The following is a 72,089-nucleotide window of genomic DNA, read 5'->3' as shown; positions in this document are numbered from 1 at the left end:
TCACTAGTGTCCTAAAGAAACCTGCTTTTAAATGGGGATGTTTTTATGGCTCAGTATTTGTGCTTGTGGGGCTTGATAATTCTGACATATTGTCACAGCAATAGTTACTTTTTTCAAACATTTTTTAGGCAATAGATCATTATGAGTTTATCATAATCATACTAGTACCAACGAATATTGTAATTAAACCTTAGTTCCATATCCCTCACCAACATCTTCTCTTCTTTAAGTCCACCAAACAGGATTTTGGTAGACCAGAACCACAGCAATAAGCTTTAGTTATGCTGTTACAAATGAAAATAAAAAATATACAAATGATGATTCTAGGTATCTTTGAGTTCACCTCGAATCTCAGAATTTCTTCCAATTATGTAATAGCTATATAAATATTCAGTAAATGGCTGTTTGGTTTAAATATGCTACGTTGACCAACCATCGGTTGGTCAGCATTTTTTAACTCACGCGTTTTTGTGAATTTAGCTTGTGAAACGTTCCTCTTTTTCTACGTACTGATGTGTCTAAGTATTTCTTGACTGTGCATAATGTAGCATGATGATCACTGTATCTAAATAAAAGAAATAAGTGTTGCATCAAATGTAACAGTTGTTCATAAAAACAAAAGTTTTTTTTTTGTTGTCTTGCATTAGATAATAGATTTAAATGTCTGCTGCGACAGTCTGATACGGTCATTCATATTGTTGAACTTTTGCATGTGTTCTCCTTCAGGTGTGAGCTGCGACGCGTGTTTAAAGGGCAACTTCAGAGGTCGACGGTACAAGTGTTTAATCTGCTACGACTACGACCTGTGTGCATCATGCTACGAAAGCGGTGCAACCACCACCAGACACACCACAGAACATCCCATGCAGTGTATATTAACAAGAGTTGACTTCGGTACGTGAAGCTAAAGTGAACACGATGTTACATTTTGGCAGCGTGATTCATCTGTATTTTTAATTTGAAGTTATTTGCCAGTCTTAGGAATACGACGTTTGTATTCATTGGTAGTTCTGCTTCTGTAAACAGAACTGAATAAAGGTGCAGTTTGTTTCTGTCCAGAAAACATGAATTTAATGAATTAAAGTCCTAATGTTGGTGTAGTTGTAGGTATTTTGCTTTTGTCTCTCTGGTTCTGAACACCATGTCATAGATGATTGAAACCTGGCGGCTGGATATTTTGCATAGATCTGACTTGATTGAATCTTGGAATGTGTTATCTTCTTTTTTTTTTTTTTACATATTTTAAATTGAGAGGCTTTAGTTTCCAAATGAACTTGCAGTACTTGTCGTTCCTAGACAGACTTAAAAAGACATCATCTTTTTATTTTTAGTATTTTCCATGTCTGTGTGGAAAAAGATAGATTTTTCCTTGCTGTTAGTACCATCCTCATCACGACTGCAGGCACAGTAAAGATGCGATCAGGTTAAACTGTCGGCCTGCGTTTCTAAAAAAACTGGACTGTTAGTTATTTAAGCGATTGGGTCTTGGAGTTCTTATTCTGCATTTTTACATTTATAAATGCAGACGACCTTGAAAAACTTGAGCATTTTCTGGAAAACTTTGTGAGCAGTAGAATCCTTAGTGGCGCTGACTGACATCCATCTATCCTTTCACCCGTCCATCCATGTGTGTGTGTCCATCCAGCTGTCCGTTCATTCATCTGTATGTTTGGTCGTCCGTCCTTCCATGGATCCATCGGTTTGTCTGTCTATCCTTCTCTTTTTGTCCATACATCTATTTTCTTTATTTAACAGACTAAGTCAAATTATGTTTGCTCCAGTTAAGGCTGTCACAACAAGCAATTAATCATTTGATTCATTCTATTGTGATGTCTTTTGAAGGGCAATTTTGTTTAGAGACTTTATATGATCTATTTTATTTCCGGTTTTGGTTGTGTGTGGTTTTTATTTCCTTTCTATTTGTTGTGCTTGGTTGTTTTATTTTTGATATTTAAAATGTCTTTCACTTCTGTTTTAAGTGTTCTGTACAAAATTAAAGGTATTTTTAGTCTTTTGAGAAGGCAAGCTTGCATTATTATTCCATAATAATGCAAGCTTATTATGGTATAATAAGCCATATATAAGCCGTATAATATTATGGTATAATTTTGAGATCATACTTGATAATGATCTCAAAACAACTATTTATATTTTATCATCCAGTAATATTTGTTACTGTGTTACCTGACTCCACTTTCATTCAGATGTTAAAAATTAAGTAAGTAATCAGAATGATTTATGTAAGAACCCATAGAAACAAATGTGGTTTAAATGACATTTTAACTTGATGTGCAGGATCACAGTTGCATCGTCTACCTGGGTCTCGACCTCCAGCCTGTCATGTAACTCTTAGATGCATTCCTAACTCTACACGTCTCAATCAAGTAATTGAATTATTGCCTCAGCATGCGGTCAAGTCCTGCTTAGTGACCTAATTATTTGATTCAGGAAGGTTGAACCAAAAAAAAAAAAAAAATCTCTAAAGGGTGCAGGGCGTCACCGTTGACAACAGGTCTATGAAATGACAATCTGAAGATATTATTTAATAGCTTTATTAGAATCACAGATAGTTTTTTTTTCTGGAACGCTCGTGTGCATCCCAGAGCTGAAAGCAGTTTGTCTTTGTTTCAGACCTGTACTATGGCGGAGAGGCGTTCTCGGTGGAGCAGCCTCAGGCCTTCACCTGTCCCTACTGCGGCAGGATGGGCTACACAGAGATCTCCCTGCAGGAGCACGTGGCTGCAGAGCACACAGAAACCTCCACCGAAGTGGTGAGTGGGCGCCTTCAGATCAGTCGTCTCCGTGTAGCCCCGTATAAATGTCTGGCTCGACTTTACCGCTGAAAAGAAAATGCTTCCAGCTGCAGTCTGAGTAAAATAAATGGATTGCAAATAATTTGTGGTCGTTAAGTCTTGGTTTCAAAGCCAGTTCTGATGGGAAGTGTTGTCAGGTTGTTTACGGGCAGAAACTATAAACAGGGAAACAAATGGTTTATTGCTGTGAAATAAGTCAACGCTGTGCTGTATTGTTTTATATTTTTCTCTTGTGTTGCAGTTTTGCATGCAGATTATGACAATTTTGCCGTCCTGCCATTTGACCATTGTTTGCACAACACTATCTATCTGTTAGGCCACAGTGGAGAAATATCCCAAGATGTGAGAAGAAACTGATTTGCAAAGCTCTCATGTAATAGAGGGGAGTGTGTTGATCCTGACTGTCTCAAATGTAGCTTATTTAGTCATTCTAATTAATTGTTACTTCATCTGTGTGGGAGACGCATGAACTCACACAAGATTAGGATTCAATTACTGTTTGAAACATTTTCTCATGTCATCCTTTTTTATCTTCCTTTCCTGGAAGAACGGAACCCTTCACTTTCAGTACACTGCTGGAAATGATCATCAAGCCTTTCACTGATCTTGCCTGCGTTTTGTTTGACATGTGCAGAGAGGAACTTATTGTCATGCGAGTTGTCAAAGATGGAGACAGAGGATGTGAAAAAGGGGTAATGTAGAGAGGATGAATACCTTCAACAGTTTCTTGTGAATTAAACAAGCAGTTAATGAGGTCTACCTGTTGTGTAATTAACTTAAGACGGTACAGTTTAATTATTAAGTTGGGGCAACATTCCACTATTAAGAGGAAGTCCTAACTCCAACATTTCTTATATTAGTGTGGTGGTTTATCTTGATGCTGAAACACAGACTAACTAGAAAGGAGGGCTTTAATTTCCATCAGACAATTTTCCAGGATGAGTAAAGGATACGTTGATCTCTCAGGTAGACAGCAGTATGTAACGTATTTTTAACTGTATTTCTCTTTATTCCAATGTTTGAACCTCCTCTGGTTAGTCTCTGTTGTAACAGAAATATAATTTCAGCTAAAAACATTTAAATCTGAAGAAATTGAACAGCTCACAAGCATCACATTTCTGCTCTTAATTTGTTCTGAAACGTTTTATTTGAAATGTGAGCCACACGTTTTCCACTTCAGTTCATAAACAGGTCTGATGAAAGCTGATTTAAGTTCCTCTGTTGGATGAATTGACTCGGGTTTAGATGACAGAGCTTCCATCAACACATGCATTGATTTTTTTATTTGTATTTATTTTATTGCGCGGCTTTTAAGATTTACTGAGTATGTACTGCTGCATCACTCCAGACATCTCAGGAGGATAAGGCTTGAAGTGTAGAGTATTTGGTTTATATGGACAGAAAATATCACAACAAATAAAGAAAATAAATTCTAAATTAAACCTTACGTACACAAAAAGCTACTTTAATAAATGTCTTTCACCGTTGGCTACAGAGACTGCTTGTCAGCAGACAAAAATAGAAACAATTTTTATGCTGATCTGAGTGAGAAAAACCGTTATAAAAATAGTCAGAAATGGTTTGGATCATCAACTTACAATCTAACATGCTAGACCGACCAAATCCAGGTTATTTGTGCTCATTCGATGCTACATTCATGTCGGAAAAATTACATGAATGTAATTTTTCCGACATGATCTGGACAGATCCTTGATCTGGACAGAACTGTGACAGATCAAGGTGGTCTTTGAGTAAATAAAAATAGAGATGTAAACATTTTTTTTGTCCCCTCAGTGTCTGAAAACATGAGAAGCTTGGTCTGATTTAAATTCAGACAGTTGGCATCACTGAAATTATTTCTATTCACCAACTACCAAAATAATGAAAGAATTAGATTTTTTTTTGTCTTAAATTAATGTAAACTTCTGGTTTCAACTGTATGTAGTGTGGACTACACATGTAGTTATTAAAATTTTTATTAGTATCAAAAGTATTGTGATGAAAACATTCTGGTTTAAACTCTTAACGTTTGCAGTCCTTTAAAACTAACAGTATTGCAATTGTTTCACATATTTATACACGGTTGGCTGCATAAGAGCATCAATAAATGTTTATTCACAATTCCTTAATTATCTTAATTAGTGTGCTGAAGTACCGTATTTTCCGCACTATAAGGCGCACCTAAAAACCTTCAATTTACTCAAAAGCCGACAGTGCGCCTTATAATCCGGTGCTTCTTATATATGGACCAATATTAAGCCACAAAACGGTCTATCAACTACAGTAAGCAGCCGCCGACTTCATTTTCGCCCGTAGAAGAAGAAGCGCGCAATGCATGCTGGGATAGTTGTCAGAACGCTGGTTTGTTAATAAAGTTTAACTGACCTATCTACCTACCGACCGTCTAGAATCAGGTTGTCTCCAGATCATGTAGCACCACCTTCTCCATGAACATGCTGTGCGCGAACGGAGAATGGTGACCATCGTCCGGCCACGCCCCGGCCCAGACGCGGAAGGCTCTCCTCGCCGACCCGAGTCAGACTGTTTTGTTGACATTCTTTATGTCAACAAAGTGGCTTTAGATATTCATCCGGGGTGCTTCGACTAGGGTTACCAAAGGACCAGCCCCTATACATTTAAAGGCGGGGGTGCGGGGGAAGAGAGACAGAGACGGCAACGGCAGCGTGTCGGTTGGTCTGTGTTACCCAGAAAGCAGTTGGGCACAATATTGCAACATCAACACCGTGAGTGAAACGACGTCTGGGGCAGCCTAGTACATAAAGTACTTGGGGGCCACTTCTTTTTTATTACACATCTACATTTGTAGAATACGGAACAAATCGCATCCCGTATAGGGTGACAATCTAATTGTAGCGTCTATTCTATGTGCCTTATAATCCGGCGCGCCTTATAGTGCGGAAAATACGGTAGTTTATTATTAATGAGTGAGCTTTGCTTATAGATCAGTAATTGTGTGAGGCTCTGATTGTAATTTTTGAACAGTTTTTATTACTATGGCGATAACTACCACATCAACAATTCGTAGCGAAGGGGATCTTGTCTGGATGTAATGTTGGGGTCTATTGCTGTAATATTTCTGAAGAAGACCCAGTTGGTCATTATGTGTGGTTCAACTAATATCACCATGTTTTTTTTCCTCTTGCTGTTTTCCAGATATGCCCCATATGTGCAGCGCTGCCAGGTGGCGACCCAAACCACGTGACAGATGACTTTGCTGCTCATCTCACACTTGAACACAGAGCCCCGAGAGACTTGATATCCTTTCATCACTCTGACTGTCACATGTATATTCAGAACAACTCAAGAAAAATTTCTTTTTTTTTTTTTTGAGTCAGCTAGATTGCACCCATTTAGTCTGTAAATTGGACATGCTTTATTTCTCTCTAAGCCTCAGGTACAATAAAGTATTGTATTGGTATTATTTGGTAGTTCAAAGTTCAGAAAGTGATTTCACCTGCACAATTCTAAGAACCCTGAACCATTTTTAAAGCGTTCGCTATTAAATGTTGTTAAATGTTGTGCAGCTCGTAATGAAATCAGTTGGTTTGCTTGTGAGGAAGGAGCTGAAATACCTTGGTTCTAGAATAGCCTCAGGTCTGACCGCATCAGCCTCATGGTCTATTTATAGGACACTTTGAACAAATGCTTCAGAGAAAACAAAAGAGGCAGAAATACTCTGAAATGAAACTCAGAGCAGGGGTTTCAGAAAGCTTTACAAAATGTGTCTTGGTTTGGTTTGGTTTGAGTTGTGCAGCCTGTTTCTCTGTGATTGGGAAGACTGGAGCAGGATGCAAATATGTTTTCAAATCACAGCTGGTGCTGAAGCTCTGTCAGGCTGTAGGAAGCACGTTCTAGTTGTTTTACTGCTGCAGTAAGCAAATATACAAGAACCAGTTTTTCCAATGTGAATATCCTCTTCAACTGTTAACAAGAATGTTTTCTCATGAGAACATTTGACAAGATGTAGCTGTTTTTATATTCATATAGCTTCCAGTTTTTTTCCCTTAACGGCGAGCGTCACGACGAGTCCAGCGGTGTGCGGCACGTGAGGAGGATGTTTCACCCCGGGCGCGGGTTGGGGGGCCCGCGAGCCCGCAGGTCTAACATGCATTTTACCAGCAGCACCACAGGGGGGCTCTCCACCAGTCAGAGCTCCTCACAGAGCTCCAACTACAGCAGAGAGGCCATGGATCCCATAGCAGGCGAGTAGACAGCTGCAGGCTCTGCTGGACCGACGTTACTGCAGAAGCTGCTAAAGTTGTTTTTTTTTTTAAGATGTATTTTGCTCAGAAATGTCCCTGTCAAATATCAACTTCTGATGTGTGTGGTTCATGCACAGAAACCCTTCGGTGCTGCTGAATTAAAACAATTCTGCAAAGAAGAGCCGGCCAAATGTTTCCACATGTGCAAAAACTAGAGATGTTACTAACATGAATAAAAATGAAACGATATTAAAATTCAATATTTATAAAAAAAAAAAAAAGGTAAATATGGGATTTCAATATCGGCCCAAATTTTAATATCAGTGCAGCCATATGAAAAACACATTGTCAGTTATTGTGAACACTTCAGGCAGACCCTCATCCCACTCTGTTGATAAATAAAATAGCACAGTTGCCTTCCTCGCATGTCGATGAGCGCATAAGTAATTAGCAGATATTTAAAACCTGATAATTGCTAAATTGTAGGAAAAAAGTCCAGATATCATGTTGCTTCACAATCTGCTCCTTATGAAAGATGGGGATTTGCAATAAAGTCAAAAACCTGATCTTGACTCCCTGATATTAAAACCCTTTAACAAATTAATTGGTCGTGTCAGTGTCTACGCTACTAAAGAGGATAAGTTTGAGAGCAGTAAAAGCATCTTTATTCCAACTTCTTTGCTTAGTTTTCATCTTTTTTTCTTTTTTTATATATATCTAAGACATGTTTCAGTGGCTTATAAAAAGTTTGTTTTGTGTGGGAGGGAATTGTTGCTGCGGTAATTCCTTGTTTATCCTGTTCCCGATTTTAATTTGGTTCAGCGCTTGGCATTCGCTCAGCCACCCCCAGCTGCGTCTTAATGAGGGCCGGTGTTCAGCTCCAAACAGAGCGCCAGTGTCCTTTCTAATGACCCGCTGTACCTGCTGAGCTTTGATCCCACGGCTCTGGTTCTAGAAGAGGAAATGTGTCTGTGAATGTGTAGCTCACACCAGTAAAGAAATTAACGATTTGACGTTGCTGCTGTGTTGCGTTTTGTTTTTCTTCGTGAGAGCTTGCAGTCTGGTAATGATCTTGCGCTCAACAAGGTCTTCTCATCACATTTTCTGACTCTGAACTCTGTGCGTCTGCTTCTCGTAGAGCTCCTGTCCCAGTTGTCGGGGGTACGGCGTTCGGCGGGGGGCCAGCTCAGTTCGGGTCCCTCCGCCTCGCAGCTCCAGCAGCTTCAGATGCAACTCCAGCTGGAGCGCCAGCAGGCGCAGGTGGCGCGCCAGCAGCTGGAGACGGCCCGAAACGCCAGCCGAGGGGGCGGCCGAGCCAACGCCATCCTCAATACGAATTCGACCGCCGCAAACCCCAACCCCAGCGCCAACCACACCACCAACCCCAGCCCCCACCCGGGGGCGACTGAGCCCAACACACAGCACACGGCACACAGCTCCCAGTTTCTACTCAGCAGGTAGGAACATCTACCCTCCGTCTGACACTCATTACTTCTGACGCTGTGGCTTTTTACTGATAATTTCATAAACCACAGGATCCAGATACTTTGATTTGCCATAATTAGTTCTGTGATGCTTGGTTTAACAGCAGAACGCCAAATGTCAATGTTTGATCTTAAATACCTCAATATGAACAAACCATCTCTATGATGCAGTAAAGTGTTGAAACAGCAGGTGGATTATTTAAAAATAAAAATCACTACAGGCCCAATCGCATTCAAAGTACTGTGAGGTAAGATACATTTAGAGGATTTTGAAGCATCTAAAACATTTTAAGTCACTTTGAATTTTATACCTTTCCTCCAAGAAGACAGACACACATTTCAGAATGACTTATGATCTCCAAACTGTGTTTCCACACAGGTATCTGTAAAAATGCTAAAGGGTTAATGCGTAGACCAGACCTCTAAGTTGATCCTTGTGTGAAGACATAACCGTTTCCCGTTCCGTCCCGCAGGCTGAGCGAACCGCGGCTGTCTGAGGTGGAGCGGCAGGCGTGCGAGGCCCAGTGGGCCGACAGGAGCCTGTTCGTCACCGAGCTGCTGCTCTCCACGCTGCTGCCCGACGACGACGCCTCAGCCTCCTCCTCCGAAGACGAGGACGATTGTCACGGCTCGTTGCGAAACTTCGCCGACTTCGAGGCCATGGGCTGCGTGGAGGTGATGACGTTGGACGTGGCCCTGGAGAACCTCAACCTCAAGGAGACGAGCCCCGCCCCGAAGAAGACGAAACCGGCGACTAAAACGGCACCCGCCAAGAAAGAGCCCCCCCCGCCGCCCCTTTGATGACATGGCCGCTCCCTTTCCCCCTTCAATCCACCATTGTGACTAGCCGACTGCTCCGTCAGTCCAACTGCCAATGGATGACAAAGACTGCAGTTCTTCATGGCTTTTTTTGTTTTGTTTTGTTTTGTTTTTCTCAGTGATTGTCATTTCAATTCTGTCGCTCCCCAACTCCACCCCATGTTTTACTTTGTGTACATTGAATAAAAGTAGTGAGACGAGAGAATGTGAAAGCAAGCAAGCGTGTCGGGTGTGTGAGACAAAAGAGAACTATATAAATATATTATAAAAAAAAAAAAAAAACTCTATATGAAAGTTGATAATCAGTCCCCACATAACCCGTGTTTCCTCTAGCAGAAAGCGTAGTCCGCTGTTTTCCAGAGACAAAAACTCGTCACACACTCACAGGAGAGGAGGCCGATGAAACCCCTCCGCTTAATAAAAGAAAAAGGAAAAAAAAAAAAACGCTGCTGTGTATTTATAGATATAAATTAAAGTGCTTGGATGGTTTACCACAACTGAAGCATGAGCTTAAATCACCATGTGCCCATTTTAAACTGCACAGTCACCAGACGGGGAGGCCCTGACTAACGTTCAACTGTTCGGTGCCGCTTCACCGGCATCTTTCCACCACACGTGCGCACACACACACACACACTTTCTCTTGCACACACACTGACTGTTTTGTTAACCCTTATGTCAAAGTCTCAAAACCCCTCCCCTTTGTGTGACACCGTTTTTTTTTTTTTTTGGTCGTGTGACCTGGCTTTATATCGACTGTGGGCACTTTGGTTTTGAATTTGCATATCCAGTGTCCATTTATGTACACTACAGCTGTTCTGCACAGAAGCGAAACACACATCTCCGAGGCGAAGGAGACGAAGCGATCTCTTGGTTGTGCCCGTTTTCAGGCCTTTTCTAACAGAAGCAACGCGAGCCTTGGTCTCCTCACACGGTTGTTTTCTCTCTCCTCTCTTTGTCTTTCACAGGAGACCAGACGCTTCTTTCCTCCGGCTTCATGTGTTCTGAAATTAATCTCATGAATACAAAGATTTACTCATCATGTGACTTGGAAGGAGATGATCCTATGTTGCTCTTTCCGTCTCTCTAAGAGTCCAAAAAGATCTTTGTATGCCTCCACTGCTAAACTGAAGAAATGCAATGTATGTTTTTTGGCTCAGGAGAAGAGCCAAACAACAGGGTAAACCTTTTCAGTTTGGAGGACAATAAAACATTTTTTGGATGGAAACAGACTAACTGAAATCCTGCTGTCTGGTTAATTTTGGTTTTTATTTTTTTTGGCTTTTATTTCTTTCCCCCCAGTTGCCAATTTTCCTGGCGAGCATGTACAGAATAATGGTATAACAAAAAAAATAAAATAAACACATACCTTACAGGTCGAGTTCAATCTCATGTAGTCCTGTCATCTGATGCAAGTTTATTTGCGTAGCACATTTCAGCAACAAGGCGGTACAAAGTGCTTTACATTATAAAAACAAAGTAAAAAAAATAATAATATAGCAGCTGCTCTCTGCAGTCTTTAAAAAAATTACATTAACCAGCAATAACTTGCATAATTCAATGAGAAAAGGTTTTACCTTATATGTCCTAAAGAACTAGAAGAAACTATGTAGTCTAATCTTGTTTCTGCTTATTTTAATGAAAATTAAAAATTGTGCATTTGGGTACGTTTATTAAATTACAGATTGTACTGAGAGAAAAAATGTGTTTCCACGCTCAGGTTGTTTCCCTGACCTGAGCACAGCTGTGTTATTTCTCACAGGAAGATTCACTTACAAAGAAAACAAGTTTTTGGAATGTTATCTGGGAAATGTCAAAAGCATTACATACTTTATAAAACACAGTAATGGCCACATATTTGAACCAGGATCAAATACAGCCTAGAGGTGCATCTTCACTTTAATATAAAGGTCATTTATTCCTGTAATTCAGTTGCTAAAGCAAAACTCATACAGTGCTGTAAAAAGGCACCACTTTTTTTTTGTTGCACATAAATATTTCTGGATTTTAATTTAAAAAAGAAGACACAATTATGCAACATCAGGGGATCACCCAAAGAGAACCCATCTGACTACATGAAGTAGACTAAACGATCTAAAGACATGTGTTGACGTTGGTCTGTCTGGAAAAGCTTGCAAAGCCATTTCTAAGGCTTTGGGACGCCAGAGAACTATTATCTATTATTAGAGAGAATGTGGAACCTTCAGTGTTCAACTTAAGAAAATTACTCCCAAGAGCGCATTGTAGACTCACCAGAATGTTTCCCAGCAAACCTCTGAGGCCTTCAACCCAGCAGCTGCAGCCATACCGGGATTCAATTAGACACACATGGTTACTAATTAGAGGTAATTGTTTTGGATTGAAACAGTAAATGGAACTAAATACAAAAGGCAAGCCACAATCCTGAGATATTTGACAATTCAATTTGTTTATAAAGTAATAAAAATGTCCCAGGGGTTGTTGATACTATTTGCAGTGTGTTAAGTTCAACATAAACTGAAGCCGGTTTGCCATTGAAAAAAAAAAAAGGACCACAAACGTGTTTATCTAGGTTTTAGTTCATTTTCGTTAAATCTAAGCTGTAATTTAAAACAGTTGTTCGAAACCCTGAGCTCTATAATCGACTCCCTGATGGGAGCTGTTATAATTTGCAGAAGCCGCGTTTTATAAACAGCCAAAAGACTTCCTGTTGTCAATTAGGATGACAAACCACAAACAAATACCTTTTACAAAACAGAAACAACGCCCTCCATCGTTATAAAAGCCTTTCAAAGCCCCAGACAGCAGGGGGGTTGTGGTTTCCATTTCTTTTTGGTTACTGATTTAACCGACATGAAATAGGAGCCATTATCCCGTTAAATGTACGCGGTGTCACTTGCTGTGTGCTTGAATTAATCCAGCCTTTTTTTAAATTTATTTTTTGTCCAAGCATTACTGGAGAGGTTTCTTAAATTAAACCGAGCCGAGCAGACACAGACACGCTGCTGGGAAAGTATGTGCCAACATCTAAATAAGATTAGCCTGAAAAGATGTGGCAGATTCACGCAGCCTTTGTCCACGTCGGTATCCGTAGGAGACGGAGAGAACGCGAAGCAGAGGGGGGAAATGAGAAAACACGACTAAAGTCATGGAAGCATGTTTCACATGGTCTCAATCTTTTTAATGCGTTTTTTTTCCCTCCGACTTTCAGCTTTAATCACGTTTGAATAACAGACACACTCAAAAATACCCAGAACCTTTAAGAAAAAGTTTCAACCTCTTTAATTAATCAGGATTGCTTAATACAAGATGGAGGGTTATAAGGAAAGAACGTTTCTTAGATGCATCTTAATTTCTTAGATGCTTAGATGCATTTTAATTTCTTTTTATTTCTTGTCTCACTGTCTACGTTTTTAATGCCCCCCCTCTGTTGAAAAGGGGAGCGGGTTGGAGTCCCCTCCACTGGAGTTTTTTATTTTTATTCAATGTTGCATAACTCTGTATTTTTGTGTTTATTGATGTAAAGCACTTTGAAATGCCTTGCTGCTGAAATGTGCTATACAAATAAAATTTGATCTTTATTTACACAATTTGTCACTTTCAGCCGTCTTTGTACTGCTTTTGTATTGTATGCAGCTGAGGTAAGAGTCTTGATTTCATCTCCAAACAATAATGGGCATTTCACTGAAGAGCTGTACAAACAGGATCTGAAGTAATTACAGTGAAAATGGCTCTTGAGGCTATACAGACTCAGGAGAACTGAATGCAAATTCATTTGTTTCTACTTCATAAAAATAAATCCCCCCACAATACAACAAAGTTTAGGGTTGAAACTTGTACTGTGAAAACAAGCGAACTTAAAAGAAAATTACATTTTAAAATCTGTTCTGCACTTATGGTTTTAGTTGGTCAAATTCTCACCGAAAGGCAGAATAACTGAAACTCTGTCCATCCCATAATGACCCGTAGACCAAGTGACCTGACCTCTTACCTGCATTACTGATAAGTACTTGGAGAAACAAACAGTTCGGCATACAGACATCACTCCAAAAAATAAAAACACAACTCAGTTGTTTTAGGTATCCTTTGTAATTTTAATTCCCATAATTTAGTTTAAATGACATTTTTTTTCCCACTAAAATTCTTAAATAAAACATTACAGTACGATATATGCAAATCAGAAGAGCATAAGATTTTTTTTTTTTGTCGTTGTTGAAGCAAGCTACAGTTTATCCTGAATTTCTTTGCATTTTTTTTCTTTTTTCTTCTATTTACCTTTTAAAAGGACTGGACAGTTGAGAAGCAGTAAACAGTAAGAAGACGACACAGAACTGCAAAGCCTGCAGGCCGGCCAAGGAGCACGTTTTATTACAAAAACGACCAGAGAAACAGACGATGGCACGCCATGTTCAGATGAAGGTCTGATTTTTTTTAACCTCTCTTTTATCTGTAATGAGAGATGGTTCTATGCAACCAGGAGAGGGCGCTATTACCCCAGTCCTGTGACGAGTTGCACCTTTAACAGCTTGTGATGTACATTCAGGGAGCGAGAAGAAAATGGCACATTCTGTGTAGATTCTGTTTATGAAATTATTATAATACAACAGAAGCACACTTACTCCCTAAATGACAATTTAGCCAGTTGCCAAAATGATGCCCCTCTTTATGGTGAGGAAAGTGGCAAACTACGCCATCTATCGGCTGAATTTACTGGACTGAACTAGAAAAAAAACAAACTAAAAAACATTTTTCATTTACAAGATTTCAAGTTGTTTCTGTCTTGAGGTTACTTTGCAATGTTTTTGAACACAGAAAGTTTTGGACCTGATGTCAGATAAATCAATTTATTAACAAAGTTTCAAAAACAATATGCAATGTTTTTTTTAAATTTATTTAATAGTTCAACTTTTCCTCCCCTAGAACTGAGCAATGTGCCCCCTTTTGGCCTATGAGGGCGATGAATGCATGGAGAACAAAGAAACCAAGAGAAAGCGAGTTGCACAAGAGGCTTGCACAGCGTGTTGATGTTCACTTGAAACGCCACAAGATGAGGAGCTAGAATATCAGCCTCCTGCTGTTAAAAAGCAAAACACCATTCATCTCCGAAGTGCCCTCCACACTCAGAAAAAATATATGGGGAAATAATTTCACTATTTGTTACAGAAGCTTTCAGTTTAGATATATGCTACTGCAGTAAAAAAAAAATATTTAAATATGTCTAGCACCTGTAGAGGGCGCTATGGAAGCAGCTGAAATGGATGCAAGGGTTAATGCCGAAGTGAGATTTTAATTCCATCTCTGTAAAATGAGATTCTGCTCTGTGTGCTGATTACAGTCTCTCCCTGCTGAAAGGTCGCGAGGTCAAATCTCAGTGAAGGCCTATCTGTGTGGAGAGCAGCGTGTGTTGCTCTTTTCCCAAATTGAAAGCCATGCATTCTAAGTTAAACTGCCTGCCGTACATTGTGTGCCAGCAAGTCTTATACGAGATGCATTCAGTAGATGCAAAAAATATGAGCAAGCAGGTTTTTTTTCTTTTTAAAGAAAATTCAGATTAATTATACTGGGAAATTTTTCTGCTTTGTACTTTTATGTTTTTCCACATGACAAGTTACACTGACTGCTTCGGACAAAAGCAGAGCTTCTTCAAAAGGTGCACTTCTTCCTCACAACACACAGCAGAAATTAGAAATCATGAGGAAGTGAACATGCCGGCTCCGTGCAGACCTCTGTGCAGCACGATCTGTGACAGAGTAAAAAGGTCATGAGCTGCAAGGGAGGTCAGCTGCTCAGAAACCAGGGAGCAAACCCTGAAGGGGAAACTTTTTTTTTTTTTTGCATTTCAGACATGATGTCATAGTAGATCTGTCCTCCTCTGGCAGCTCACGGCCAAAGTCAATGCAGTAGGGAAACAAAATTACAAAGTGTTTTCATCTATAGTTCAAAAATAAAAACGGTCATTTCAAAATCTGATCTACTCGCGATCGACACGTCAATCTACATGCTGGAGGACACTGGGCCCGGTGGGAGTGGGCACGAGTGCCAAAACAAGACGTGGACGGGAATATTTTCCGCAGTTTCTCCCCACCTCAAGCCCACGGCGTCTCCCTCTAAAAGTGCGCGGAAGCTCACCCAGGTTAAAACTCAGATATGGTAGAAAAATATATAGTTTTGATGAGATTTCTCTAGTTATTCTTTTCATCACTGAATTGCACCCACACATGTAGTGTTAACACGTTGCAGTAGCAGTGTAAAGTGACAGGGATCATGATCAGCACTACTACAAAAACCGCTGAGGAAAAAAAAAAAAATCAAACACACTTCCTCTCAACGCTCTCTTTCTCTCTAGACACTTCTGGTTATATTCCGTTTTACTTGCACTTAAAAATTCATGGTTAATAGTTTGTCTTTCATTGGCATCATTAGGCAACAGTTTTTTTTTTAAACAGATACTCTACAATATGGTTACAATGTAAACACCACAGTACTGAATTATTTTACCGTTTCTGCACAAAGTAAAACACGTTACAAGGCATGTGGCTACTTAAGCATAGATTTGTTCATGAAGAAAATAAAAAAAAACAAAACAGGAAACACCACAAAAACAACAAAAACATCCAACAGCTGGCATAGAGTTTGTTCAAACAAAAATAACTTTAGACTTTGTTCATCCGCAGGTCACCTAGGTAACCTTTTTTTAAAAGCTGGTGATGATCAGTTTTTTTGTTTTTTTTTCTAAATCACTTTCAGACAAAATGAGATCAAAGGGATGGTTCAGGATTTTAGAAGTCAGGTTCTGTAAACGGATAATGGAAAGCTAAAATCTTTCCTGCAGTAAAAAACATGGCGTCTCCATTTAGGTTAAACGCAAACACGTTCATCCAGAGGCCAAAGCTAACTGCTCATATGAGTGATGCCAGATTTTAAGCCTATCATCTTAAAATCTTAAATGTGATTTTGGCTAATGCTATTATGGTAATGCTAGTGGAGATTCACCAAGAAATTATTTTGGAGGGCAGATTTAGAAGTCGTTACTGAGGGAAGTAAATTCAAAGTTTCTTCTTACTTATAGCAGGAGGAAGATGCTTAAAATATCAGATTGTATCAATTTAAGAGACCACTTAAAAAAGGAACCATATCTCTGACATGACTCAGTTTGATTGTAACTCATAACCTGTCATATTTCACAAGAGTAAATTTGCCCAACCAGGGAGTGGAAGCAGAGCCAATGGGATTATCTGGTGTTAAATATCCACTGAAATTAAGATTTCAATGTTTCTATGAACATTAGGAATTAAAACCTCTTAGGAAAAATAAATTAATTTGTAATGGTTAAGTTTCAAAATGGCTAGTTTACAAAACTACCTAAGACGACCCTTTCTTTGCCTTAGAAATAATTTACACATAAAATGCTGGGATATTTTTAAGAGTTGGGTTGCTAAGACTTCAGAAGTGTGTTTTTGAACTGACTCTGCTCATATTAGCAATTAGCGGTAGCCTCTAATCCCAGTTAATTGCGATTTACATAAAATTAAGATCACAGTCGTACATTTAAGTCAAAGTTTCCAACATCAAAGAATGCCAATTGAAATCAAACCTGAAATCAAGACTTTGAACGTTTGGAGGTATCCAACAGCCCTAGGTTCAACATCCAAAATGGCCGCCAGGCTTACTGAACGTGATTGGTGGAGGTATAAACACAAATCAATGGGACACACTGCTCCACAATCACTATTTGTAAAACTGTTCCTTCAGAGTTGAATTTTCCTGTGATCATTTTTTATTGCCAACAGTTACCATAGATACCACTACCAAACAGTTTAGTTTTTTTTCTGAGTTGCAGCTGGAGCCTGATTATGAATTCTGGCTTCAGAGGCAATATCATAACATTTTTTAAAAATCAGTTTCCTTCTGCAGGTTAGAAATCAACTGCTTACAAACTTCTAACAAAGCCTCACTTCTTGTAGTCCCTGACCATCTCTTCAAGACAGATGTCTTATGATATTTAGCGTTATGAGCAGCCTGAAATCCTGCACCAGGCTTTAGGTGAGCCTTCACTCTGACTGTATGGAATCAAGCTGAACCTTTAGCACCGGCAGGCAGAAGACGCCTCTGCACTCCGAACACATTTGAGGAGCTATGCTGCTTTTTGCTGGAGTCCTCGTCCTTTACATGTTTTAGTGTTTGACATGATGCCATTTATCATGTGAAAGTAGGGTTCGATATGACAGTGACTCAGCTGTATGTATGAAAATAAAGGCATAAGGATAAAGATATGTTATGGGACCTCGTCAGTTTGCGCTCGCACGCCTCAGCTCAGTTTTAGTGTTTTGGCATCTTTCGACTCTAAATTGGCATGCTGAAATGTTGACTTTGGCATGGATCGACTGAGGAGAGTGACCTGTCTTTCCCCACCCAACCTTTCTGGTTCATTTCCTCAAATTGAGCCGTGTCCAACCAAACCACACTTTTTTATTTTTCCCTACTCTGAACCTCAGGCATGAATCATACTTTGTATGACGACGATAAGATGAAGAGCCCCTCCCCCCGCCCCCTCTCTACAACAATAAAAACAAACCAGGATCCCACTGCCAAACGCCATAAAGGACAGTATTTACAATACAAATTACATTATAATACATCATTAAAAAATATCAGACTTATCTCTAAAAACATACAGGAGCTCTCCACAAAAATTAAAATCAAATTCTTTAGTAAATTAGGTTTCTATGGTATCATGGAAAATAAAATGTTGCACGACTCTCTTTTTCTGAGGCGTCCTTTCCTTTTGGCCCCGGTTGTACCTAGCTGGTGTGTTTAAAATCTGACATGATGGATGGGTTGGTTAACCACACGCATGTCTTTTCTTATTTTTTTGTGCCAAAGCAAGCCGTAATACAACAGATCACACTCAGTCAGAACGACAATATGTACACTTTTTTTTTTCCTTGTTCGGATATCAGATGTGTGCTCACTGGTATGGTTACTTTTTTGTTGTTGTAATTCTTAATTTCTTTTTTTTTTTTAATTAAAAGGTAAATTTCCTATTTTTGTATTTACAGCAGACAGAATGATGCATATCCCCCCAAAAAGAGAATAAATATGAACTGATTGAAACTCAAATGAGTTGAGAGGATTTCCGGACAACAGAGCCAGGCAGCGCGGGAACCAACCCTCCTCACATCACCTCACAGTACAACCAAAGTCCATTTGTAAACCTCTGCAGCTTCCTCAAACTCTTCTCCTCACTCCAGTTCCTGCTCGCCTTCCCTCAACGACACCCACGCTACGATTTCCTTCCACGTTACCCCTTCTCTGACTCCCCTCTTCCATTCTCCACCGCTCGCCCTCCCGGCCACGTCCCCCCTCAGACGAAGGGCAGGATGCCGTAGACGAACAGGGCCATGACGGCGGCGCTGAACAGGCCAGCCACCGGCACCGTGACGAACCAGGCCAGGAAGATGTTCCTGAAGAGGCGCCAGTCCACGGCTTTCTGGGAGCGGATCCAGCCCACGGCTACGACCGAGCCCACCTGGACGGCGCCGACGGGGAGAAGAGACAGAAAGACAAATCAGCAGCAGAGCCGAACGCGCTTGAAGGCTGCAGAGACCGTGAAGAGCTGCAGGGTGTCTTTGCGGTTCTCAGGACTGTGTGCCCAGAATATTTTCACTTCCATTAGGAGACATCGCCGTCGTCGCTTTCTCTTTAAAAGCAAACAGTTTTTGTATTTCTATGCAGAACTTGAATGTATCAGGAGGTAACTCAGTCAATGAGGGATGTATTGTAGAATAATTTATTCATGCTTTTTGCACATCTTTGCCAGGGGTGCCAACAAATCGGTCTGTGTAGCTACTAGCTTCTTCAACAACTAAACAGATTGAATGCTACACTTCTGTGCAACCAGAAGCTTGTGACTAGATTTTGTATTTATTTATTTATATCTGCAAACCTGTAAAGGTTTTTATCCTTTCGCAATCAAGTTTAGCATCAGCCTTCTAAAAAAGAAAAGCCTGAGTAAAACTCCTAATAATATCTGAGCTGGTAGAGAGGTGACAGAGGTCAGCTGTGAATAGAAGAGCGTGTGCAACCTGCAGCTCTTCACATTTCAGACTCAAATATGCGTTAGTAACGGCAAGCCTGGAGGTTATTACCGGCTAAACCAAAAAAATAAATTCCCATGTGAAAGTCTGACGCAAGCAGGTTTAGCTTGTGAAACACACTCAGTGTCAGACTTTCACTTATGCATTTTTTATTTACCTTTAATAGCAGGAACCCAGTTCAGTTGGAAGAAAAAATACGATTTCAGACATGTTTGAGAATCATGTGCAGTGACTTGCTGTCAGTCAGAGCAGCAGGTAACGCCGTATCCGTCTGCTCGCATTCAGCCAGAGAAACGCGAGACGCCGAGCGCACTCTGATCTCTGCCGACCTCACCTAGCACATTTAAATCTGTCCACTTTTGTAGATAAAAGGTCGGACGGACAGTGAGGAACGTTAAGGCCTGGAGGTTCGTATGGGAGATTATTGTCAAATTGTTTGTCACCAACATGAACCTCAATACTCTAACAGAAAAAAAAAATTGTTTTTAGATCATTTGCATGCAGTAACCTCAGTTTTAGTGTCACCTGCCCACAGATCCTCTGAAACAGCAAAGTCACTGTACACAATCATCTTATATTGACTCACACCAAGGACTGGGCATCGATTTAGCCTCAACAAGAAGAGAAAAGCCCGATCTAAGAAAAAGATCAGTCGGACTCGACGCAAGTTAATGAAACCCAATCAATGCCCATAAATCCTCACATTCTCTCCTTCACACAAACTGAACCACTGGAGATGCACGGATATGACGTTAATTTATCGCCAAAGATTTGAAGGACACGGAGAAATCTCAGTTTCACTCTCTCAGTTTAAAATAACAAATGGCTTTAAATCCAATCCATTTCCAAATTAGAATTTAGTTTTTTAGATGGCATTTCACCAAAAACATCTGTACATCTCCAGACAGAATCATTTGAAAATGACATAATTACCACAATCATAAACCTCTAACCATCATTAGATTTAGCATCTTTGCAAAGCAGCAGATTATCCAAAATTTTAGGGAAGAAACATGATAGGGTTGTATGTGAGAAATGGAGATAAGGAATGGTGCTGATGGTGATAATAGTGATATTTAGACAAACTGATCATCAGTAACTGGACACCAGTTTTGAGTCTCCTGCAGTTTCCCCTCAGGGAATTCAAGCTTCAGGATATGGACACCCAAAGGTGCCCAATTCAATAACTCAACTACTAAATAACTGGGGAACATTGATTCACATAACTATAGGCAGAAAATCTGTACAATACAGAATTGTCCCAAAGAAATATTTATGATAAAGATGCACTATTTCATGACAGTTTTAGTATGTAGATTATTTGAAGCTTTTATGACTGAAATCCAAAAGTGCCATTATTCAAAAACCGAATAAATGATTTACTACTGGTATGGAATCAAACATAAAATCATGTGTAGATAAGTAAATAAAAATTAGAGATAATTCAATATGAAGGTTAATTATTATTATTCTACACAAAAAAGCAACTCATTTTCATTAATTGAAGTTTAAATATGGCATTAAACCCTTATAATTTCAGGGTGAAAATAATAATTTGTTAAGGTAGGCTAGACTACAAATACTTTTAAGAGTAACAACTTAATCCCCAACATCAAACCAAGTACAATCTTTGATGTTGCAAAGTTCCCTTTAAGAAAAATTGCTGGAGGAAAACTGCAGGAGAGATCAAAACTTCAACTTCAGGAGTTGCGATTGATTTGAGTGATCAACAGCTAGAGATGAAGCGCTGAGGAAGAGCTCTCATGGTGGAGGCTCCTCACAGCTTCACCACCAAGGACTCCAATACCTTGCAGTGGGTGGAGCTTATTGGGATGCCCACATTTGATGCAACAAGCACTGTTAGCGCACTCATTACTTCAATGCAAAATCCGCTGTGAAGACACATGAGTGGAGACAGAAAGATGAAGAGGGAGAGGTAAAAATAGTGGAAAACAAAGTGTGACGGGTGGGGTCGGGTAGGAGGACGCCTGCCGGTGGTGGGGGACAGTGGAGGGGAAGTCAGCTTACGACCGAGCACAGGAGGGTGGGGACCCACGCGCCAAACCATGCCAGTGTTGAGTGGGCAGCATTAGGAGAGCTGGTGGAAATGAAACAGAGTAATGTAGGTGTGGAGGAGGGAGAAGGGGGCGGGGATCAGGCAGGACTGGGTCTGGACCGGTCCGCCTCGCCTTCCAGTCTGGATCTGGTGTTCCTGAAAAGAGCAGGGGAGAGGAGCTGCACACTGAGGCCCAGGGCTGTCCGAGAACGGCTGGATGGGGCAAAACGCCCGGTGGGCTTCTGCTCTAACCGGACTTTTAAAGGAAAAGTTGATAAAGGCGTGGCTGCGGATGAAATAGCTTTGGCAATGATTTGAAATGATAAAGCTGAAGTTTTTTTTTAAAAGTGTATATTATAGAGATATTTGTGTCCAAATAATGGCAAAGCAAAACTTCTTAATCTTGTTTAAAAAATAAACTACTTTTAAAGCAAGAATGTTTCTTTCAAAAACAGAATGAAAGAGTGGTCATTATTACACCAAAATGACGTATTTCTGACCAGATTTTATGGCTTTTCTAACACTTTTAATTTTATTTGAAAATAATGATTTGTAAAAATTTGCTTTATTATTTACCTGAGAAAACAAAAAAAACTTGGTTTTTAAAATAATCTTTTCTCTTTTATGGGTCATATTTGATACGGTATGCTTTTGTGATTATGTAATTATCATAAGCAAAAAGATCTCGTATGTAAACCTCAAACTGTTTCTAAAACTTTTTTAGAAATTGCATGTATTTTATAATTTTGTGGGTGTCACAGTTTTTTGATCAATTGTTTAGTCATGATGAGAAAAAAAACTCAACTGCTTATAAACTAGTTGCAGCCCAGCAAAGACTGCTAGCACAGAACTGGTTTCACTAAACAACAGCCTGTTGTTTTTCATGGTGGAAACACAATTACAATCACTTCTATAAGCGGATATGACATCAGTTCTCACCGATTTATTTCATGCAAATAGAATCAATTTATGGGTATACAGGCTTGCAACAGGACGGGAAATTGATTGGACTGTTTAATACAAAAATGTATTGCATAAAAAGGTTTCATGTCAGTCAATATCTATAATTATTGATTAGCTTTTTGTTTTAAATATATGAAATGCAGTCAAACCGGTGAAGTGATCTTTCCTGCTTTATCCACAGCTTCCTTTCAGGCTGTTATACTCATTTCCTCTTGTCACTCAAAGCCGTTATTTTTTATTTAAGAGTAATGAGGCATGCTGGTGAATCCTGAAACTGCTGCTGTGCATGTTACTCAACAGGTTGTTGCTAGGCAACCAAAGAGTGAGTGAGTTAGTTGATGCCGCCMACCTTGTTTACCTAGCCTACATCCCCCAGAATGCTATGCGGTTCTAGAGCGCAGTTCAGTGAAATTATTGAAAATTTGATCCGACATCATATATCGATATTGATCACATGCCTATCGCGATACATATTGTTTTTTGCTTTATTGCTCGACCCTAAAGGTGTGAACTGAAATTTGCTTACCCAGCTTCAACAGTTAATACTGAGGATTTTATATAAATGACACAGCAGGAATTAAAATACTCCAAAAAATCTACCAAATCTCAGTCTTTTTACTCTGCTTTTTTTTCTTAAATTAATACATTTGTCATATGTGATCTCTATTGTAGTCTTTCCATGTTTAGAGATGAGCTCAATCAAAATTATTTTCAGTAAAAAAAAAAAAAAAAAAACGTTTGTCAAAGCCATCAAAAAATAGCCAGAAATCAGAACATTTTAACGACAATAAATTCAAATGTTAGAATTCAGCAATTTTTAGAGGATTTCCTTTCCGTCTCCAGGGATAATCTAAGGCCCGGCGCTCTGGGAGAAAGTGTGAGCTCCCCTCTTCCCTGGAGGCACCTGCAGGGGTCAAGAGGTCAGTCTGAGGGAGTGGGAGGGGCCACTCGGTCATACCTTGCAGTGTGTGGTACTGACAGGGATTCCGATATTTGAAGCCAACACGACTGTGAGTGCAGAGGCCAGTTCAATAGTGAACCCACTGTGGAAGGAGGGAGGGGAGACGTTCTTCACTGCAATGACTTGGACGGAGCTGCTGGAGGCACCGCCTCCCCAGCATCCACATCTCCACACACATTTCAACAGCTCTTACATGTTTACACATCACACAGTCAAACAATAACAATCAAACTGTAATTACTAAAGCCCTTCATTAGGCAGCCACACACAAAGAGTAGAGCACTTCTGTGAGGTCCTGAGTGTCTGTAGGTAATTTCAGGTATGGTGGCATGTGATCACAGATCGGTGTGACTCTGAAGAGCCTAATGCTTACAAGAAGACATAATTTCTCCAGAAATCACTCCCCGTTTCCAGGGAGCTTTGGCTCTAGAACAACGGATGAACTGAAAGAGAAAATCGTTAATGCATTCACAGAAAACACGCAAAAGTTATGTGCATGTGTCAGAAAATTACAAAATTAAAAAAATTACAGAGCACAAAAGCAGCAGCTTGAAACAAGAGGATTCCTTTTGTACTACTTCTATTATTGATATTTCCTAAATAAAAAGCAGCAACACTGAAGCAAATTTCTGGGTGGGTTTCATTTAGCTGCAGAGATATAATTGTTAAAATGTCATTCCAGTCGCTGGTCACTAACAGCAGGGCTAATCTGTATCCCAGCAGGGCTCCAATGATTTCACCAAAGGTACTCTTGAGCAAAGCTTCAATCCCTCTGTAAGCGGGAACTGCTTCAGGTAAAACACTCATGTTTCAGAGGCTATTTGAGTCGCTGATGGGGCTTTAGTCCAGATATATTCCTAAGCCTTCTGTGAATGTAAAATGGCATAAAAATGGAATATTGTTGCAGTCTCTTTCAGTAAGACATTATTATCTGCATAATGTACGCCCAATATTCCCCTCAATCTCACCAAGAATCCTACTGGGGAAATCTAATCTCTGAAGACTGAGATTAACAATCGAAGTGAGCTGGTAGAGTTCAGGCATTGCAGCAAGCAGAAATATTTAGAAGACATAGATGCTAGTCTAAGCGTTTTTGACAAATCAACTTTGCTAAACGTTAATCTAAATAGGTAGACAACTAGCTGATGTGGATTTCCTGATAAATTTTATTGTTAGACAATTATGATTTGACATTTGTCAATATTGTGTCAGAAACTGATAATGCACTAAAGTGAACAAAATAAATGCCATTTTGTCACAATAAATCATTAAATTAGAGGTTTTACAGGTCAGGCTTTCACACAGGTTTCCATTTTTGAATGAAAACCACAAAAGTATGTTTTTTCCCGTCATACTACTCATTCCTACTATAGGTGTTAGAAATATTATATTGAATGTGCAGCAAATGTACTACAATAAAGCTCCCCTTTTATCTCAATGGATAACTAGAGAGGACTCAAATTAAATTCCTATGCACTGAGAAAAGTTACTTCACTTTAGAGTGAAGTAAGCTTGACTATTAAGATTGGCAAACACGATTCTCTAACTTGAGGTTGAACTGACCGACTGATCTGGCAGTATGAAGATCTAGTTGCTTCAAACTGCTGAAAACTCAAACAGCACAAGCAACATCTGCACCGATCTGATCAGGCCGAGGCTTGAGGGGAATGACGAAAATCCGTACTCCAGGTTTGAAAATACCTCACTGCGCCGGGGATTAGTGGGGCTGCTTAAATATATGCCAGGGCATGTATTGCAGACTACACAAACACACACAATGTTCTGTTTTTGCCCCAAAACAAATTTCTTTGTCAGGCTGATTCATGAAAGCGAACTCTGGAGAAAAGCGAGGCTTTTGAACTGTGAACCAGAGCAAATTTGTCTTAGGATACTGGCAGCCCAGTCAGTGTGGGGATGGAAGGAGAGAGATTAAGTGGAAAAAAAAGAGGGTACACACACACAAAGAGAAAGGAGCAAATAAAAAGGTGGAGAAATAAAGAAAGAGGGAAAATAATGAGATAGCATGAGCGTGGGAAGGACTGAGGGGAAAAGGGAGACAGATTTATAGGAGAAAGATGAATAAAAGACCAAAGGATGAAGAGATCAACAGATATTTACTAAAGGGTAGAAAAAGACGACAAAGAAAGGGAAAAAGGGAAAAAAAAAGGAAAAGTGCAAGAGGAGTCGCCAGGCTGTCGTCCCTCCCTGTGGTTTGAGTGGAGAAGTTCCCACTGTGGTTTGTTCCCTCACTCCCTCATCCTACTCCGCTTCATCCGGAATGCCAAACAACTTCCTGTAACCCTCTGTGATGCCCCTGACAGGCAAAAACAACTTGCGCGCGCACACAACCTCATAGAAGCTTGCTGGAGCAATTAGGCCTAAATAAGCATGCATGCATGCAAGCGGACATACAGCACATTCAACACAGTTCGTGCAACCCGCAGGCAAAGGGCTGTTTTGTTTTTTTTCTTAACAGACATTGCTGAGGTTTGCGTGCACACATTCTTTAGATAATGCGTGGAGACAGCAAGAGACAGAGAGATGGAAGCAAAGACGAGTGAAGAGCAGGGAGCGATTAACGCGTGAGTTGTTGGACAGCGAGCTGCAGGGGTTCATTTACTGTGGTCTGAAAAACGACCCAATTATCCACATGCATTATGTAACAGGTCAAATCAGAAACAGAACATATACTGCACTGCTTACAAAAAGTTGCTTTTTAGGAGGATTCTAACAATAAGAACCAAAGAAAGTCTTATACATCTGCATAAGTTCTTAATTGAAGCAATTTGACCTGTTCTCTGGATCATTCAAGCCAATTTCAAAATGTTAGCAAATTAAAAGCAAACTGAAGATCTCCATCATATACCTCTAGGCTTCTGAATGCAAACTTATTGGATACAATTTAACACTTTAACATATCTAGAATGCTAAGATGTTAAAAGTAGTTTGAAAATTTAACAAAGTACAGCAGATAAATTGGTTCAGATCTATATGAAGCGACAATGACTCTAGAAATATTGTTTGAGCAGCTGGCGTAGTAACTTTAGTCAGTAACAGGAGTGTTTGTGTGAATTGGAGCATGCTCAGTTTAAACATAATGAGTCACAGGTAGCCCATGAGGCGTTTACAACCGCACAATGGAAGTGACTGTTTCCATGTGTTTGTGTGTGTTTTTTTTTTTTTTTGTCTGGCTGTTGTGGATTATTAACTACCCTCTAAGCGATCAATTACTCTAAACATTCTCCATGACCCTGAGTGCTGGTCCTACTAAAGCTGTGTGTGTTTACTCACCACAGAAGTCTGCAGAATTGGATGAACCTGTTTGTGTTAGCCTCATTGGGGCAAGCCAACCCAATCAAGTAGGAAATTCAATCTTTATCACATGAACAACCACCCAGCCGCGTACGAGCAGACGCCTTCGCACTGTGTGTCCTATAAGGAGGCTCTCTCACCTTGAAGGGGTGATGGGAGTCAGGTCCTTCCCCATTGTCTGGATGACGCGCCGTCCCCACACCCACAGGCCGGCACAGATGCCCACACCGCCGTAAAACAGCAGCCAGATCGGAGTGGTAGCGTTCTGCAAGACGCCGCCCTGTTCATAAATCATCCACAGCGCCACCAGGGGCCCGATGGCATTACTGCAAATATGAGAAAATAATGTGTTCAGCTTATCTGGTGTCTCTGATTGAAAGAGCCAACCTGAGTTAAAGTGATCACCAAAAACTGTCCACAAATAAGAGAAGCACTACTTCAACATAATTCTACTTGTTTTTAAAAGTAAAAAGTAGCTGGTCAAGAAACTATTCAAGAGCAAAAAAAGCATTAGATAAAACAGCTATTCAAGTACTGAGTAACTGATGTAAATATAAAAATGACATTATCAGACAGACCAAATTATAAAGTTATGTGGAAATGTTGACATTTTAAACATCAAAATGAAAATTCATATAAATAACAATTACAAAATGAAAACATGCAAAATAACTATTTTTCCAAATCAATTTCTTTCAGTGTGAAACTAATGAAACATGCAGGTGTGTGCTCATATCTGGTGAGCTTTTGGTGAAAACATGTTTGTTCTTCATTCGATTTAAAATTGGCTTTTGAACACTTTGAAACGATTCAGGATCCCAGGGCTAGAAATTGTGATTCTCTATAGAATAAATTTTTCCTCTGTGGAAGTAAAAGTACTCCTAAAAGATTAATTTTTTTCCCCAAAAAGGTTTCTCAAGTAAGTGTAACTGAGTAAATATTATTAGTTACCATCAAACTCTTCTCACCTGACATCATTGCCTCCATGGGCGAAAGAGCCAAAGCAGGCGGTCAGGATCTGCAGGAAGTGGAAAAGCAGAAACACCTCGGACTTGTCCTTCTCCTCATGCTCTTCCTCTACCAAGTCATCAAGAGGCACCGGCGCTGGAGCTCCTTCTTCCCCCACCCCCTCCAGCTCCGTGGCCAGCTTCAGCTCCACTCCCCCCTCCTCTGCTTCGATCTCAGCCTCGGCCACGGCGTTGCAGTACGACGAGTAGCTGTCGTAACGTATCCGCTTTTTGGAGTAGGACACGCTGTTGCTCCTGCCGCCGCCGCCGCCCTCTCCCACCAGCTTCTCGCTGTCGTCGCGGGACTCGGAGCGCCTGACAGGCTGGACGGGCATGCCGCATATCGCAGCTGTGTAGCAGGTGTAGCTGTTGTTGCGGCGAAGCAGACGGTAATTGTTGTCAGGCTGTTGCGTGCCGGACCGGTCGCCATCGTCCATGCGGCCCAGGTGGATTTTGTGGAGCAAGTCTTTGTAGAGGCCGGAGTCCTTGTGGACCGTGTGGTAAACCTGGCCGTCGCTACGCATGTGGCCGTCGAAGGTGAAGCTGCCGTTAGCTATGGGCGACTTGAGGCAGCCGTTGGTCATGGAGTGGGTTCGACCTTAAAGGTGGAAACAAGCAGGGCATTAGGGTGAACATGCAAAGCCCTTTCAGCAGTCAGTTTTATTTTAGTTTTGCCTATTCAGTTTGAAATCTTAATGGTTTGAGACACATACTATAAAATTGGATTCAGGCCAAGGGCATTAACTGGACCGACCACTCTTACATAAATATGCTTTAATCTAAATATGTCCATCATCTCTCTGGCTGCACATTTAAGTTCTATTCCACTTCAAATCACTGAAACAGTTCATTTAAATCAAGAATAAGAAACCCTCAGAGTCGCACTTGATTTATAATAACTGGCACATTGGTCAACATATTTGATGTATATTTGCTTGATGATTCTGATGATGACATTTGACAAAACGTAATGTTTATTGCCGTTTCATAATTGGTTACTGTATCATGTTTTGGTAGCACTTTCTTTGAAGGGGTGTGGATAAGACTGACATGACACTGGCATAAAGATGACTTAACACCTGTCATGAACATAAAGGAGTCTTTATGAATGTTTATGACAGTGTTCATGAAGTGTCATTCGGTAAATAATGACACTTTTAATGCAAAGTTGCTCTRAAAGTTGYATTGAAAGTCCATTAAAAATGCCAACTTTGCATTAAATTATCATAATTTACAAAATCATGCAAAGTTGGCACTTTTAATGGACTTTTAATGAAACTTTTAGAGCAACTTCGCAGTAAAAGTGTCATTATTTACCAAATGACACTTCATGAACACTGTCAAACATTCATAAAGACTTCTTTATGTTCATGACAGGTGTCATGTTTATGACAGTGTCATGCCAGTCTTATCCACACCCCTTCAAATAAAGTGTTATCAATGATTTTATGGTGTAAAGCACTTGGAACTGCCTTGATGGTGGAACATGCTGTACAAATAAACTTAATTTAACTTCTCCAGTGAACAGAGTCTTCCACAAGAACTGTAGACTTCTTCATTATTTCTTGGCTTAATCCTCTCCTTGCTGACCTGTGGACAGTCATGTCTTGGTAGGTTTCCAGCAGGAAGATCTGGATTTTGTTCTAGAACCAAACCTGTCTAATCTGCCGCTGGTTGTTCACACATGTTCTCTAACAACACTCTGGGGCCTTTGCAGAACAGCTGGTTTTTTACTAAGGTTAAATTATACACATTTGGACTCTTTACAATGTAGGCAACTTCTGAAGGCAACTGGCTACATTTTATTTTATTTAGGGGTATTCAAGTAAGAGAGGCCAAATACATATCCATGCAACACAATTGGTCACTACAGTAAGAATAAACATAGTTATTCTTATGTGTTTCTTTGTCTGCCACATTACATCCCCATAAAACACACAGAAGACCAGGCATCTCAGAAAGTGTTTTCTACAGGGACACGTTCTTACCGTACACCCTGCCGTTGGGCAGGACGGTGCCTCCATTGGCCATGTTGGAGAGCTCTCCGCTGGAGTCCCGAGTGCTCCTGTCACTGCTGCCCCCTGTGAGCGGCACCACGGCCTCGTCTGTGCCTTTTGCCCCAGGCAGCTCCTTGAAGACGGGGCTCTCTTCTTCTTCTTCAGGGATTTTGTCCAGACTTTCATCAGATATCCTGGACAGAGCCTGCTCCTTCTTTAGGCGACCTGAGGAAAATCCAGAGATAATTAGAAGTCACGCAGACAAAATATTTGCAAATAATGCAATGTTTACAATGAAGAAATGAGGTGCAATAGGTGATTGTTCACATCCCTGTTTGAGTTACCACATAGGGTCGGAAACAAAGGTTTTAGTGTCTGTAATTAAGAATGAGACAACTAAGAAACTAAAGAGCGTAGACAACTGGATAATTAGCAGCTTATACATTTAAACAGGTGGATTTATGAGACAAGGCAAACACAGTAACTAGAAAACCTTCAAATGATTGTGAAATTGTACCAAAAACTGATCATGAATCAGCCTTGTTCTTTCAAGCCCGTTGGGACTTTGAAATGCTCCTCCTGTAATAACCGAAGCCTTACAGCTTAACTTTTATTTGAAAGAATGTCTGTGATTTTTATTCTGAGAGTTTAAGTTAAAAGCTTTTGTTTTACCTGGAAATGTTGAATTCTATATATCATCTAACTTAATTTTACTTACATTTTAATTAGATACCATTTAATTTGGGGTAATCTTAATTAAATCCAAGATCCAGACACCAATAAATTGCTGAGTTGCTAGTTACTACGGTGATTTCCACTTTTCCCAGGTAAGCGTCAGAGGGGAAAGCCACAGCACACACTTTTCCTTTGAGGCAAACAGAAAAAGACAAGAATCTATACTAAAACTCAAAGAAATTCTTGACACACAAGTGGCCAAAATGCCTTTTGTTAATGATTTTTGAAGGAGATATTACGGGTTTAATGCCCTGTTGACCTGCTGTTTTGACAGAGGTTTGGGAGGAGTGTTACAGTGGAAGTGTATGGTAAGCTGTATGTGCATTTTCTCTGACCTGTAGGTATTGTACAGAAATCCCTGCGTAGTACAATGATTGTAAGAATTTTAATTGAAAACAGACACAAAAGTTCCTACATTTTGATGGATAGATTGTATGTGTAGTTGAGAAAATGTGGGCATAAAAGAAGTGTTAAGAGAGTAAGTAATTACAATCTTAAGGGTATAGAAATGTTTGTAAAGCCCAAGATTCGAACAAATTTGAAGGACCGATGTACATCAGTACAAGGTATAAGATTGTGGAATAATCTGGAAAGTGATTATAAAAATGCTGGCTCGAAAGATATATTTAAGAGAATGATAAAAGTTAAGTTGTTGAAGACATATACAATTGTATAATGTGCAATCATAACAATTGTTGTACAAGAAGGAGTTGATGTTTTCTTTTTTTCTTTTGTTATGTTCTATTAATTGAAAATTATCATTGTTTGAATTTGTTTATTTTGGAAAAAAGGGGCAGATATTAATAAGAATTTTATTCTTCTTCTGCTACCTTTCATTTTATTTGTGTTTTGTATATTCTTTTTTGTATGTATAGCATCTGTTTTGTTTTAAATGAAATGAATAAATTCTAAAAAAAAAAAAAAAAAAAAAAAAAAAGTGTCAACCAATACATTTCTGAATATTTCACCGGGTCAAATGTGATACTGGAATGATGCAAGTAGCTGGATTTTGACTTTAGGCAATGTTTCTCTGTGCTAGAGAAATTTACATTCTGTTGGTAACGGTGTAGGCGAGGAATAGTGTAACTAAGAGTTTTCTCTCCAACCTCCCCATCATTTAATAAGTTCCCAAAAAGCAGAGCGCTTTGTTTTCTTTTGGTTCTGCTTTTTGAAGTGGCACAGTAGAACATTTTGCAATTGTTAAGAGAGAAAACACATTAATATTTATAACTTGCTCCAAAGAAATATAAAAATGAACCGTAACAACAGTACAACTCTGCTTTTGCATTGGCACCCTTCATGACTTAGAAAAATCCTGCTGCTGATCCAAACTAATCCCAGTGCTGGTACTCCTGATGACGTGCTCCTGTACTGTAAGTACACAAACACTTTTTAAATCGTTTCATTTTATAGAAATAACCAGCTTAAGACCACACTACGGTGCATAATCCTGAAAGGCATTTAGAGGTCATGATATTCTAGCCAACAGGTCAACTCAGACTTAAAACTGTGGCGGAGTTAAAGGACGGAGAGAACTAAATTTAATTTGAACAATAATGTTTTATGAGTAAAGTTGAGTCTTTAAGTTCCATTCTTTCAACAAAGGAAGTTAGTGATTGCATGAAAAGGGCCTGGCGTGTTAATCTAACCAGGTAGTTCTAATGTATTCAACACCAAGCCAACCTAAACAGACAGGCTTCCCTCCTCTATTCCAGACGGTCTTTCCACCATTTTGGTTTTCTGTGTCATGAGTTTTATAATCGTCTTCCATGCTGTGGGCTGCTTCTCCCATTAGGAAAAGCAATTGCTGGCTTTGATCTAAAAAGCTTTCTACACTGCAGGCATTGATCCTAACCATTTTCATCTGGCATAGTAGCTACATACAAAGAATACCTACTCCTGAGGGGAAATAAAACGCAAACATAATAAGAGCACAGGGTACTTTGGTGGTTTTAATGACTCTAACCAACAAACAACAAAACCCACAGCAGCTCAACTCTGTTATTTAGCATCAGAACTTCACTAGAAAAGACTGAGACCTCTCAGGATGTTGATCCGATGCTGAAAAATGGCTGGAACCACGCACACAAAAACATGCAGATACTCACTTGCTATTTTTCTTCTCATCCAAGGACAGACGAATATCCAGACCAAAGCTGCACAGACCAGCGACCCGGCTAATGTGATGAGGAAGATGGCCCAAACTGGTAGCATCTCTAATCCAAGCACTGCGCATCACAAAGCAGCACGGAGAAAATATTTCCTTATCTTGCAAGTACAGTCACCAACTATTTTTCTGTTCTTTGTCATGATACATAAAACATTATATCAGGTAAGAATAACTATTGTCCAGTACTTACCTGGGGCTCCAGTGTACATGATAGAAAAAGTGTTAATCCCGATAGTGGAGGCATAGAAGACAGGCAGCGCACGCAGACCGTTTGGGACAGAATCATCCTTAAAACAAAGCAGAGATTAAGTTTTAAATCATTATTCCAGTATTGTAGCTTTACTTCAGTTATGTTTTTAAAATCATTAAGCATCGTTCCATCTAAAATAGTGAGTGAATGACCTGGGATTTCAATTCAACAACAAGGAAAAACCCAAGTGTGATCAAGTGGAAGCAAAACTATTTAGACAGAAATTTAAGCAGTGACACTAGTTTACTTCATAAACTGTCATGAGCTTCGTTCTTATACACGTTTGCAGTGGTGACCTTAAAATGATCTGCAACCGTTTTTATCCTCCTGGTGAGCCTGCTATCGGCCTGTTGCATAACATCAGATTTGCATGTGTTGCCAAATCAAAATGGGTTTTTATCAGTGCTGAAGTTCTCTGGACAAGTTATGTCTACACGTGAGCCAGAGTTTGACTTGTAATGTTTAAACTCACGCCACCTGAGGAGACAGTCATACCTTTATGTAACTGTGACAAAATCACTTCCAGAAATCCAAAAAAACAATGACAGCTGTCCCCCACCTAGACTTTGATAGTCTGGGCTTAGTTAGTATGGGAATGAAACTATTTGTGAAACAAAAATCCACCTTATTGAGGATGAAGTGCCTGATGAGCATGAAGAGGAGTCCAGACATGAGTCCAGAGAGCAAAGGTGAGATGAACCAAGAAGCCACTGGAGGAGAAAGAAAAGCTCATTAGGAATTAACAAGACACACAGAAAATCTCAGTTCAAATGTTTTTGCTCCATTTTTTTCTACTTTAATGAATTTCTGTATAACAGCAACACAATGCACAGATTTTTCTCCAGACATCCTTACCGATTTGGACCAGCTTCATCCACTGCACACCCTTTGTGCCGATGGCCACCATGGAGAAGCCGATGGTCGCTCCAACGATGCAGTGAGTCCCGGAGATGGGCAGTTTGAGGAAGGAGGCGATGAGCTGCCAGACAGCTGACCCTGTGACCCAAACAGAAACATCTATATCAGTGGTTCTTAACCTTTTTTGAGGTACCAAACCCACCAGTTTCATATGCGCATTCACTGAACCCTTCTGTAGTGATAAATTAAATTCCCCCCCCCAAATTCAAGACAACTAGTCTAGTTGGGTCACCCCAAGATCACCAAGTCTTCTTAAAAGGTAGAGACTCTGAGAACAGTTCTTCAAAATATAGTGTTTTCAGCAAAGTTGAGCTGGAACCACTTTAAGGTTTTGGTTAGATCATTTAATTAGCTCTATATTCTTAAGAGACTGAAAAATGAATAATAAATAATAAAGACTTTGCGGTATTCTGATTTAGTAATGTAATTATATTAATTGTGTTACCACCCCAACGCCACTAGAGGCAGCACCAAACCCAAAAAGATGCGACTAAGGAGCAGATTTAGAAGTTCACCGAAAGCTACAGAATTTGGTAAAAACTGTGAGCTTTGCTGAAGTAATTAAAGACACAAGTTCAAATCCATGCTGAGTGGAACTCCTTCAATCAGTGCTCCTCCGCAGCACTGATTGGTCAAGGAATGTAACGTGATCCTCTGCAGCAAGTGATGGCAAAGCGGSGCGTCATCACGACTTTACACAAGTGTGTCTTTACCTCCGCGGCAGAGGCTCCGCCGAACCCCTGAGACCGACTCACCGAACCCCTGGGGTTCGATCGAACCCAGGTTAAGAACCACTGATCTAGATGAAACTCATGGTGGCAGCATGCAGGAGTTGATAAAAATCTTATTTGCTCTTTTTGTAGAATTTTTTTAATCATCTCTTTTTGGTTGAGCTATAGCTTTTTTAGACAAATAGTATTTCCAGTTTTGAATGGTGTATAGCAGGAAGGATTTTTGCTCTTCTTTACTTTTTCTGACGCCTGCGCTTCGTAACCGTGGCAACAATGCATTTTCTTTACAACCAGGAGCATCTGATTAGATGCTTAGCATCCCTAAAGCTCAAATAATACCTGAACTATGACCTCCAGATCTCAGTGGAGTTGAAACCATCGCTTTATGAATGCAGAGTGCGACAAGAGAGGAGAGAGAGGAGGAGAAAGTTGAGCCATCTCTTGCATCGATCACAACAGGCAAGAAACATATGGCCAAATTCGTTGATAGGCAGGCTGCTACCAGAGATGTCCACAGTATCACCATTCACAATAACTCTTTGAAGATACTTGAATATATGAGTTACAACAATATTTCTGTTTAGGATGAATAAACTATTTTTTAACTGAATATAAACTTTTTAGACATTAACATACAACGTATGTTCTAGACCTAAAACAACTAATAAACAGTTTTTGATGCACTAACATGTAGTGTAAAAGGTACGGAGATTATGCCAACATGAACAAAATAAAATTCACCTGAAATTATTTTAATTTTTATTATTGATAAAAAAAATAGAATAAGATAGAGCCTTACGCATTCCCCGTCAAATATTACAGAGGCTAAAGATGTAAACATTTTACAGTACCGCCTCTGTGACCTCCAGTCAAGCATCAAAACCAGTTAAACAAGGTGGACGTTTCCTTGTATCGTCTCATCAATTTAAGAAGTTTAAAGTTTTTCTAAATGTGTCTAAACAGTGCAGGAGAAAGCATTTCCTAAAAATGCTCAATGTTTCCCAAAATGAGCAACAGACCAGTCTACCTGGTCTGTTTTCCATGTGTTTAGTTTTTTTAAGTAATGTGGGAATCCCCTGCATATCAGTCTTTATTTTTAAAATCTCAATTTTCTAAATTAAATATCCTGTTTTAATAGGCATGTATGTTTTTTAAAGTTATTTTACGGCAGATTTATATTGATTTCTTTGAATCTCCTTATGACACGGTGCTATAAGCTGATTTTGCTTCATCTTACGTCAGAGAAAAATGGTTCATATAATATTTTGAGATAAATGTGTGGTTTTGCAAGATTAATATTTGAAGAAGCTTATGCAAAATACATTTTAAGACTGTTCTGGTCCAAAAAGTGCATTTACAGTAAAACCTTTCCTGTTTGAGGCGAGTTAGGATCATCAAATTATTTGCTAAATGCTAGAATAATCAGAAGCAGAATGTTTAGCAGATTTTTTTTTCCTTATTCAGAAGTTTGCAAACATTTCCTGAATATTTGGTTCTTTTTTATGAACACATCAGTCCCTCCTGCATCAAAACACCCACATATCCTAAAAGCGTGCAAGAATTTCATGTCTGGTTTGACGCAACACTGTCTATATACATTTCAAATAAACTAAAGCAATAAAAAAATCTAATAAAAAGATGTACTTACCGACCATGGCGCTGACCTCACCCGCCATTAGGATGGGCACTGTGTCGTTATAGAGGCTGACGTCTATGATGCCCTTTCGAATGGTCTCTCCCACTTTGGCCCCAAGCAGCATCGAGCCCAGCGTCTCAAAGATGGACGCCAGGATGCAGGCCTGCTTCAGAGTGACCACGCCGGAGCCCACTGCCGTGCCGAATGAGTTAGCCACATCGTTGGCCCCGACGGAGAAGGCCAAAATGAAGGCGATGATGAAGCCAACAATCACCATCCACAAATACGGTTCCATATCCATCTTGATATGATTTTATCAGAGCACAAATCCAAGCAGAAAAAAAAAATGCAGGTAAATTATTCTAAAAGGAAAAAGGTGCGTTTCGTCTTCAGCGGAGGACTTGGTAAGTCCACTCCTTTTCTTCGTCCCCTGGTTTGGAAAGAGTTCAAGGGGAGAAGCACAGCTGCTAACTAAGCGTTTGGAGCTCAGTCCAAATATTGGAGACTAGTGATGCTGGGAGCAGGAAGCATTCCATAGCTTAGTGTGAGGTAGCCTGTGTGCTTGCTCTTTCACCTGCCAGAGACAAGAGAGGAGACATAGAAACAGATTAGCGTCATAAGCCACGATTACTCAGCTACTGTCTGACAACACCTCCATGTGACTTGCTCGGTAAAACTAAAACAGAGGAGTGGGGGCACAGAGAGCGAGAAGGAAGCAAGAGCAGACAGAAGCCAAACGCAGGGAAAATTGGCTTCGATAAGACAGGGAGAGCTCTCCAGCAGGGAAACATCTTGATTGGTGCAACAGGAAATTATACAGCACACTCCAGATAAATCAGTCCAGACCGTTCAGGGTTGTGGCTGTCAGCACTGACAATGAAAAGACCTTAGTGTCCACAGACAGAGAGAAGAGCAACGCTCCCAACAACAGACACACAGTTCATAAGTAATCTGACAACAAAATTATACACTTTGGATAATGGATGAGTGGATCGGTGAGTGGACAAACGGACAAATCAACAGGCGATGAACAAGCCAAAAGGTGGATGGGTTGGTGTGTCCATTTGACTGGCAGTCCAATAGACAAACTGACGAATGGAGATAAAATAAGGGACAAATGGATAATAGGTGGATGGAAAGCCAAAGGAAAAGACAAATGGCTAGAGGCGGATGGGCCGATGGATAGATCAACCATAGATGGACCAACAGATGTAGAGATAGACAGGTAATAGTTTGGTGATGGATGGATGATAGGTGATCTCTATAAGACTTGGAAAAAGAAAATAAGATAAAATTTGTGAATTATTGAGTTATATCATATGGATGCCCCAATAAACTATAAACAGAGGAGAATAAATGTAGCAAATAGATTCAAGTATGAAATCTAAATGTCTACAAGCAGTTTGATCAAACGGATCTCTTTGAAAAAGTAGCAGAAACGTTAGTACTTCGGCTGTCACACTCGCTGACAGACGAGGATGTTTGTGTGTCTCAGACTCTCCTCCCATCATTCTCTCCTTCACCCTCAGCACTGCTGCAGCAGAGCTCGCAGAATGACAAAGTTATACAACAGTTTTAGAAAGCAGTTTCGGAGCACAAGTTCAAACAGAATCGAAGGCTTTGCTGCAGTTAAAAAGTGAGCAAAAAAAAAAATGCTGCATTAATTTAAGACTGCAATGCAGCAGGAGCAACAGGGATGATTTTATGTTCTCACAAAAGAAATGCCTTTTTTATGGGCCAGAATATGTGGCAGAGGGAATATCACCAAATTGCTTTGGATTCTTGTACTCTCTAGGTGGAAAGAACGCCTCCCGAATATGCTGAGGTCTGACTTAAAAAGCTAACGTAGTGTATAAATATAGTGTATATTTACACTATATTTTAAATATAGTGTATATTTATACATACACTATCCTTAGATAAGATTTGGAAAGTCTAATTATTAAAATTTCCTCCAAGTCAGCTTCTATGATGATGAAAATTTGTAATCCGTGTCTTTTATTGGATATCATAAGAAAATAAAAGTTTCTTCAGGGTTTTTCTTTTGGCACCAAGTTAAGCGGGTTTCAGCAATGTTCTAGATGAGTTCATCTCCCAGCTGATAACATTAGATCTGCTGGAAACAACTTGCAAAGATGTTCCCATGCGGGCTGTTTACATCATAACAAAATCAACATGTTTTAAGTACACATGGCCAACCAACACCGGAGCTTCTTGTCCCCGAGAACCCACCGTCACAAATCACTTCTCCGCAACCTAGTTAGAGTCGCTGCAAAGGAGTTAATGACATCACATGTCCCTCTAAGGTTTAAATCTGTTGTTAACGCGAGGCATCAAATGTAGCCAGCTTGAAGGCTGAATTAGTACATTCTCTCGGCATGGAGCGACTGCGTGCTCCTTGTCGCATGGGGGGCAGGCCCCTCATTTCTAAATAACCCCCAGCCAGTCATGGCTCCCTCCTCCCGACAGAGTTCTCCATCTGGAACAGTTGAGGTCATTCACAGCTCTCCTTTATCCTTTGTTGAACCACAACAGACACAGAAAGTGTCTCTAAATCACATCTGCAACGGAGCTCCCCACAAAATTAGGATCATGATACAGGCGAGGCTCAAGTGTCTGCACATTTATTATAAAAGTCAAGTCATGTTAGATATAAGAGAGGTAAAAAGTGTAAAGATAACCTATTGTTCTTAAACTGGCATGAGCCTCAAGTAAAATCTATACACAGGATTTTTCAAGTTTCTAAGCTGCGTTAGAGCTTCACAATCTATTAAAAATTCATCAACATCACAGTATCAATGTCAAAAGTTTATTTCAGTCATTTGAGCGTTTACTTCTGCTCATTTTGATTGATTATAGCTTAAAGGTCAACAATAACACCAGCACATTCAGTTTTTAAGAAAATCGTATTACATAAGATTTTTAATGCATAAATTTAATATATTATTCTACACAATCATAAGAACAACTGCTGACTTTAGAGCTGTCCAGGAGATGGTCATTGATGGCCTCCAAAAGGATGGCAAGCCACAAAGGTTATCGCTAAAGAAGTTGTGTGGAAGGACAAAATGTAGTAAAAAAGGGGTAATGAAACAACAGGGTTAACAGGCACAGTCTATTCAAGAGCTTGATGCCTTTTTATACAATATGGACTGCAACTAAGACAGATGTACCCAGAATCTGAGTTAAGAAAAAAATTACTGTTTTCCATTTCATTTAAGAACTCAAGCTCTCAAAACCTGGGAGAAGAGTGGAAACTATGTAATTTAAGGTCCAGTCTGTAGGTTTCAGATTCAGCAAAATTCTCCCAGCTAGGATTTCATCACATCTAGAGCTGTTAATTTGCTTAATTCTTTCAGTGTTTTCTGTCAAATGAAAGCACTGAAACAAAATGATTCCCTTTAGCAAACTAAAGACCTTCAAAAGGTGTTACCTACGAAATTCATTTCATAGTTTTGTTATTGAAACTGTTCAGTTTTTAAACATGTATGGACTTCTTTAACACGTCTGTTTGTTGGTTGATAAACAATTTGCTTTGGAGTGAATTTTAAAGGTTTGGAAGGACTGATGATATGGTGTGTAAATGTTTTATCCAGCGAGCGGAGCTGCCCCAGGAGAACTAGACCACAGAGGCCAGAGGAGAGCGTGACTCTCCACAGAGGACATCCACACACTCCAAATTCAAACAGAAGGAGCAGACAGACAGAGCTCCCGCTAACTGTATGTCAAAAATACGCTGGAAGAAATGAGAAAGAGGAAGTGGCCCACTTATAACCCCATTTATTTTAACGGTATAACTCAATATGACAGCTGCACCCGACACCTTCTGGACACCATGAAGACCAGTCTGTACTCTAGCACTACCAGCTGTAAACATAAAAATTACTCGTCAGTGAAATTTTTAACTCCCCATGATCGCTGCGATCCAATTCATTTTTTTTCCCCAGTCAATACTTATTTTGCTATAATAGGGACCACAACCGCCTCCGAATAGCAAAAATCTGCAAATACTTGAGATAGGTAGTTATAATCACTTTTAGAATCTATTTTAATGTCCCTTAATATATATTAATAAGCACAGTGGAAGCCGTCTTGGCAGCACCAGAGAATAAAACATCCATGGTCTTTCTTATTTCTGGGCTTATTGGGGGCACAGCCAATCAGCACCAAGGAAAATTAATGGCACTCCTGCATTGGCTACTTTGAGGATGCCAGCCAACAGCATGCCAAGTAACACTGTGGCTAAGGTATTTTAGCTCCCCTCGCTTTTTTTTAGATTTTATCTAGCCTCTATAAAAAAATAAAAATAAAAAAAACTGGGAAAAGGCAACATTTCCAAGAAAAAAAAAAAATCATAAATAATAATTAGAAGATAAAATGTGATGAATAGTGCATCTACCCAACTAATTTCTAAAAAGAAGGGACCAGATACTTTTCAGACATAAAAGACATGAAGAAAATGCTATCAAAAATTAAAGTGCAGCTATGCCAAAATTGAAATAATTGTTGGATCGTTGTCTGATTCTCTTTTTAACCATAACATAGTATTTAGTCATCATAACGAACAGTTCTAACTGCAGTTGAATAGCCGTCTGGGATTGATAGTTTTCTGAATCTGCGTGTAAAAGTGAACTATCCCTAAACAAAACAGTCTGATTGTGAAGCACAGCTTGAAGCACATAATAGCTATTCAGATTCTGCAATAGCACTAATGAGATCAGACATTAAGTAACCCAAAAAAATTATGTCTTAAAATCTCTTAAGTCAGAGGAGACCGCAACCCAACATCTACAGCTGAGCTAATGAAATTAGCTAAAGAAAACAGGACAATCTGGCAAGATGCCCCTGCAGTCCTCATCACTGTCATTGTGAAACAATTTGGTAAAAAAAAAAAAGTACAGAATAAGCCAGAATGGGGTTATTTTTAAAAATCGGTTTTGTGATACAATCTGCAAAAAAGAAAATCAAAAAATGTAGATTCATTATCAGTCATGGCAACAATTTTCTGCATTTCGAGTAAGAGTGCTATAAATGAGTCTTTTTTTTTCCTTGCTAGTGGAGAAAAAAAATAACCTGAATAGGAAGGTGATATTTTGAATACAAATTGGAATTGGAAGCGCGTGCTATTTGGTTCATAAGAGAAAATGTTTCAGCTCTTCAATCAAATGAGCATCCTGGAGGTCACAGGGAACACTGGCTTCTTCCACAGCCATAATGAGCTAAAATTAGCAATATCTAGCTAAATGTGGAACCAAGTTATCAGCTCATGCACTTAATTAAAACATTTTTTTAATTAGCAACACTGCCAATTACCTAAAAATTTATCACCAAATTTACACAAGACATCTTTCCAACAGGCATTACTTAACTGGATCAGTTAATCCAAATATAATTTAGGGATTAAGGAATCAAGTGCAATCAAATTCAGTGTCCTTGGACTGTTGACAAATGAACAGTATTTATTTAGATACTTTTAAATAAACAGATACTTTATTGGTCATTTTAACTGTATTTTCTCTGTGTTTAGTCATTTTTGACCCAATTTTGTGGCAATGCTAGACAACACTGCTTTTAGAAACTTGCCAGTAACTCATTGTGGTCCACCCTTAGGGTTTACTTTGCTGCAATGTCAATCTGTCCTCTAATAACACCCACCACAAATTGTTTCGCCACAATTAGCACATCAGAGATTTAGGAAAATTTAGATTTAAAAGCTCCTCTAATAAAAAACCTGAGTGACACATTGTATGAAGTGCCCTGCTCGTCAACTTATTTCTGGCAGACCCAGTTTCTTTCTGCGAGTGTCAGGTGGCAAGCAGTTCACATAATGAGAGCTGTGACGCAGGCACATCCACAACACGGGCAAACAGGACTAAATTGGGGACTGTATGTCTGCTGGTGACAATTGAGAATGGAGTAGAGGTCAAAGACGAATGTTTAGGAGCATCTCTGGCTTCAGACAAGCCTCAGAGTCACAGACAAGCCTCACAGGGGAAATGTGTCAGAATATTCAGACAACAGTGAAGTCAAGTTGTTATTTTTAATTCAAGACATTGTCTTTGTCAGTAACAAAAATCTACTGATCTTTTCGCTGTTGCATCTTTTTCCTTCAGTTCTTTTACACCAACAGTCTCGGTGTCTGTCGCTACTTGCTCGTCTAAAAGTGAATGGTAAAAGTCAACAGCTTGATGTAATCTGCTGGGTTTTAAAACTAATTTGAATAATAAACTGAACTTTATTCAGTTTATTAAAGTTCAGTTTATAAACTGAACTTTAATAAACTGTTAAAGTTTATTAACTGGAATGTTATCAACATTCCAGTTGATAACTAAGATCAACTGGAATGTATGCAAGACTGATCTTAAATTACTCTTTACAAATTGCCTCTAGATGGCATTTGTATGTGCATTGGTGCTATATATATATATATAATTAAGGATATCAAACATTAAGTAAACCAGATAAAACTGTGTCTTTGTGATATGACTTTTTATGCAAAAAAAATTCATTGAGCAGGAATTATCAAAAGGTTCTTCAAAATAGCATTTCTTACCCTGACAAACGACCCTGTGCTGCTCATTACAATAACGAGCCAGTAGCTTGTCCTTTTCTTCAAACATGGCCTCCAAACTTACACAGTGGCCCTCATGGTTGTAGTTGTACCAGTGAGTGAGTCTCAGCTGTTCCCCAACATATATCAACATGTTAAGATATTTTCTTACCAGCCCTTAATGACTATACTTTGTATTATATATATTTTTACTCGCTCAGTTGTTGAAACTCACCAAGAGTGATGCAATTTTGTATAATGGTATTTGTTAGTATGTTTCCTCTAATTGCATAGAATGGACAGGAACACAGAGTTATTAGTAGGCCTGTCACGATAACAAATTTTGCTGGACGATTGTCTAAAAAATTATTGCAATAAACGATAATATTGTTTCTAGACCTTTTGACACTGATTTAATGGAAATGACTAATAATGCACGCGATTTCCTGCCATAGATAGGTACACTTTATTTTCAAAAGAACACATAACACTGGAACTGATGAACTAAATAAACAAAACAACCAAAAACAAAAATAAAATGGATTCTCAGTCTCCATTAACAAAAAGCGTACTTGAATAAAAACTAAACAACATAAAGCCAAAGTGGAAATAAATACTGCATTCAACCAAAAGAGTGCAGATTATGAAGTCTGTATACTATATTGCCCTTCAGTAATCACTAGATTTAAATAGAGAAGATGGGCACATCAGACAACCTAATGTAGTAGTTCACACTACACGATTTTTTGCCCCTATTTTCCCCTTAAGATAATCTTAGATCGTTGGCTTATCCAAGATTCTCGCTAGTAATTTCGTAACCGATCATCCTGCAATGTATGGTGTGTTACGGTAGGTCGTCGGGGCCGCTCCGATCTAAATCAGGGGTTTCCCCCGACTGGGAGCTTAATGCGACAGGTAGCCAATCAGAAAGCGCGTATTCTCCTCCATGCTTTCTGAGGGAAAATTACGAGGGAAATCCCAAACACCTGACACGGCGCAACACGAAGTCCAGCGGACATTTTAGATGATATGTGGAAACAACATTAATATTTATTCAACATTTCGTGCAAATAATATAGAAATGACAAGGGGAGGAGTTGGAGCCAAATTGCTACCGCAGTTGATAAATCCGGTAAGTTTTCAGCTGTTCTTCGTTAACGTGACATAAAAATGATTTTCATTCAGTCAGGACTTTACGCTGACTCTAGCCACATGCATCACAGGTAGATTCTAGTAAAGCATTACACTAAGGGAATGAGGAAGGGAGGGTCTGTGGAGAACACCGCAGCTGAGCCTTTTTTCATTCAGTGTCATCAATAGAAAGAAAAAAAAGGCAGGAAGAGACGATAAAGCCGATAATGAGGTCGATAGGTTTAATTTATTGTGCGATTAATTGATTTATCGTTTATCGCGACAGGCCTAGTTATTAGCTTAATGCTACTGCAATGAGAACTGCAACAACTGGCAAATCCCATTTGTTTTGCAACTTCCAGCTGGAATAGACTCAACTTGTCTGTGTTGAAAGAAATTTTGTTTGCTCACTTAGACCAACATTTCCCAAATGTTTCAGATTTGACACAAGACAACTTATCTCAACAATCTGGCATGGCAGCACTGAAAAAAGCTGGGGAGAAAATTAAAACAAGACCAAACTAACACAAAGCAATAAAAATCCAATATGTGGACTTCATGTTTACCATTATTTTTATTTAACTTGTTTAACTTAAGAGTATCTTGAAATGCTACAAGAACATCTAGTATCTCAACATTTAGTAGGCGACTGAGAAATCGTCTGAGGAAAGAAATTGTTGTTTTCAGTTCGATTTGGCTCTGACCACCGACTATAAACACACTATACACCACTCACTGCAGATTTCTGCGAATGACACTCTTCATTGCTGAAGTTGTTATTGAGCAAAAAAAGTCTCAAGAGATGTAAGTAAGTAAAAGTAATTTGTGGCACACTGAGATATGTCTATGGTTAGTTCACCAAGATGTTAGCCAACATTTCAAATTCTAGTATATTCTATGAAGGACAGAGGTTGAAGTCACCTAAAAATCTCAAATTGTATAAAGGACCGCCGTTTTGCAAACAAATATAGCTAATTTTGTAACAAGACTGTAAAGATTTTTTGTTTTACATCATGTTTTACTTACAATTTCTAAAGAGAAATCAGAATATTAACAAGAAAAAATTACAAGAACTGTAGAAACTGCAGATCTGAAATTGGGAGCAATGCAACAAGACAAACAGAAAACTGCAAAACAGAGAGAAGTTTAAAACCCTGCAGCACTATGCTGCTTATTTTGTTATTGTATTGCTTTTAATACCACAATGTGACTCTCATCCAGCTCAAGTTTTGAAGTCTGGCTCCAACTATTTAATTAGAGTTCACAATTACCTGAAGTGTCACCTGAAGGACATTTTGTCTTGTCAACTGAGTTACCACATGTACCCCGTAAAACAAGAAGACAACTCAATTTGCATTCCAGCTGTAATCAGTTTCTGTCCCATGAGCTCAACACTCTAAACATTTTTACTTCTGCTTTTATTCCAATATTGCCATCATACATACATCAGTTTAGCTTTAAGTTAACAGTCCAGAGTAAACCGACCTGCAGCGTCTGGTGTGGCAGCCATTAAAAAAGAAAACAAAAAAAAACCTTGTGTGCAAACTACTTAGTGTGATTATTGTCCGAACCATTTGCTGTCACTGCTGTATGATGCTCATTAATCTGCCTGGGATGCCACTGCACCACAGCTGGTGCAAAACAGTGTCACGAGCTGAAGTCTGCATTGACACGCAGCTACGCTTTCCACACGCTGATTCAACCCCGCTGCTCTCAGCAAGCAGACTCATCTTTCAGCACAACTACAATGAATACACACACACACACACACAGGGTCACATGATGACTCACGACAGCATTGTTGCACCTGAAGCATTAAAAAACTGTTGTCTATGCCTCCAAGGACACAGAGTGGCTGCAGCTAACAGATGGCGTACCAAGTTAAAAAGAAAGACTCATAATTAAGGACAATGAGGACAAACCGGCAAGCATGAACAAAGCGTCAGAGGCAGTAAATATAGTCCACTCACCTTCGTGTTTCCTTACCTAAACAGAAGATGGAGAAGCGGCAAAGACGAATGAACCCTTCAAGACAAAATGACAGAGAAACAGAGAGAGGGAACGGAAAGGACAGGTTGAGTCTGAATTTAAGACATCCGTGGAAAAGAGAGCAGCTGATGACAAGAGAAGAGGAGCAGTGAGAAGGAGCATGAGGAAATCAGCAGGTTGAGGTGGTGTTGCAGGACAGAAGTGGAGGAGGAGAGCACCAGCTAACAAGCTTGGGGGTGGGGGCAAATGTGCAGCGGAGCCAGCTGAGCTGAGACTGCCTCTTAAAGGAGCGTATCTGCACTCAACACACCGGGGAATAAACATCTGAGAAGCCGAGGTGTTCTGCTGGTCGGAGTATGGAAATGATCACTGATAGATTAAGAGGAGAAGGCGCACCTCTGGGAGAGAGAAGCATACAGTTTGATTAAGGAGCACCTCCATTTAGCTTGCCCACAACAAAACAGAGGAAGCAGATTAATCTAAAAGCCTCTTTGGCACACAAGAGCTGGAGAGTGCCATTAGAGAGCAACAGTTTAACAGCAAGTGAAAAGAATGGGCTTAGTCTTCAATCTCAGGTGCTTTTCACTGAACTCAGACAGAATCGTTTACTTCTTCTTCTTCTTGCCACAAAAGGTCGTCACACCAGAACCACGACTCCATCTCAACAGTATTTGGTTACAGTCCTCCATTTACTTTCCCTGCCTTTCTCTTGTTGCCACAATTGTCCCTTTTATCGACACGCTGAACAGTGCGTCTTTATGTCGCTGAGCTCCGGTGGGCAGGAATAGGAGCACTCACTCGCTGACACAGTGAAGCGAAAAGACCAGACTCGCTGTAGGCGACGAGACACAAAGTAGGACCAGACTTCACTCTTCGAGTACCATAGTTCTCCAAGACACAGCAGAGAACGCAACACCAGCAGAAAGATCATTCAGACACAATGGGGATGAAATGATTATCATTTTTTTATGACGGTGAAACAGAATCAGAATTAAACAAATACTTGGTTACAGGGTTATTAAAGACCATCTACTGACTTCTCCAAGGCGAGGCGACTTTATTTATATAACACCTTTCAGCCGGAGACAATTCAAAATGCTCGTGTCACAGCGTCTCATATTGTTTTGCCTCAGACACAATCAGAAAAAAGTAAAAAATACAGCTGGGATGTTTCAACCACTGAGAAGCAATGTGTTTTAAATCCTGCTGTATTGGGGCTTTAAAACTGCAAGGAAAGCTGTTTGAAGATACTTTGTTCTTCACTGCATCCAGAAGGACACAACATTAGTAGTATTTTGTTTTCAGTAGCCGGTAGCATGAAACACTAAGAACTTTTGTGCCGATGCTTACATTATTCAGAATGATCAGATTTCCTGGATTTTCCCTATTTTATTTAAATGTCTGGTTATAGTCAGCAGGATGGCCAACATAATTAAATGAGACTGTGGTTCAACAAGTATTTATGCTGCACAACCAACAAAACATGAAATTAATTCACATCATCACAATAAAAGTTTTAAAAAGACTGTAAGTCTCTCAAGTTCAAATAAGAAAAACATCTTACAGAATTTACACCACTAGTATAAACAGCGGTGTGATGGCGGGGTCTGCTGTTTGTTCAGGCAGCAAGCTGTGTATTGTGTGTGACAACATTTAATAAAAAGGACAGTTGTTAAATTTGCTAACTTACTGATTTGCAACAGGTATCGTCCTAATACTTCTACATTATGCAGGATCCTAAGCAGACATAAATTAGGCAGGTACATAGCCTACGCTAAGCCAAAAATATAGAATTTTTGTGTTTAGCTAAATTTTTCTTTGTTATGCTCGTCATTAAATCTTGTGTCTTTGGGTAGCGCGTTTTATCTTGCTTTGTGTGTTGGTGATTTTCACTATTAGCACAGCTTTTTAAAGAGAAAACATTTTGTGACTCAGTGAAATTATGAAAACTATTTCTGACGCTGGAAAAAATCTAATAAATAAAACGGTCTCCAGTTTGTCAGGAACATCATCGGCTTGAAACTGCATTGTTTGCATAATTATTACAAATTTTCATAAAATAGTCGCAACACCGATAAAGGTGACGAATTTGTAAATGAGCCGAGGTCCTCTGCAGAGCTCAGGCTCTACTACACTGATTTACAAAGTGATAAGCAGTAAAAAGCCACCTACACATCTAAATCTTTATACTAATATGAACATTTGCTTAAAAACTCCCCACGTAAGATAAAACTAACTCCATAACAGTATAATTCACCCGTAGGTACCTTCATCCTCACATCTCATCTGTGAACTCTAAAAGCACCAGTTAATTATTCCAGAGGTCTTGCACTTGTTGAGGTCCTGCGGCTTTGTCCTCCAAAGTCTCTCACTTATCATGTCCCTTTCTGCCTCTAGCCCCCAGCCCCCACGCGATCTGGTCCTGCCTACAAAAAAGCCAATCTGCGTCAGCTGCACCTGCCCCCACCAACTCTTCGCTTCACAGTGGGGAGGCGCCGTCTCTAGGAACCCAAACACACCAAAACACAAACACACACAATGCTCAGATCAGTCGGCTAGGATCACGAAGGAGGGGAGTCTCTTAAGAATGATAACAACTGAGCATGTTGCTTCTCAACACCATCTTCAAAGCTTTGCCCTATGCTCATATTTCCATAAAGCCTTTCATTTCTTTCTTTTTTCGATGCAGAATCAAGCAAAACAGTAAATAAGGACGCATCTATACCGAGCAGATCATCCGTCAGACTTCTTTGTGACATAAAGGTAAAAAAAAAAAAATTTAATTCTGAAATATTTATTGTTCAAACATATCTCTTTCAGCCTCCTATTTAAAGACATAATGCTACAGGGACAGAAATTTTCCTACAAAATAAAACTGCATTGCAAGTGGTTCTGCTTTCAGCCTTTATAAAGATACAAAACCTCTTATTTCCAGGGTTTCACTTTGTAAATAATCCATGCACCCTTAAATTAAGGTTATCATTTGTTATCTTCCAAATGGGGCAATATGAACCATTTGCATATAAAAGCTTGAAAACAAGACAACCAGAGTTGTTTCAGGGAGCAAAAGCATGACTGAATATCATTTGAATTGTTCCACACAAAATCAGCTCCATCTTGGACTGCTGAGTTTTGCAGATCAAATTGATGTGGGAATAAGTCATTTCTTCCCAGCCTAATGTATTTTTCCTCAGGCTTTCACTGCAGAAGTGATGTAGGTGTGATAAAGGAAATATGAACCAATAGTGAGACTTGATCTTATCCACCAACTTCTGCAGAAGGCTTATTGACTGATTGTAGAGATGGTTTCTGGGATGGACTTTCTCAAAATCTTTAGGTGGGATGTGAACAAGCTGAAGTAGATCTAAAAAGAAGCAGCAGCAACAGAAAATAAGATGAGGTGAAGTTGCTCCACCAGTGTTGAACCCCAGAGAGATGGAAGCAGTGATGTACAGTATTCCTCAATACTTCATTAGGTGGAGAAAAAATTTTACAAATTCAATGTAATCCATGACTTGGACTAAAACTGAACATTAAGGTTACAAGTTAAATAATTTCTACTTTATCTTTTCTTCCATGCTGTCTGCAGCAGTTATGCGTCTGTGTGACAAAGTCAGCCGGGTTTTTGCTTCAGTCACTGACTGTCTCCGCTATTTCGAAACAAGTCAGATAGAGCTAATTACTCCTTAATGAGCCATATTGGAAAAGTTTCTCAAATTTTCAGAGACTTAACTAGTCAGTAGTATTAAAGTACTTTACGTTAGGCGAGAATAAACAGAGCGTTTGGAAATATGTCCAAACTATTTCACAGTAGCACAACCACCATTCATTAATAGAGTTAAACATGTTGCTCGTCTGCTATTTTTGCCCCATTATTCTTCCGTATTTGACAGATTAGCTGCCTGCTTTTGTGTTAATATCCGCACAAAACTATCTTTGCATTTTGATCCTTTTCAATTGTGTATTTAAACTCAATATTAAATTAAGTAAATTACTAAATAAAATATTTATTAAATAAAAGCCTGTTTAAAATTACAGCCTCTATTTTTACATTGCTACTAAATGCTTTCATAAAATCATTGTTTTCCTTTAGAGATTAACTCTGATTGAACTGGGGTCCATTTTTGGTTCTTTCCAATTAAATTTGATCATATCTGATACTGAGTACTTAATAATTTTATAAAATGCCTTGATTTTACTTCATACCAAACATGACGAAGGCGTCAATTTATACTTTGAAGTGCAAAAACTTGTCTGCATTTTAATTTGTGGTTCAAGTTTGTTTTTTCGTTTTTGTGGAGGAAAAACAATTGCCTAGAAAACCACATTTAAGATATGTTTTGTAGATACGTTTTTGCATTCCTTTTCAAATTGATCAACCTAGGATATTATTTCACATATCAGCTGAATCCCAAACAAGATTCCTTGTTGACAAAAAATTCAAATCTTAAAAGACAATTGACCGAGCTTTGGCAGAAGAGGACACAATCGAGCAACCGTTTGGCTTTTCGAGTTGTGTAATCCTCAAGTTGAGATACTCTGCAGGTCAGCTCTCTCTGGTTTCAGTGGACACAGGTTTGACTCCTCACCCTGAAATGATACAGTGACATGAGCGGCTCCTCCCTGTCCGAGGGTCTATATGGCTGTTTTAAGTAACTGAGACAGACACACTGCACTGTTCTCAATGTTTGTACCCATGCTTGTTTCCAAGAAGTCTAAAAAAAGAACAGTGGCTAGGAACAAAACAATACAAACAGATATTTTATATGTCCCAAGTATTGGATTTTGTATTATTTGAGAGTCGGCTGAGCACACACACAAAGAACATGCAAACCCCAAACAGCTGCAACACAAAGAGAGTGTTCATAATAATGCTTTTAGGCTCAGAGACACGATTAGTCACCTCTTAGAATAAACTCGTACTCACAACGAGATCCCAATAGAACAATCAGAATGTGTCATTAAAGCAAAAATAGAGCCAGCAATCCAACTGCAAGAGACAGTATTTTTGGCTCGCTTTCACATCATACGACCGACACAATGAGGATCAGGACCTACCAATAACTGTGGCTTTTTGAGGCTGGCCTCGTCTTTCCACCATCTGTGTCCATGTTGCTGAAGGTAAGAGTCATCTTACCCTTGGACCCTCTCTCCCAGTTTTCCACTGCTCGCTCGCTCCCCCACCCACCTCCTCTCCCCTCCTTCCACAATCTGCTGTAGCCGGACGGTTCCAGTTCTTTTCCACAAACCAGCAACGAGCTGACCGCTGAGCAAAAACTTCTTCACATCTGTCCTCCCTCTTTTTTTTTCTACATTTCCACCTTCTCTTCCAAGATCATCTCCTCTGAAATGTACAATGTAGAGTTCTCACAAAACACTGCCAGGGTCTCCAACCTTCCCACCTCTGTCTTAGCTGCTAGAACTGGTAATCTAGAGTTGGCATGCTCTGAGGTTTTCAACTGTGTTACTAGGGCAAAGTGAGTGCAGGTATTAACGAGTACAGAAAAAAACTAGCACAAACAGGCTGAGAGACTGTAAGAGAAAGGTGCAAAAGCTAAATTAAAGAGAAAAATCACACATCACCACCTTTGTTTTGCGTTTTCTTTCAACATCTCTCTGCTTACTCATCCATGAAGTCTTGATGTGATTGTTGAAGTCTAAAAGTGTCAACTTGCCATGTTATTTCATGCATCAAAGAACCCTTGATGACTGCAACACATTTTGTCAGAACCTATGCAAATGTTCTAACTGAAGACAGACAATTTAGAGTTTAAATAGCATTTTGAAAGCCATCAAAAGGTTTTCAGTCATAAATATTTAAGTCAAAAAGGAATGAATAGGAGTGGCCTATTCAAAGTCCAGACTTAAATCTGGTTGACATGCTGTGACAAGTTTTCATAAGCTTTTTATACTTGAAATCCCTCTAATGTAGCTATTTTAACTGTGTAAAGAAAAGTCAAACAAATGTGTACACTAATGTACAGGAACCATTTACAGGAATCCAAATCCAAATGATGGCAATTTTTTTTTGTTTATTGTGCAATTACCATCCCTACTCACCCATTACACAAGGCTAGGCTGATTTTACTTGTAATAACAGAAATCATCAGCTAAAAAGAAATCCTCTCTTTGTTTACTAGGATTATCTTGATTTTTTATTTCAAAATATGAAACATTTAAATCTGGCAAAAAAAAAAAAAAAAACAAGCAGAAAAAAAAACTACTTTTTTCATGGCACTGTAGTTTTCCATGCAATAAACAGATATGATCAACTCAGAGAATCAGAAAAAACTGATAAATTCAACTTTAGAACTCTGCACCACAGTTTGGGTCTTTTAAAGAAATGTATAAAGAAGTTTTCTTCTGGACAGCACATTAAATGAAAAGTCCGTCTAATATTCCCACTTTAAAAACAAAGGCGCTGTTTCACATACTATGTTTGTTTTGAATATTGCCTTTGGTAGTACGAGCTGTCTGGGAAAATCCTGCAGGGTGCTCGCGTCCTGCCAGTACATCAGTGTGTGGTGAAAGGCTACACAAGGACAAAAAGCATGCCCATAAACGGCTGAAGCCGGTTAACATTATGTGCATGGCCTTTTTTTAAACTGTACAAACTGTGCATACGGCAGAATGTTTGGTTACGCCAACTGTCCTCTCCAGTAACCAGCAGAACCGGTACTTGGATCCCAGCGTCCATCACATGTGACTTTAAGCGATGAGTAGAGAAGTGGAGAGGGAAAGCGGTACAGTGAGAGCGTGATCGGACCCGGCTAAGCTGAGCTACTGGCCTGTGCCCTCCTGCTCTTAATCCGGGCTTCCAGCACATGACCCAGCTAACAGCATTACAGAGCACTTTGATTAGACCTGCCGCTGAGCGCATGTTCTGAAAGACGTAGCGGAGGCAGCGGGGTGGGACATGGGGGTCCTGTGTACTTCCACGACGGAGGAATGCCAGGCGTTTGAAGACACACGCGTGTGAACCAGTAGTATTTGACTTCAACGTACACACCGGAAGCAAACATACGAAGCGGGTCGGATTAGGCTCACAAGTCAGCGAGTCAGTGGATTACACTGGCACTGTGTTCTGGGAGAAAACTAAGAGCAAAGCTCAGAAACTGACTGCAAACGTTACCGGTGGCTGCAGGTCAAGTTGCAGGAATGACAAATTCACATCATGACTTAAAGGGAAAGAAAAAAAAAACAAACTGCTACTAAAAGCTGCTACACCAAGAAAAGAAACCAAGTTGCATGTATTTATTTATTTTTTTCAATCAAGAATCAAGTCTAGCAAAAGTTAATCCCAGCTAAATTCAGTCATGAAGGGCCTCTGGAAATATTTCACATAAATCTGACTATAACTAATCTGATCAAAAGCCCTATTTCAACATTTCTTTTCATTTCAAAATCCCATGCTTTCCAAACTTAGATGATCACACATTTTGAAGTTCTCAATTTCAGCAGCACCCAGGTTCAGCTGTATGTTCTGCTGCGGTTCATAAAACTTTACAAACCTCCATTTATCCTCACCTCACTTTCACCATTTCTTCCTTTTATTTTCCCGTTTGTGAACAAAGCTTGCACATCAGCATAAAACCAGAGAATAACACCAGAATAACTCTGCTGCCACCACCGCCTCCTCAGAACAAACAGTAAATACAATAATCAAAACTCGGCAAGCACTACATGAATCCCCACTACAGTCTGAACTCTGCTCTTGTTTTGAACGCGTTGCCATTTTCCAATAAAACAGAGTAACACAAATGTATTACTGTGCCCAAAGGGGTCAGCATTTTGTAAAGCTACATGCAAGAGGTTCCACTTTTTTTTTGTATCCAAATGCCGCTACAGCAAGTTGGTTTCTGAGGTGAACTCATTGTGGCAAGCAGTCTGCTACGTGATAATGACGGACAGTTTTTCCGCTGGGATCACCTCTGATCCAGTTTTAATCAACTAATCTAAGATATTAAACCACCTAGTTTTGTTTGAAGCCACTACAATTTACAGTGCATGGAGGGAGTATTTTAGTTGCTATAAATGTCATTTGAAATATAAACAGCTCACAGCATTTATTACAGTGCAATGTTGCTGCTATCTATTAAGGTTACAGGACTTACTGGAAGATGCAGGCAGTAAATGTCTGATGACACAGAGCTGCCTTTTACAGTCATTTGATCCCAGTTTCTTCAAATTGGAAAAAAGAATAGAGCTACCTTAACATAGCATTGTTCATATGCAGCTATAGACCCTCCTACATTGTTGATCCTTTGCTTAGATTTGTCCATCGAGAGCCTGAAAGTTTAATTTTCCAAATACAGGAGACTTGTTTGGTGGAAAAAAAATAGGGCGTCATTGTAAATGTTTTTAGAGCCTATAATGTTCTGAATCACTTAACATTAAGAATGGCCAGTTCAATAATTAATGCCATATCAAGATATTTCCATGTATATGAAAAGTGGGACCAGAATTTTAAGGCATTCATTTTGATAATTTCATAGATTTTAATGCATTAACAATGTTAACATAATTAAATGCATGTTTTTTTTAAAATTACATAGTAAAGTTTCAGCCAGATCCTTTAATTAATTACAGACCCTGCAATTAACTCAGTTAAAACGTTCAGCACAGTCCCAACACTAAATAAAAGAACCATTTTCCAAAAATGGAGTACGGTGTAAAATAGTGGCAGCATCATGCTGTGGGGCTGTTTTTCTGGTGCACTTCACAAAATAGATGTCATCATGCAGAAAATCCTGAGTTAAGACTTGGAAAGAACTTGATCTACAAAAAGGATAATGACAATAAGCATATCACTAAGTACCTTACTAAGTGGTTTCAGGACAATAAAATTACTGTCTTGTAGTGGCCATCACAGAGTCCTAATCTAAATCACATGGGTAATCTCTGAGGAGAGCAGAAGAGGTGTGTGTGTGTGTGTGTGTGTGTGTGTGTGTGTGTGTGTGTGTGTGCGTGTGAACAAGAAGGTCTACAAACCTTACTCAGTTACACTGAGAAATAGGCCAAAAATAGAAATATTTTGGTTATTACCAAGGGACCAAAAATAGAAAGGTTTTAAAGTGAAGAAAAATAAGTTGTGTCATTTAAACCAGTGGTCTCCCAACACCCGGTCTGTGGACCGGTACCGGTCCGTGGACCAATTGGTACTGGACCGCGCAAGAAATAATTACATATTTCCGTTTTATGTATTATTTCAGTCTGGAGGATCTTTTATTTTGAAAATCCTTTAACCGGATTCTCTCGGTCACTTGAACGCCAACACTGAGCCCACAAGCAGCAAAATAAGTAAGAAGCAGATCAGATGTCTTTGGAAAGTTTCTTTGCAAAGGGGAAAAGGCCCAGAGAAGAGACAGGAGAATGGATTTATCCCGGAGTGGTAGGTGAGTCCCACATTACAAGCCGCTCTGCGTAACATGGGGCGACCGGCTGCTAAAAAGGCAATGAAGCTTCAAGCTGCTTCGCCACGTAGAAACCAAGCAGGCTGTGGATATAAGCAACACAGCTCGGGTGTTATTGTCTCCATCACTTCCAGATGGGACCGTCTGGTTGCAGAGAACAAGCTCAGGGCTCCCGTTAGTCAGTATCGTGAGTTAAAGTTTTCACGAAAGTAAAATGTTCGTTTTTGTGGYGCATCTGTAYCTTATTTTGAAGGGATATGTAAACATTACCATAGCAACCAGAGTCAGAGAGCGTTTGGGCAGTGGTCGAGAGGAGATGAGTAGAACTTGAGAGTCTTAAGTCTGGTTTAGATGGCAAGATTTAAGAATTGTCGGCCRATTCTCCAAACCTCTGTGACCACAGAGCTGATAAAAGTACAACAGGTTCGATCGGTTCGTGTCTCCAAGGCAGGAGCAACACGAACCGATTCCAGTCACGAACATCGCAATGATAATTCAGTTAAACTCCCAAGATAGCAAACGGGAATTTAGAATAACCAAACACGGATGACGATGTAGAAGCAATAGTGATAGTTTGTGATTTTAAGAGATAAAAGACGTAACAAAAAGAAAAGGCGGTGGATGAAAGACGACGGGAGCAGCTGCTCTATTTGCTGCACTATGATTTGGAGGTGAATATGTTTTTTCATAGTTAACATTTTTAACTGAATAAGCATAATAATGACCTTTAGACTTAATAATAAACATTTCCACATATCATCTTCGATATCCACCGGACTCTCAGTTGCGAGATATGTCAGCTGTTTGGGATTCCCCTCTGTTCTTGCGTCCCCGCGCTGTCACATTCAACAGGTTGTATTCTCGTTCCCAGTCAGGGAAAACCCCACAGGCTGCGATAAAAGGGCCAAGACAACCCAAATTGGGTATATTAAGGATTTAGCGGGAACACCAACATGCAGAAGCCTTATCTGACGGTTAACACCCTTCACCCACCCCCCTGGGCCGCAGCAAAATTTCCAAGTCTTGACCGGTCCGCGGTAATAAAAAGGTTGGGGACCACCGATTTAAATTTTGCTTTAAATTTTACATTTACCTGGAAGCAGATGCAGTGGGGCAAAAAAGTATTTAGTCAGCCACCAATTGTGCAAGTTCTCCCACTTAAAAAGATGAGAGAGGCCTGTAATTTTCATCATAGATATACCTCAATTATGAGAGACAAAAGGAGAAAAGAAAATCCAGAAAATCACATTGTCTGATTTTTAAAGAATTTATTTGCAAAATAGGGTGGAAAATAAGTATTTGGTCAGTTACAAACAAGCAAGATTTCAGGCTCTCACAGCCGTGTAACTTCTTCTGTAAGAGGCTSCTCTGTCCTCCACTTGTTACCTGTATTAATGGCACCTTTTTGAACTCGTTATCAGYATAAAASACACCTGTCCACAACCTCAAACAGTCACACTCTAAACTCCACCATGGCCAAAACTAGAGAGCTGTCAAAGGACACCCGAAACAAAATGATAGACCTGCACCWGGCTGGGAATACTGAATCTGCAATAGGTAAACAGCTTGGTGTRAAGAAATCAACTGTGGGATCAATTATTAGAAAATGGAACACATACAAGACCACTGATAATCTCCCTCGATCTGGGGCTCCACGCAAGATCACACCCCGTGGGGTCAAAATGATCACAAGAATGGTGAGCAAAAATCCAGAACCACATGGGGGAACCTAGTGAATGACCTGCAGAGAGCTGGGACCAAAGTAACAAAGGCTACCATCAGTAACACACTACGCCGACAGGGACTCAAACCTGCAGTGCCAGACGTGTCCCCCTGCTTAAGCCAGTACATGTCGAGGCCCGTCTCAAGTTTGCTAGAGAGCATTTGGATGATCCAGAAGATGACTGGGAGAATATCATATGGTCAGATGAAGCCAAAATAGAACTTTTTGGTCAAAACTCTACTCGTCGTGTTTGGAGGAGAAAGAATGCTGAGTTGCATCCAAAGAACACCATGCCTACTGTGAAGCATGGGGGTGGAAACATCATGCTTTAGGGTTGTTTTTCTGCTAAGGGACCAGGACGACTGATCCGTGTAAAGGAAAGAATGAATGGGGCCATGTATCGTCACATTTTGAGTGAAAACCTCCTTCCATCAACAAGGGCATTGAAGATGAAACATGGCTGGGTCTTTCAGCATGACAATTATCCCAAACACACCGCCCGGGTAACGAAGAAGTGGCTTCGTAAGAAGCATTTCAAGGTCCTGGAGTGGCCTAGCCAGTCTCCAGATGTCAACCCCATAGAAAATCTTTGGAGGGAGTCGAAAGTCTGTGCTGCCCAGCGACAGCCCCAGAACATCACAGCTCTAGAGAAGATCTGCATGGAGGAATGGGCCAAAATACCAGCAACAGTGTGTGAAAACCTTGTGAAGACTTACAGAAAACGTTTGATCTCTGTCATTGCCAACAAAGGGTATATAACAAAATATTGAGATGAACTTTTGTAACTGACCAAATACTTATTTTCCACCATATTTTGCAAATAAATTCTTTAAAAATCAGACAATGTTATTTTCTGGATTTTTTTTTCCTCCTTTTGTCTCTCATAGTTGAGGTATATCTATGATGAAAATTACAGGCCTCTCTCATCTTTTTAAGTGGGAGAACTTGCACAATTGGTGGCTGACTAAATACTTTTTTGCCCCACTGTATATGTAAATATCTGCTTCCAGCTGTATCTGATTTGATATAGTTCGTTACTGTACATCTTGCATTTGCTGACTTTTTTCTAAATCATTGGACTAAAGTTATCATGTTAACTCGTTTCAAAATTATCTGTAGATAGGTCAGCTCCAAACATTTCAGTACAGTTCTAGTTACTGATTTAAAGAAAAAAAGTTACAAATGCAGTTGGATCTCTCCTTCGTAAACATATCCCAACATTCGCAAGTGTTTTATCTGCCCTTTGCAAAGCTTTCGTCCACACCAACAACTCTGAACAGCAATCAGCACAGTCTAATTTTTACTGTACAAATTGATGTAAAAGATGAAGAACACTTGATTGTTAGGGACTAGGCTGAGAATACTGCACAGCTCTCGTGCTATTGATAGTTGGGGGGCTATTTTTTTGGAGCCCTCAACTATCAAGGGGGTTTGATAGAGGCTGTGATTTGATCATTTAAAATGCCTTGATTGAGAGATTTGGGATTGGACTCGGACATCCATGGAGTATGTACTATATTGCTTAATGATATTACAATGTAATTGTGATCTTCACATTATGCAGAATCAGAAGTGTTTCTCTGATAACACAAGTCATGTTTTTAATACACTAGTCCGACTGGGTTGTGCCGTCACAGAGTAAAAAAAAAAAAAAGAAGTATTCAACATTACTTATATCTACAGTTGAGCACAAGGAGTTGTCTTAAATGACAACCTAAATGACATAGGTTGTGGTTGTTAACATAATTAACAACCACAACCTAACAACCACAGGAGAAACTCTCAAGAGAAAAGCAATGAACCCTTGCAAACGCTGAAAGGAGTGTTGGCTCAGATCAGAAAATCCTGATGAGACACATCCTACCAGGTCAAACTAAATAAGCAAAAGCTATTTTCCACATCCTTGAGTTAAAAAAGCAGCTTTGAAACATTTCAGCCAACCTTTTATGCCCTTCTATGCTGCAACAACACTTTTACTCTTTTACAACCCTCCATAAAACAACCTGCTGTAAAACAGAAATAGCCGATATGTTTTAAAATCAGGAAGCTATAATCCTTAAAATACACTGGCAGAAAGAATCAACCCTATGATGATTTTTTTTTTACCAAGCAAGAGGAGTGTTTATGGTTCTAGATTACATGGCTGGTTTGTTGACAATGGTTCAGACAAAACCTGGGTAATCTCTCTCTGTATTATTTGTGTGCTTGTTGTTCTAAAGTCATAAAGCGGAATATAAACATTATAAAGAATATCCTCACCAAAGCAGCAGAGGGAACCATGGAGATCTTCACCAACATTTCATCCTAATCTCCCGTAGTTTTTCATTCTGACATTACCCTGGGGAAACATTTGCTGCTCAAGAACGGCATCAGCTTATTCTGTGAACAAAGCACTTTCAGCCGTTTCCCAGGGGATCTTAGCAGGTGAGAAGCATTTTTATACCAGCTGTTTTCTAAAGAGAAGTTAACATTACACCCAAGAGAGGTCTAAAACACACCAAATTATTCCATGTACTATTGTTAAACTCAAGGTCAAAGAGATTTCTACTGGACTATTCATCGTATTCCCCCGTTAGTTCAATTCTCAGTATAAACAAAAGAATGACTCCACCCGAACCCGGAGGAAAAGTTTCAGACAAAACAATAAAGTTAGAAAATTATTCAGATAACAAGCGATGTATGAATAGATGTTGTTTTTTCAGTTAAAGCCAAAAAGGCAGCAGTGAAACAAATACAATCACTTTGTTTCCTCAATCTAATTGCTGATTGTTTAAAAGCAACAATTCTCCTTAAAAATCCTTGTAAACTTCTATCAGCATTAGCATTCTTCCTTTTGCGTCATAAAACAGAGATATTGCCTTTCTACACTGTCTCCTCCTGTGGAGGAAATACTGAATCCTGATTGCAACATGTGCTGAGTTTCCTTAACATTGGAAGAAGTTGGATGCAAGTGCATCTGAACACAATGAGCATCCGACTTGCTGGATAACTGTGTCAGCTACTTCTTTACACCAAGAAAAGACAAAAAAAAAGACAGAATTTCAGCAGAAGACTTTTTTCTGAAGAAAAACTCACTATCAGCTGTGTGTAGCTGTGCCAACAATGACACATCCTGATACATTCTATGTGTACAGTTGTGCTTCCTCCATGGAGAATGAGCTTACTCACAATTCTGCCCAGGAACAAGAGAATGAGTAAACAGTGAGATCACAACACCATCTGACCAATGGAGACACAAGTCGTTGATGATCTGTGTATTTTCCAGTATGATGGAGCACCATCTCATAAAGTAAAGCATGTAAAATTTGGAAAACTTTAGACATGTGGCCAAAAAACTCCCTATGTGTTAGCCCCATTGAGAAGTGGCCAATTCTGAAAAAGTGGGAAAATATGTACCAAAAAAACCGTCCAACATCTGATCACCAGAAACCCCAAAAGCAAAGGATTTCAGAGAGAATTACAGTGATTAGGACAATTCGACAAATATTAACTACATCATTTTGAATCGACAGCAAATACAAGCTTTTCAAACTCTGRATATGTGTTTGTTTGTTTTTTGCAAACCATTAAACATGCAAGAAAATCTACCCCATTAAAGTCACCAAACGCATCATTTGTGTCACTGTATGAAAGTTGCTCCGACAGTGATGTGTGTTTGGACAGCTGTGAAGCAGACCACCATAGGCCTAAGTTTTGTTGTTCTTGAATATTTTCATATCTGCTTATCATAATAGTTTTATTTTGAATTGGTGGTCAACATTTTTGTTGGGTCACAATAATATTTCACAACAGAATGACATCTCAAGTTGGGTAAAATTAACCGCTTAGTTTATCTTTTTTTTTTGTCCGAGTGTTTTTTTTGTAAGGAAATGATTTACATGAACTTTTACTAGCAGTACGGCTTAGCCTAAAACCTTTCGCAAATACATTTTGAATACAGTTACACCAGGAAGTCAGCTGGTGATGGGATCCAGCCAATGTAAGCTTGCTTGGGTGAACAGTCAAAACAATAATCATACAAATCAATAAACACCCTACGGCAAGCGCTACCAGGTCACACTAACACCGCTCTTTGTTGCAAATGCTGTTTCTTAGCAAAACTGCGTCAAAGTTAACAAAGTTCAGTGCAACCAAATAGTTGAAAATAAAATTAGTTGAAGCACAAAGATGCCAGAAGCTGTTTAACAAGAAACATTTTTCAAAAAATACATCAAAGCATGTCGGTCTGCACAACTTATCATTTCTCATCATTCTGTTTTATTCAAAACAGAATGACTGAAATGTAATTGTCTGCTGAAACCAGTTGGATAAAAATCACACAAGGTGGTGTTGTGGAAAAAAAAAAAAAAAGACAGAAACCGCTGGCCACTGACAAATGCCCGCACCAACCAGGCTCACTCCTCTGAGGTGTCACATTTCCACCACTCGCTCTTGTTGCTAAAGGCAGACAGGAGAAGGAATGAATTGGCTAGAAATAGCATTGTCACATGAGCGAGTGCAGTGACCAGTCAGCCAGCTGCTCATCCTTACATGGAGTACTGCCCCGTCCAGCCATTCTCACCATAAAATACCAACAGGCCACAACATCATCAACACCACAGCCTTAGTCTCTAGTGTAGCCAAGAACATTCTTCAAAATTGTGGTAATTTGTAAGCATTGGACAAATTACTAACAACACAAACACAAAATGGTTTGCTATTTTAAGAGCAGATTTTCCATGCTATTGTCAGCATCTTCTGCAACGCTTTGCCACCAAACATTTTCCTAAACCTCACTGGCCTCAGGCATTAGAGGCAGGGTTTTGACTCACTAAAGCTAAGAGGTTCCAAAAGCAGATCTATGAATGAACATGAGGAAGAAGAAAAGGGAAATGATAATGACATCCATGGCATCTATTCTACCTTTAGGAACAAAACCACAATGCCTCACAGTTTAGCAGTAAGCCTCGTTATTAGCATAGTTAACGCGAGGCCAGCGCCCAAACAAGAGACGCTCTGTGTGACAGTGCAGTGATACACACAAGGCTACCAGTAAGACCACAAAACAGCTCTCAGGGGCCAAGTGGAGTGCAAACGGGGCCAGAAACAGTAGATCAATGGAGGTACGAGCCAATTCCACCTCTCACTCACAAATTTCAAACTTTTTTAAAAATTTGCAGTTAAGTATTTTTAGAGCTGTACAATATATTTAATTGCAGTTTTCACAATAAAATTGTATTGCAAGCACAAAGGACCCATGGATATATTTCAGGCATGATCTTTGTGACATTTTAATGATATATTTGCCAAAGTGGCTGTTCCATTGATATTTCACTCCTTCCTACTTTTATTTATGCCTGCAAGCAAACCATTTTGGACCTAGGTACTGTTTAATTCTTTGTGGACAAGTAATTCCATGAGATATGGAGAGAATCAATCAAATCTAATGAAAACACTAATGGTATAAATTAATTTAATTGTATACCATTTTCAGAAAATGCTAAGTTAGACCCATTTTCCATGTCTTTTTGATTCTGATCCACATTTCAATCCGTTGACTGAAAATTACTTTAAATCATCAGCTGTCAAGGCGGGATGAAACAGTCGTTAATTACCATCAGGTTCAGCCATTGCGCTGTTGCGATAAACCAGGTCATCTATAGCACTTTGGCGGTGAACCAGGTTGACCATGTCAGTATGGATGGGCTCCTGGTTTTTACCAGGGGCAAGTTCAGCTGTGCAAACTTGCTGGCTTGCACGGACGCGTTACTGGTTAAGCGTTGGAACGCTGGGTCCAAACCGATGGCCACACATTGGGCAGACCCCAGTTTAATTTCTTCAGGAATTTAATATGTCTAGTTAACGACTGTAGCTGTGACTGTGTGTGGATGAGTCAGAGCGCAGCCTCCATTGACTTGAATGGGATTTTGTCGTTTTTCGCTATTTATGTCACCATTTTAACTCAGAATTCCACTAAAAATAATAGCGCACTTCTCGGGATCAAGCTGAAAGTTTTGATACCACTTTTGTGGGGGTGCATGCAGCGGTTTGAGCCGCAGTAAGGGTGACAGGTGTAGAAAAATAGGTTCCTGCCATGCATTGCATGGGCAGGTCCCAATTACAAAATGAGTTCTCGGAGTAAATGCCAACATTTTTTAGAAGAAGGTTAAAGATACAACAAACAATCACTCAGGAAATGTCAACAGCAAATCACAGGGTGACTGAGGTTTGTTTCCAAGACAGAGAATGCCAGGCTATGTAAAAACTAAACCCTGACAATTATTTCAGCTAGCAAGCATTTTCCTTATGCTTGGAACTGAACAAGAGCTCACTAGAAGCACTTGCATACAAACAATATGAATTTGGCAAAAGAGGCAGAAATTAGGGTGACATTTGGTCCAATTAAAATCTTAATTTTTGTGTTTTTTCCCCTTCACTTTTTGTTACTCTGACCCTTGAAACATGACTCGCATTAAATAAGAGGTCTTCAGTTCCCTCATTACAGAACTAGCTGCTTGTTCAAACACACAAAGTGCATTTTTAATACTCAATATCTTAATTTTTAACAGAAATATTGGCCAAATATTTGCACCACATGATCAATTATTCTAACCAGCCTTTTCTTACAGCATGGATTAGCATAATTAATACATGCACAACAATACACACACGCAGCATGAAGATCCACACTCATCATGTGACACTGCCATAGCTAAACAGGGCTCCGACATAACTGAGTCATTGTGTTCTCTGGGTGAGGTGGGCTGATCAGAGAGGCAGACTGTTCTCCGACTGTGACACTCCTGATCCCTGTGCCAACTGCCCTGCCACCCACAGACTCTGACACACCCACTGGCAGAAGGGCCAGCCTGCACGGAGCCACGCCATCATGGAAACCGAACCAAAGAGCATTTACAATGCTTCTGGTTTTTTTCCTCCTTACTCTTCTTAGTTCTCAGGGTCAAAATCTTTTATCGTTATACAATGTGACGTTTATAGAGCTTATTTGCTCATTTAAAAATACATTCCGTTCCTACTAGTATACGATGCCAAAACAAGCTTAGGATATGTCAAGTTTCGCACATCTATAAACTGAAGTTTTTGCCAATTATTCCTCACAAAAAAGTTAATAGTTCATTTAGAGCGGGACACAGGTTCTAAACTAGATTTAGGTCTGGACTTCAACTTTCCAAATCATTACATTCTAGCTCTGGTTGCATGAATAAACCTCCAGCCCAGTCTCAAGTCTTTTGCAGGATCAAAAGAATTTTTCTTCCAGAACCTTACTTTATTTAACTCCATCGATCCAGGAGTTTACACGTTCTCCTAGTGCATGGTTAGGTTTTTGCTGAGTCCTACCTGAAACAGTAAAAAACACATGTCCATTAAGCTACGCCACATTGCCCTTAATGTGTGCAAGCATTGATGTCTCTCTTGTGTGTCTCCCTGTGATGGATTGGTGACCTGTCCAGAGTGACTGCTGGAGAAACACATGGATGTTAAAAGCAGGACAGAAAAGTAAATAAGTATCATACTTTATTAACCTTAGCCATAGCATACCTTGAAAGAAACAAATAAAGGTCCTTTTAGAGAAACACATCCTGCATAGAGTAAGACTAGAAAGTAATGTAGTGTGACCTGCTCCTATTCCCCATATGAAGGACGCCTGCTGTGGGAAAAAGCCTTAAGGTGAATTTAACACTGACCTGAAATAAAGTGTTGACGCATTAATAGCCCACGGTTCTTAGAAAATAAGACTTCCTAATAACATGTGTACTGAGAAAGCATACCCCCATGAAAACCAGTCTCATTTCTCTTTAACATTCTGTTGAATATGAAAACAGAGCAATACCACGTCCGTGCATGTAAACACCAACTTCTTTTGACACCTAAGTTCAACAAAACCTGCATGAGATTACCAGATTACCCATGTTATCTTCACATAAAACATGCAGTTCTGCGTTTGTGATGAGGCTTTTGGTTTTATGGATAGGATTGCCTCCTTTAACCATGTGGCCTACGTTGTGGCTGCACACTGTTACACAGAACCAGCAATTTAGAGTGAATCACTCCTTCCTTTTTGTTTTCCAAAAGGATTATACTCACAAAAGGCAGGTCAAAGTACAGTCAAAGTATGCGTTTTCTAAACCCGCCTTAATTCCAAGATAATAGTCGAAGTTCTAAAAACTTTCAATAAAAAGCCGTACGCCAACAGTCGCATTCATGTTTGAACATGGCTAAATCTGTTGGCCGAAACAGAAGGAAATCCTGATTCCTAAAAACCAACGCATCCAACTGTCCACATGTGAGAGCTATATTTTGATGTGAAAACCAGGCAAGCAAGCTTGGAGGAAGCATAACATTTAAAGCCGTAAACAAGACAGTATGGAGACAGAAACCAGTTTCACTTTCTCGTTTGACCTTGCTTTGCTTAACAAAAGGGTACAAATGGTAAGATTACATAAGCATGGTCCAAAAATGGGTTGGTATGTTGTCAAACACTGCTGAGATGGTATAAGGAGGGGCCAGCAACATGTTCCTAAGAAACATGTCAACAAAACTCCAGACAGTCCACTCCTATGTTCATGCCAAGCATGTAAAAAGAAGGAAGTCATTAATTTAACTGCCTTATCGTATTGCAGGTCCATATCTGTCTTACAGCTTTTAAAACGAGCCAAGATACAGCAATCAGTGTTTGGCTCTCCCAGCGGGGAGGCCTGGCTGTGTCAAACAGTTTATAAGAAAAGTTTCTCATGAGGAAACAATAACTGAAAGAAAACATAAGGCCAAAGCAGAACCAAACCTTCTTCTTTCACATACTTTCTTATCGCTGTAGTCTAATCAATAATTAACCCATGAAACCTCATTCTGGCTGCTATCTGATCCACAACATGAAAGTAGAAAATAACTCAAAATATTTTTAGCGTACTTATCAGTGTTAAGAAATATGGAGACAGCTTGTCAAACACATGATAGTAGCATCTAAACTAAGTACCACCCTATGACTTCTAAAGATCTTTTGTAGCTTTATAGAGCTTTATAAATGTTTACTGTGCATGGGGTGGGATCTGAACTGGGCTGAGAGGGCATCCCAGGACAGTGCTGGCCTTCCTGATGAGCTAATTTACCCACTTCCTCCCAGTTGTTGATAAGCTGCTTCTCTAACAAACTACACTGAAACTGATGGCACCCAAATCAAAAAAGTTCTCCAAAAGATTTCAATGTCCTTGGCAGGGAAGGTCTACTCTGACCCATCCTTTAAAGAGCATCAGTGTTGTGGCTCCAATCCAGTTCATTTTTGAGGTGACACCCAGGAACTTATAATAGTCCAGTATCTCAAATGTCGGTTCCAATGTCAGTGTGGTGGGTTTGCACCTACAAATTAGGGTTACAGGTCAATGAGGGAAATCTTGGGATTCCTTCTCCACCCTATTCTGGAAGATTGCAGCTCATTCAAGCCTGGATTGACCCTCAACCTAGAAGGACGAACAACTTTTTTCTGTTGAGAACCATGAGCTCAGACTTGGAACCACTCCAGTGGACATTGAAAGTCACAGCTTGAAGATTACAACAAAACATGTCATTTGAAAAAAAAAAAAACACAAATGAAACCCTGATGTTCCCAAAACTGAGACCCTTTCCTACGTGACTACACCTTAATGATCTTATGCAAGACCACCACAAAGAGGATTGTTACAAGGGTCAGCCCAAGTGGAACCCAGCCCACACCCACAAGAACAACTTTTTACTGAGAGTGCAGACACAGCTCCTGTTGTGCATAGGCGTTAAACTCCAGGTTTTGAGAGCCAGTGTCCTGCAGCTTTTAGATGTGCCTCTGATGCAACACACCTGAATCAAATAATTAAGCCATCAGGACTCTGAAGAACTTGTCTACATTGGTAAATTTGATTGTGGTGTGTTGAACTAGTGGCACATAAAAAAAAAAAAAACACAAAAAAAACATGCAAGACAGTGGTCATTGAAGACTGGAGTTTGACACCCCAGCCTTATGGTATCTCGAGCCTCCAGTCACACTACTGACAAAAAAAAAAAAACTTCTTACGCAGGCATGATGACAAACCTTTTGCAAATTTACAAAACCCATGTAAATTGAACAACTCCTCTGAGCATCTCAGCAACTCCCCAAAGGTATAGAGCTGATCTACCATCACTTTAAAGCATGGTTCCTTGATAGTTGGGACCATGTTCACAAATTGAACACATTCTCTGGCTTCAGAATTTGGTGTTTTGAGTCAATGTAGCCAACAGGGACTGGTCATTTAGTTTTTATAGTATTTTGTAGTTTTTGTAATTTTGTACCCGATGTTTTCAGTTGGTGTACCTTTCTCTCCCAGAATGTGGTGTAGCAATTATGTTTATAAGTTCATAAAAACCAAGACAAGTGATAATTTAAAGTAACTTTTAATAGAGTGACTAAAGTCTTGTGCACGCTGACACGGCTATGCAACTTCAGTATGTAACATTTACTGACAGAAGGTTGCTCGGTTATTTTGGTTTGATGAGGCATACCTATGGCATACTTTATTAGGGTCAACTGGCCAGTACAGGAATTACAACCAATATACATGGAATCAGTCTGTAATACAAACTCTCCACACAATAATACATAACAAAATGTAATTATATGCAATCATTTTCTGACTTATCTCCACAATTCACAAAAACACTCAACTAAAACAAAATATGGTACTTCCTCTAGGGCACTAAAATGAGTTTAAACCATAGCAATAGCATCATAGATAATTTTAGCCATTTTATTTTATTCCAATAAAATTAAATTAAATTTAAAAAATCAATATACCTTGATACAGGTAACTGGCCCGTGCCTATTCTTTACCCAACCCTGTACTCTGGGTGTGGATATGCTTCGAAGAAAATGGCCACTGAAATAATGAGACGCAATAATGACAAACTTGTTATACTGCATATGATGTCCTGCTTGCCTGTGTATTTGGAGCTCCCGAAAACAATTCAAACTGACATTATTAAAACACTGAGACAGTAACATTCCGGTTTTGGGAGACAGAAAGATCAAGGGAAAGTCTCCTCAAACATTTCTGGCACTTAAACAGTCTTCTCTTATGTCACTACTATTATTGGGCAACGGGGAGACTTCGGCGTCACTTAGTGCGCATGCCCAGAACAAAGATTACTCCGAAAAGCCCAACAGAGGGAAATAAACTCGAGTGATAAACAACTAATTGACTTGATAGGAGGTGGATGCATCTCTTGGATGCTTGGTTTCGTCTTAAGTCGGAATTTGCAGCTTCTCTTAATCGTTAAAATTCAGCAGACAAGCTATAAATTAAGGGAAATGAGTTGGTGCTATTGTCAGCTGTAGAGTCAACACACGTGCAACTCCATTCACGCATATTTGGAAACATTTGTCACTAAAATTATAGGGAGATGAAAGATTGACACTTATTAGATCTTAAACGTGCAAAAATGGCGAGGAGTTTGAAAAAGCAACAGAGAAATGTAATATCTCACTGTGGTTATTGTGCCCAGCTAATTTGAATATTTGTGCATTTAAACGCTGTATTCACACTCAGCAGGCCCGTTTCCTTCCTAAAATATAGCCCACACAGACGCCAAGCACACAAGAGCCGCTAACCGCGACAGAAATCCCACCGAAAGCACAAATCCACATGGCCAGCGGGAGTTTCTAACGTTAAACAAAATGTACTTACCAACGAAATAAGACACTGCAAGCGGAGAAATGTGCCACCGTTCTCTATCCGCCTCCTACTTCTCCACGCCTGTCTGTCTTCTGCGTGTATTTTCTCAGAACAGCGTCTACGTGGGCTGCGTCGAAAATGTCAAGATTCCAGCAGTGGCTGACGGTTCTGTCGCTCCAGTCCAACCAGGGTTGATTACCCTCTCGACTCGGCCAAATCATGCGACCATGGTGCCCTGAATGTCGCCTGCTGCTACTGCTCTCATCCGGGCGTTTGCGTGAGAAGGAGGGGGAAGAGCCGTCCGTCCGTTTCAGCGCTACTCTGGATGTCAGATTTGAGATGAAGGAGGGCGGGGAGGGGGAGCATATAGAGAGGCAGGGAGGAAAAGGGAGTCAGTCTGGTCATTGCATGGTGACAGCATATAGTGGGATGAAATATTTTAATATCTGTAAGACATAGGTTTTAAAAAATGTTGAATAGATCTACATTTTCCCGGAATGCACATTTTATTACCAGCTTAATCTCTAATAGATTTCTACTAACACTGCTGTAAATCAGTGATGGATCCATGTGAATACCATTCACTGTGTTTATTTTTTTTGCACTGTGAGGTCATTTTGTTCCAATGCACCCACGCTTGTACTCTGGCTTTTTTTTTTTCTTGAATTAAGGAAGACATTGAGAAATGTAAAGATGGCGGCAGATAAAGATCCACTTCTGGAGACTTTGGAGGCAATTAAAAGCATCAACTTACCTTTGTAAGAATGGATGTTTCTGTATGGCTGTCTCGACCGTGCGTCTGTCCCAGACGGACCTTTCGTGCACTTTCACAAGATAGCATTAATGTTTTGGTTATTCTCTGCTTTCTCACCAAGCATACTTCATTTGTATCAGTCAGGGGAAAATTTTTTTAGCCTCCCCTTTAACAACAAATGTATTTCATCGTACCTCTGACTGCTTTTATATAATATATGTATGTGTGTGTGTGTGTGTGTGTGCGTGTGTGAGTATATACATGTATATATAAAGGTATCGGTCGTAACGAAATAATTAAAAAGGACTATAGTCTGTTACTCTACTTTGACAACCATAACATAACGCTAAATAAAATGTTTAAATCCAATCTGTTATACGTTTTTTCCTCTCTTTCAATACTGGTTTCACAATCGTTTGAGCTGGTTGGAATGGACCTAATAGGGAAACTGAAAACCACAGAAAGTGAAAATCAATACATCTGTGTGATGACTGACTACTAGACCAAATGGACACAGGCATACCCAATTACCTAAAAAACAGCAGAAGAGGTCACAAAACAAATACTTAAATTTCTCTTTCAATTTGAGGCACAAAAAAGAATTCTAACAGACCAAGGCACAGTGTTTGTGAATTCGGTAAAGTTTTATTTCATCAACATTTCTGTTTTTTAAATATGACATGCAGTTCTTTGAGTTATGTTTTTTTTTAATGGTTGTGACAGACAAACAAGAACGTCTGTGAAAAACTTGGGATTAAAACGAGTCTCTGCGCACCCTACCATCCACAGACAAACGGTTTGGTAGAAAGGATGAACGGCACTACCCACTGGTAACCGATACTCATCTACAATTAGAGTCCCAATTTCACAAGTTAAATCATAGTATAATGTCAATATTAAACTGTTTCTTTTCAGATCTCTGTACAAACTTGTGGGGTCCAAACCAGAAACTTGGGACGAGTATCTGGACACAGTAATGTTTGGACTTAGGACAAAAAAAACAAATGACCACAAAGTTTTCACCTTTCTTTTTAATGTTTGGAAGGGAAGCTCGGTATCCATTTGAGATCATTGAGAAATATGAGGTTTGAAACATTAAAAAGTGAAGTTTCAATTGTATTACAATTACATATCAACTCCACATTGATGTGTGTTACAGGACAACAACAGAGGCCAACAGTTTATGGAGGAAGAGACTGTGACTGAATGCAAAGCATCTGGATGCCATAAAAGATCTCATCAAGGAAAATATGACCAGATCACAAACCTTGACAGAGAAAAGTCTGCACTCAGCTAGCAGAAAGTGTGAAACAGTTGGTGTTGAGACAAAATGTAAGAAGCCAACAAAGAAAAGGGAGTAAGTTGGAGTCTGACTTTCATGGACCATTTGTCAGCATTCAGCCCTCCAGGGAAAGAATGCTGACCTTATTGCAGACAATGGAGCACTGTATAAAAACATCAACATTGATCACCTCAAACACTTTAAACTAGAAAAGCCACGAACTCCACACAAGATAACAATACCAAAAACAGAAGCCCCGACATCAGCTCCTCCAGCCCCTCCAACCACCTCAGCTCCTACAGTCTCTCAAGCCACCTCGACTCCACTCCCTACAACCACCTCGGTTCCTCCCAAGCCACCACGGCTCGAATCCGTACAGCCACCTCGACTCCACCCCATACAGCCACATTGGCTCCATTCCTTAAAACCGCCTCGGCTCCATTCCTTCCAACTGCCTCGGCTTCTACAGTCCCTCCAACCAACTCGGCTCCTACAGTGCATCCAACCACCTCGGCTCCAGCCCCTCCAACCACCTCGGCTCCATTCCTTCCAATCGATTCGGCTCCAACACTCCCTCCAACCACCTTATCTGACACAATTTCCACAGGTATTATGTCATGTAGAGATTACGTTGACCTTGCATAATCTATTGCTGGATTTCAGACAAGTGACTCATATGACGCATGAAATTCAGATGGAGGGCCGCAAGTGGATTTCTCCGGTTCAAAACAAAGCAAAATTGATCACAAGTATGCTAATTCCCTAAATGGACTGGAACAGACAAGACATCTTGAAAAAGTACTTCTATTATAATCTTGAGAATTTACCCGGTGTCTAGGCGATTCACATAACTACCTGGAGCTGCAGACCTTATATTATACCACGAGCCAGAAGAAAGTTTTCAAAAACCTGGAGAATACAACCATTTAGTTTCCAATTGGGTCAAGTATGATTCAGGTCCAATGTAGGTCAACTATTCAAATGATCTACAGATGTATGTAGATATGTTTGAGTCTGGACACGAATATGCTTCGTGGCCAGACACGAAGCATGTGGGGGAATAGTCACAGCTCACAGCGACGGTATGGCTGGGTAGGGTAGGTAATATTTAATTTATTTAGCTTTTTTTTTAGCATGAAAGTCCCACTGTCCGTGACTCGGCACTGAGCTAGCTGCTAACAACATTAGCACTATGGGGACAACCACACTAGGGCGTAAAAATAATATATCTTATCTTATATATGAATGCTTGTCTTTCCAAGTAACTGTCCAATAAGACATCTGAAAATACAATTTAAACGATGCAATCTTTACATGTTAGAAAGTGGGAGCTGCAAACTCTGGCGTTGTTAGTTTCCGCACCTCCTGTTTTTAGCTGTAGGTTGTTGATCCACTTTTTTCCTGTTTTTTAAAATTAA

The 72,089-nt window shown here is 39.7% G+C and overlaps 2 protein-coding genes across 6 annotated transcripts in view; one reads left to right on the top strand and one right to left on the bottom strand.

Annotated features, from left to right (window-relative positions):
• Positions 1-10,726, top strand: part of LOC103469987 (E3 ubiquitin-protein ligase KCMF1-like) — a 12,489-nt gene extending 1,763 nt beyond the window's left edge. Inside the window, exons 2-7 of the mRNA XM_008418086.2 lie at positions 727-894; positions 2,632-2,771; positions 5,988-6,089; positions 6,856-7,036; positions 8,175-8,493; positions 8,994-10,726. Coding sequence (XP_008416308.1) covers positions 727-894; positions 2,632-2,771; positions 5,988-6,089; positions 6,856-7,036; positions 8,175-8,493; positions 8,994-9,321 — 1,238 coding nt within the window. The 3' untranslated portion in view covers positions 9,322-10,726. The remainder of the gene's footprint in view (positions 1-726; positions 895-2,631; positions 2,772-5,987; positions 6,090-6,855; positions 7,037-8,174; positions 8,494-8,993) is intronic.
• A 2,795-nt stretch (positions 10,727-13,521) lies between these two features.
• On the bottom strand, positions 13,522-68,975 carry slc20a2 (solute carrier family 20 member 2). Of its 5 annotated transcripts, none has more exons than XM_008418085.2 (11): positions 68,648-68,975; positions 36,164-36,725; positions 33,722-33,862; positions 33,491-33,576; positions 32,807-32,903; positions 32,555-32,674; positions 29,703-29,936; positions 27,676-28,312; positions 26,848-27,033; positions 21,223-21,307; positions 13,522-18,847 (listed from the first exon to the last, which is right to left on the bottom strand). In XM_008418085.2, the coding sequence occupies exons 2-11, from the start codon at positions 36,450-36,452 to the stop codon at positions 18,683-18,685; spliced, it is 2,040 nt and encodes a 679-aa protein (XP_008416307.1). In that variant the 5' UTR covers positions 36,453-36,725; positions 68,648-68,975; the 3' UTR covers positions 13,522-18,682. The 5 variants fall into 5 exon arrangements, with proteins under 5 accessions (XP_008416307.1, XP_008416303.1, XP_008416304.1 ...); XM_008418081.2 differs by lacking the exon at positions 21,223-21,307 and adding an exon at positions 23,393-23,477 and having other exon boundaries at positions 68,648-68,974; XM_008418082.2 differs by lacking the exons at positions 21,223-21,307; positions 68,648-68,975 and adding exons at positions 23,393-23,477; positions 50,880-50,984.
• Between the last annotated feature and the right edge of the window lie 3,114 nt (positions 68,976-72,089).

This window comes from Poecilia reticulata, linkage group LG9 (assembly GCF_000633615.1).
Source record: "Poecilia reticulata strain Guanapo linkage group LG9, Guppy_female_1.0+MT, whole genome shotgun sequence".
Classification (NCBI taxonomy): domain Eukaryota; kingdom Metazoa; phylum Chordata; class Actinopteri; order Cyprinodontiformes; family Poeciliidae; genus Poecilia; species Poecilia reticulata.
This window is presented reverse-complemented; position numbering and strand designations above follow the sequence as displayed.

Coding starts and splice junctions, on each gene's coding strand:
- slc20a2 (XM_008418085.2), bottom strand. CDS start 36,452: ATGGATATGGAACCGTATTTGTGGATGGTGATTGTTGGCTTCATCATC. Junction 33,863..36,163: donor TGAGGTCAGCGCCATGGTCG/GTAAGTACATCT, acceptor TTTGGGTCACAG/GGTCAGCTGTCTGGCAGCTC. Junction 32,675..32,806: donor CATGTACACTGGAGCCCCAG/GTAAGTACTGGA, acceptor TGTGATGCGCAG/TGCTTGGATTAGAGATGCTA.